Below are 72,089 nucleotides of genomic sequence, written 5' to 3'. Positions count from 1 at the left end.
TCTCCTCCATTCTCCTCCTGGGAGATTTGGGCTTGCATGCACACCTGGCCTGAGTCTCAAGCCACCAGGTCTGGGACTTGAACTGTAGTTGGCCATATGGGAGTCTAGCCCTTTAACCACTAAGCCATCTGATGGCCCCAATCAGATTTTAATCAATTACTGGGGTGTTTTTTGCATATATTTTTTGTCACAGGACACATGTGCTCACCAGAGAGAGACAGAGAATGAGATAGGGAGGGAAAGTGAGAAATCACCCCCTAGCGGGATGGCCACAACCCTTTCTCCATCCTCCCCTCAGGGTTTTAAGCATGCACGTGCATGCACACAACGTGTTTTTCAGGTTACTGGGTCTGGGACTCAAACACATGGAGTTGGCCATGTGGCTTCCAGCACCTTAACCACCACACCATCTGCTGGTCCAATCAATCGTTTAAAAAAAGCAATATTTTTAAAGTTTATTTATTTACTTATTTTGAGAGAGAGTAAAAGGCAAACATCCCCAACAAGGTCTCACGCCACCATCCTCTCTCTGGCCCTTCCTAGCCAGGCACACACACCTGGCACATGCAGGGCACCCTGGGGAAGAGCCCTGTGTTCCCACGTGGCTTCCAGCACTGCAGAGCACTGTGGCACTGCTGCCCACGCTGGGCCTCCAAGGTATTCTGAAACAGTTATCCATTCCCTCACATGGGGAACATTTCTATTTTCTAAAGGATATTTTTATACCATAACAATCATATGGGTGTTACTTAATTTTCCATTGCTTTCCATGAACTGCTCTGAGAGTGAAAAATTGTCCTGCCTTCCCTTTTCAGCCAAGAAACAAGACACTATATTGTAGCCTCAGGATGGCATGTCTTTTTCCACTTAAATCCACTGGGGGGAAAAAAGGTTATTTTTTTAAAGTCAGATTACTGAGTACCCTGTTGCTGGTAAAGTTAACTAGAGAATGTGGTATATGCCTGTGCTCAAGAGGGCATCCTCACCCTGAAAACCAGGGAGCGCCCATTCACAGGCGACTCCAGGCCACATCAGTGCTGCTGACTGGAGCTGCCCCGGGGAACTGACAGCATCATCGAGCAGACAGGGTGGCACCATTTCTGCTGTTAGTACCAAAGAAGGGACGAACAGGGGCTGAGCTATGCATTTCCCATTCGAGAATCTCGTTCAAAACCCTCCAAACCTGAACAAGTCACAGCACACGGGAGGACTGACCATGAGTGACGGAGCAAGAGGGAGGCCGCTATTCTGCTCCCCATGAGACTGGTATTGGGGTAGGAAAGAAATTCCCCTCCCCGCATTAATTCCCAGATCTTCATATTTTTAACCATTGTAAACAGTCGTTTGTCTATGGTGAAGACAGAGGTTTCTGGCCAACATCTGGTCACCTCTCTACTGAGGCTGTCCTGACAAGGTTGTCTTTCATGGGTCTTCTCAGGATCAGGAGTGGGAAACTTTTATTTGAGACCACTCTCTACCCAGGACCAGAAAAAACCACCCCTTTCTTGTTAGCGCCCCACTAATGTCCCTCACATCACCTCGTACAGCCTATCAGAGAATTTTGTACTGAGCCTATGACACATGGAATATTTGGATATTCAAATGCACAAATGTATTTTGATCATATAGTTCCAACAACACAGCCTCACATTTGAATATACATATCCTCAATTAAAAATTCCCTGGGGAGAAACTAAAATACAGAACTGAAATCTTTTTGCATGTTAAAGTCGAAATAAACTCAAATCCAGAGGAGCTAAAGTGTGCAGTCGGTATCCTCCTCATGAGAATAAAGAGTCCAAAGGAATCGAACTGGAAACCCTAACTTTAATAGCTACGGCTGTCCTCCCTTACCCACATCCTGCTCTAGGCCAGGCAAGGCTTCCCTGATGCTGGGTGACCTGAGTCCTTCATGGGACAGTCTCTCACGGGAACAAGTGCTGGGATGGCAGGGCCTCTGAAGATTTATTAGTTTGACAACAATCTCTGATACAGCTCATTATAAATAAAATCCAATGAGGTATTAGGACGGGCAAGATGCCACCACACACAGATAACAAGCCAAAGTCTAATTTTATAAGCAGATATTTCAGGCGAAGTGCTAACACATGTAGGGCTTCGTGCTGCCAAAAACCCTGGCGGAAATGCATGGAATTTGATTAAAGAAAGAAGGTAGATGGAAAAAAATCTTTGTTTTCACTTTGCTAGAAGTACCAGCCAACCCAAACAGGGTGTCTTGGACCCATGCCTTAAACTTAACTCTCTTGGGGAGAATGTCCCTTCGAGAAGTTAGTGTGGCACTAGCTTCTGGATGGTTGTGTGGGTGGGAGGGGGAATTGCTCTGTCTCCTTTCAGGGAGCGAGTGCTGTTTCATTCCATGGCATCTTCAAGTGAAACTGTCCAGGTTTAGACTTTGTTAAAAGAGAAAAAAACAACCAGTTTAATCGAGTGGAGGTTTAACTGAGCAAATCTTAACACAATTCGAATCGGGCGGTTGTCCCCATCCAACCTCCAGACAACTCCGGTAGCCTCATATGTCAACTCAGTATTGTAAGTTCTGGAAAGGGAGAATGACGTACAAAAATGAAAGTGAAAGGGTGAGGTGGAGAGACAGTTTGGGTTGGTTCCATTCTGATGTGTGTTTGCATTAACACAGTTTAAAAGGTGGGATACCTGTACTGACCAAGGCCTTGCTGCTGGGATTGGCTGTAACAAAGAAAGAAAGGAGAGAGAGAGAGAAAAAGAGAGAGAGAGAGAAAGGAAGGAAGGAAGGGGTGGAGAGTCTGCTGTCTCCTCTCGGGGAGCGAGTGCCCTTCTCCAAGCAAGTTAAGTTTAAGGACACAGGCGGGGAGATGGTTAGTGCTTCTTTAGATTCTCTAGTCAGGGAAGATCTCCTGGGAAGGCAACTATGAGCAAAACCTGAGCAAAGTGAGGATTTGGCAATGGAGAGGTCTGGAGAGACCGTGAGGGGCAGGAGAAGAACAAGGGCGAACAGCGGACAGTGAAGGGTGGATGGGGTGATGTCGGGAGGAGGTGGGTGGCAAGCGGATGGAAGCTGGGTCAGAGCATGTGGAACCTTCCTGACGATCGTCCGTCTGATGTCCAAGGAGACCAGAGCTGGCAGACGCCCTCCAGCAGGGAGGAGCACGAGCTGGTTCGTGCCTTCCAGAGGTCCCCGAAGCGGCCGTGTGGAGGTACACTTGGGGCAGGGGGCTGAAGCTGGCCTGGATGGCCAAGGTGAGGTGGGGTGACGCAGAGCTGCTGGATTCGGTGCGGACAGGAGGAGACCAGGGAGAGATTCCTGAGAGGAGGAAGCCAGTCTCCGGTCTTGCAGGAGGTTTGCAAACACAGGGAAAGAAACTGCTGGTAAGGAAAAGCTAGAGGGTGTATCTTTCCTGTACGGTCCTTCGCACTTCATATGTTGACATCAAGAAAGAATTGCCCTCGGCAGAATGCTGACAAATCTTCAGAGTGGCCCTTTGTGAGTCTCTCATCAGCCATCTTGATCTTAAAACAGAACAAGCCGGTGAAGGCCGAATTGCACCAACCAACAGCCTGTCGGCCGTGTTCAGGGGCATGCTGCAGGTGCAGGGAGGGGTGCGGAGGGCAGCACGGGGCCAGCGCACTTGGGGAGTTCAGGGAGGGTGAAAACGAGATGGTTCCAGGGGCATGCTGGAGATCCAAAAGGTGCCAATAAGAAGCCAATTTAATACAGATGTCAAGGGTGGCAGGGAGAACCCGCAGGAACAGAACCCCACCTCACAGCAGTAAGCTGGGAAATTATTCAGCAACACTCCAGTTGACTCTGAGCCAATGAAGTGCATTAAAGGGCAATGTGTCAAAGCAAGCCCCAGTCTTCTTGGAGCAGCAACTGTAGTGCAGGACCTGGGAATTCTAAAGGAACAATACGCAAGTAATTGAAGTGCTTTGACGAGGAGTGCACTGGCTGTCGTGCCTCACAGTGCGTCATGAGTACCACAGCGCACCACCTCTGAGATGTCCTGGGGTCCCCACTTCTCACAGATGCTGTGCACACCTTCCCACCTCCCCGCACCTGCTGCACAGTCGCCCTGTGTTTAATGCCGGCCTCCAGGGCCCGGAACAGATGGAGAACATCAGATTGGCTAACACATGGAAACCAGTCGAAGCCCTCCTTGGGCTTTCAGACAGACCTTGAATGTGAGATCGTTTAATCATGCGTTCTTTTCCTACCTCGCCCATGGCTCCTTCCAGCTGTGTTCTCATCTGTGCCAACAGCTATTGTTCTGCCTGATCGAGGAGCTTGTGAAAAGCTAACTTAGAGAGCCGCGAGACCTGCACTGTCCATGCAGCTGTCACAGCCACGCCCAAGGTGAAGCAGGCTTTCCAGCGGTCCCCGAGGCACATCTCACACATGCCCACGTCTTCTAACTTCCTACGACCCAAATAAAGCAAGGCTGTCTTTTTCCCTTAAGTTTAATTTTTAGCTTTTTTCCTTTTTTAAGAGAGATTTTTGCTATAGGGCATGTGTATTTGCCAGAGAGACACAAAGAGACAAAAAGCAAAACATCACCCCCTGGGGGGATGGCCACACTGCAATCCCTTCCCCATTCTCCTCTCAGGATATTGGGCACGCTCCCAACATGCTTGGCGTGAGTTTCAAGCTGCTAGATCGAGGACTCAAACCATGGTTGGCCTTGTAGGAATCCAAAGACATAATAACCATTACGCCATCTGCTGGTCCCTAGTGTTTAAAGTTTATTTCTTCCATGAGAAAGACGAGACAGAGACAGGACTCCCCAAGGGTCTTCACACCGTAGTTCATACCCAGCTCAGCCCTGGATGATGGGCACCCACACACCTGGTGTGTACAGGGAGACCTCTGGACGCGACCCTGGTACCTTCCAATGTGGGTTCAGCATCACGGAGCATGAGTTCCTGTGGCACCCCGCCGCTGGCCCAGATGCTGCCATTCATGGTGCCTTTCATGAGAGGAATCCAGAGCACAAACCCTTTTACATGTCCCAAGGGACCCCAAATTATTTGAGGGGAGTAGGCTTCCTTAGGACTCTACAAATCCATGTCAGTTTTGGAGAAATGTGGGGACACTGTGCAAAACATCTCTCAAAGTAAAGGAGGTAAAGGCAGCTTGAACGCAGTTAGAGTTTCTTTCTTTAACAAGGACGAAGCGACAGAAAGCTTCTAAGGTTCCACGTTACAGAAAGGAATGGAAATCTCCATTTTTCTCCATTGCATAGGGAAAAACAACCCCAGCAGAAAACTGCTCAGTGTTAAGAGTAAGATCGGCTGACGAGACTGGCCATTTGGAAGAAGGAGGTGACTCAAGAAAATGTCTGAAGAGCAGGGACTGTGTGGACATTCCCTTTGGAAATGCATGTTCTGGAAGCCTTGAAGAAGGACAAGCAGAGGATGCAAGGAAAGAGAAGTTTGATTGGTCGAAAATCAGCTGGTGGAAGGGGGGCTTTGCCAGAGACAACCAAGATGTGAGCACTGCAGGCAGAACTGTGCTAGTCCGACTTCCCCCCGTTCTTCAGGCCATGTCACTGAGAACCCAGCTCTCAGCGCTTCACCAGTCAGCAGCGAGGGCTGTTCGGGGGGCTGCATTGGTAATAATCTGGCGTCTGCACCGCGCTTCTGCCGGCGCTGCACCCACCGAGCGCATGGCTCCACTCCCTTCCTGACACGCAGTTAGAGCTCTTCCCCGCTGTGTGCTGTAGACCTAGCACTACCTCTGCATCATCTCCTGTCATTCTTCAGGGCAGCGACTCTTCAGCTACGAGGATTTGAGGCCAGGACTGTCAGAGGCAGAGCTTTCAGCCGGTGCACCTCTAGCAGCAGTCACTCCACCGGACTGGGGAGGAGGCTGGGCCTGAGTGTCAGAGCTCAGGCGCAGGGCTGCCATGTCCGCACGCAAGCCTGCTGGCTGCTTCTGAGAGCGGTTTCCTAACTTCCTCCAAAGCACTGGAATTGGGGCTGACAACCAGACAGCTCTCCGGCAGCAGGAGACCTCCCTGCTGGTCTTCTTTTAGGGGACACACTTGACCACCTGTCACTATTTTAGGCGGTAGTAAGAACAGCTTATGGGGTGTGCCATCGTGCAGGTTATAAGGGGTACGAATCCACAGTACGTCATTTGATATGCAACCAATGGAAAGGTCATTCAAAAGTTTAAAAATTCACAAAAAACAGTGGAAAGAAGGCACAGGATTTTCAAAACAGGATTTGGGGACTATGTGGCTGAAATTGGCTTCCATGTGACTAACACGCTGAATCTCTACCACCCCACTTCACATTTTGCTATGAGAAAATTGATCACCACTTCTTCAAAAATAGTATTTTTTAAAAAGTCAGGATAAAATTCCATTAAACTCGTACTCTGTTCAATGCCCCTCGCCAAAGCTCTGTCTCTATTTAGATAATACAGGGACACATACGTGATAATAAAAATGTAGACATCGTTCCTTGAGTTCATCTATTTTTTTTTTAAATGTCCAATCATCCTGTCAGAAAACTGAAATGCAGACCGAACAGAAAGACCCCAGGTCACTGGTGGGCAGCCAGAGGAAGTGTGAGCGGGTTTGCCCGAACTATGGCCAGTATGCTTTGCTTTCACGCCTACATTACATTAGTGGGCCCAGGTCTCTTATGGGCTCTTTAAAAATGTCACTGTTTCTTGTCTCTTGCAGAGTGTGGCCTAGTGGATTTACCAGCTCGGTGAGTCCTCACAGTAGAAACAGTGATTTGTTGACACCCTCCGTTCGACCACTCATCCCATGTGGCTTCTTAATTAAGGAAAACGAGGCTGATCATTCATTTTTCTAAAAATCCTAGGTTTGATGAGTAATTTTCATCAGATTATAAAAAGATTCTCTCAAGAAGCATTTCTTCCCATAAAGAAGACAACTTGAAGAATCAGAGTCAGGTAAGAGAAGGCTTTGCCTAGTGACCATAACTTACTAGGTGTAAGCAATTTTTCTCAAGCCCACAATTTTTGGTTTGTAACTGGTTTCCATAAAAATCACCCAAGTTGAAAAGGGTCTTTACTGTTCATTGGCTTGATAGAATTAGCAAAGGTTGTATGTTTGAAAGCACTTAAGTGAAAATGGCACCTGACTACTCCGGATGGTGTCTCCCTTGGCCTGTGTCCCAGGAGTTGGACCATGGTGGCTGCTCCCAGAGGCTGGACCTGAAGCTCGAGCTCTGTGTGGGGCTTTCCAGGGGGTACTGAGCAAGAGTTGTCAGTGGGAGAGGCGTGAGCACACCTCCCTGGGCTCCCGCCCCACCTGGCATCGTGTGGCAGTGGCTATCTTCCTCTGCACAGCCCGGGCTAGGATGAGCAGCCTTTCACTGCCTCCTCTCTGGGTTTCCAGAATGACTCGTTCCGCCCAGAGAGGTGTCTCCTGCGACTCTCCCAAGACCTTCCACAGCCCCTGCTGCTCCTCTCCAACCTGCAGACGCCTCCTGGTCAGGCCCTCCACTGTCTCTTCAATCGCCGTGGCTGTCTGCCTCTGTTTCCTGCCAGGCCCCTGACTATGAATGTTCATCTAGCTTGCTTTCTTACCATTTCCTCCACAGTTTACGAATATCAAGATGTAATGTCCTTAGGACACTAAGTTTGCAAGACCAGGGCTTCCTCGGCTCCCAAATGTGCTCAGTTTGTCTACAGAGCACTGGCTCTTGTACACTGACCTGAGGGACGTTCCTACTGTTGGCCAACAGTTAGAAAATTGGGACTTTATCACCTAAAAATATGGCTTGATTGATGCTCTTAAAAAGCAGAATGGAACAAAACAAAACATCCTGAACTGTAGGAAAATTGCAGGCATGAACTTGTGCCTATCGATAACCGACTGCCAGGGAGTTGGCCTCCTCTGCTCCTTGGTTCTCACCGCTTCCTGATGTTTCTCAGCAGCAGTTCCTTCTTTTTTAAATGTTGGAAGTGTCATTTTTGACCACTGAGAGAAGACGTGAACTGCTCCACCACCTCTCAGCTCCGAGTGCCCGGCGTCTCCTGTTCCCCTCAGGGTGGCCTCTCCATCCAGAGGGCTCCAGCCCATCTTCCCAACCGTGGTCTGCTCCTCCTTTCCCGGCCCCACTCCAGCTGGGCTTATTTTCTCTCTGTGCCTTGGACATACCAAGCCTGTTCCCGTCAGGCTCACCCCTGCATTGGTCCTCTGCCCATGCGGTGTCCACACCCACACCTCCACCTCAACGCCACCCTACTGCTTCTGTCCTTTGAGGTCCATCGAGCTTCTTTTCTCTAGAACGTGAAAGCCTCCGTTTTGAGAGAAGAGTCTACCATGTCCGCATACTGCGCCAGCATCTTGCTCTTCTTCTGGCCTCTCTACCTTCTATTATTTAAGTCCAGCATCACTGCACGCAGCCGTGCCCACCAGAGGATCGGTAATCAGCAGCCAGGAGCTAACAGCGCACAACCGCTGCATGGCCAGACTCTGGACGTGGCCTTGGCCCCGGGACTGAGGGGTCTAAGACTTACCCTACATTATTAAAACCAGGTGGTGTTATTTTAATCCGAGTAATGGAGGGTCCTAATCAGGAAAAGTGCACTAACAAAGCCGTATATATCATGACTATTAAAAATAGGCAAAGCATCGTAAAGCCATTACTTCAGAATAGCCTTGAAAGTTTTCTGTAGGAATATGTTTCCATTAACATGTAAGCCTTTTCCAAAATTCCTCCCATAATTTTTTATGCTTTTAGTTCTTTCCATGAAGAAACAAAAAGCATCAATGTCTTAAAAGGCACTTAAATGTGGAGTTTTAGGGTTTCATTTTTGGAGTGTGTGTGTGTGTGTGTGTGTGTGTGTGTGTGTTTTCTAGAAGGGTAAGGTGTGTATTCCTTAGAAATAAATAAAATAAAAGACAAATCCTCCCTTTGGAACCATTACCTACAAAAGATTCCTATGAGAAAAGTGAAATTTAATTTGGGAAGGATGACTGGAACAATCTGGTCCCAGAAGTAGTGCAATGTACTTAGCTCCACTCCAGCCATTTTAATAACTCACACCCACTCTTTATCCTTTTACTGGCCTGTTATTTAGCACTTCTGTGTGTCTCGAGGGCCGGGCATTCTTTCCATGTTTCTGACACTTGTGCTTCTACGCACTGGAGCCGGCCCTCTCTCCTCCATTAGATGTGAAATTTACGGTGCACCAAGAGTTTTATAACTCCCGCTCCACTTAGCCCCACCGCTGAGCACTTCCCTCCTCACAGACGCTCCGTCAGACGCTCTGACCCCAGCGACCCTGTCCTCTGAGTTCGTGTCGGTTGCTCACTGCACCGCACTCCACGGCACTTTGCTGTAGTGGCATTACTGAGCATTTGTACACGACACGCAGTTCTGTGTACTTTCTGTACTTCACTAATTTAACTCTCACAAGGACTCTGTGCGTCTTCTACTGTCCTTAGGCCAATTCAACACCCCGGATCAAAATGTTTGCTCAACCCACACAACCAGCAAATGGATCCTGAACCCAAACCCTAACTCTCTCCTCCAGTTCTCTGAATTTAGAGACCTTTCTGCTTGATCACAGTACACTTGCTTATATATGTGTATGTATACAGTCTTTTTATCCATTCATTATTTCTTACAGATTTCTTGAGTCTGGGCCAAATACTGAACTAAACTCAAGTCACTCCTACAGTGCTGGGTCTACACTGTGGGCGACACACCATAGACCTGTCTTAGTGGATTCAGATGGTGCACTTGGAACTGAGCAGTCATCATGAGAGTCTCACAGGACTACCCCAGCTCACTGAATGATTTCTCCGTTTCTGTTGTGAGCTCATTAGAGTCCTTCAAGGAAATAGACTTACGCTATGCAGCAGAGATGATTATTTTCAGGATCAAAGGAAGAAAGGTTGAGCCTGCAAAACCAACATGACCAGAGACAGTCATTTCTTCCTGGTATAGAATGAATTACAGAGTAGCTAGAAAACATCACCATCCTTTACCCTGCGGGGGAAACAACAGGGCAGCAGGAGAGAGGAGCGAAAGAAGGGGCCACTGTTTTTGTTGTTGTTGTTGTTTTCCTGTTTGTACTGTTTTATTTACTTATTTGTTCGTGCATTTATTTATTGGCAAATCAAGGATATTACCATATACATCATTTTCAATATAGAATTTAACATTCCTGGGTCTATTAAGTGTTTCTTCCCTGTGAAGAGGCACTATTTATTAAGCTCCTTTCGATCTTACCCAACTTTACCCAGTGTTCTAAGTTTTCTAAACTATGTTGAAGGCCAGCTGGTGGCATGGTGGTTAAGAGGGCTGGATCCCACATGGCCAACTGTGTGATTCGAGTCCTGGCCCCTCCAGCTTGGGAAACTTGCTGGGCATGTATGCATATGTGCCCCAGATCCCAGTAGGAGAGAGAAGGGACTGCGGCACGACCATCCCCCACGGCAGGTACTTTCTCATTTTCTGCCCGTCTCCATCTCTCTCCAGCGAGCTATGTGCCCTCTAGCAAAATTTAAATACGAAACAAAACATAATAAAAAACTATTTCTGTACGCAAGTTAAGCAAGTCAGCCACAGGAGCCCAGAATATCTGCTTCTATTTTTGTCCTTGTGCGGAAATATCTGAACCCTATGGTGTCAACAAACAGACTTCAGGCTGTTAAAAACACATTATGAAATGTTTTGCAAACCTCTCTGAGTCTGTTGTTACATGGGGGTGAGAGTGTTTATACTTTTTTCACTAGCTCCTCAAAGGGGCTTTGACCAATAGCCTCAGAATTAGAGATCGACAAGATCTGCCACTCTATTGACAATTTATTATAAATAACCAAAGCTTACTTGTTTTGCCCATGATCTACAGAATAATTAATGATGAATTTCATGAAAAAAGTTTTCAGGTTTTACTATCAGGATTGTGAAAACAAACGGCATTGCTCACACTTCAGGAAAGCAGTTCTCAGGACCCACTTCCTGTCTCAAAAATGAGTGAAGGACCCAAAGTGCTCTTGCTCCCGTGGCTACATCTAACGTTACCTCCCACACTGGAAAGGGAGAGGTAAACAGAGACACGCGTTCCGTCCCGTCAGCTCTCTGTGAGGGCACTGTCACTTGCCCCCTTACCCCGGGGAAACTCCACTGTGCCGTCCAGAGAGAGTAAGCATGAAAGGCAATAATGGTTTGGTATGGTCCCTTAAAGGATCTAAGGGGTCCTCAGGCATTCTCAGGCCACATTTAGAGAACTACTGCTTTGGAGAAACTACAATCTTGCGGTTGGTAGTGTTTTCCCATTTCTTTTTGGCATTTGGAAATATGAGATCCAAATGGGAAACTCATCTTTGGAAAAAGGAGTTAATTTTATGAGTGTTAATCAATCATGCTATCCTCATTCTAATCCCCTCCTTTATTTTTTCTTTGCCTTGCTTTTATTATATGTTTATTTCCTCTTACTGTATTGTATGCATATTTATAACCCCCCTTAAATCTTTTCTTGAAATAATATAATACTTAGTATTTAAAGAAGCAAATAAACAAAGAAATAAGCAGTGAATGACCAAAAATATGGAGATGGGGACAATTATTTCTTAAAGATATTGGGTCAAAAGAGTCATGATATATTTTTGCATAGAAAAGCATAGGAAAATGTGTCATGACTTTTCCGATGACTCAAAATTTATTCTTAAATCACTAAGTATTGTGTCACGATAGTGTTAGGACTTCTACGACTCTTCACACATTAAGTACTTGTATACTGTAGTACTTTTAGAGTAATTTTATGGAGTTTCACATTTTAGTCAAATATCATCTTTTTACAAAGAAAGTAAAAGCAATGTTTTTATTTCAATTTCTTCAACTATCAAATATGAATTCTAAGAGTTTTTTTTCAGTCCTTGAAATTTAAATTGCCATGGTAGAAATGCAAGGTATCGTATCATATTTTTATTTCTAACTGTGATGACCATCTTGGTAATCCTCTTACACAAAGGAGCCATGGTGCCATTCCCCCCCCCTGTGTGAGTCTAACATGTAATGGCTGATGTTGAGTATTTCAGAGAAGTGGAGGCCTTGGGTAGGAATGGAAGCAGCAGAGGCCTCCGGTGTCTGTATCTGTGTATTGTTCATCCCTGACAACAAAATATCACATCTTTCATGTGCAATTGGTGGATTTTCCTTTCCTGACAGTAGCCCATTGCTAAAGATAAATGTTTGAAAACAGGAGATTTCTCCCATGAAACCATAAATCTGTGTTTGTGGTATTGTCTAATCTCTGTTATGGGAATGGATCTGACATCACCATCAGAAAATTATGACTTCTTTCAACCCCAAACCAGGATGCAGACAATGATAAAGAAACATTTCCTCTATATCCAGGCAGAAGGCACAGTGATGTATAATTCCATTACCCATGCTGAGAGGCACAGAGACTGAGGGCTGACTATCCTGTAATTAGGATTACCATTCAGGAGATGTCATGGTTTCCGTGTTGACTAAAACAGCTGAGCTGAGCCCTCCCGCCCCCTCCAGCTAATCCTGGGCTGGAGAATGCAGATGTCATCACTGCAGTATCACAAGTCTCAGAAACAACCCAGGAAAGAGGATTTTCCTCCCAGGGTTCAAATCGAGTCCATATTTCTAGGTCCCCAATCACTTCCCCATGTTCTTTCATCAAACATTTCCAGTGTGCAACACACCTTGCTAGAAACAGTCTTTAAAATCCTCTTGTCAAAATGACATGATGCAAAAGTTGTGCCGTATGGAAGGAAAACGACCTGCCACCTACTTATCGGTGCACTTCTTCTTCAATCCCTTACAACGCCCTCCAAGAAAACAGTATTGTTTAAGTTATCCTCCCTGCTTTTTTTGAGATCTGAGCATATGTTGGAAGCAATGACATCATGTGCTAACCTTCTTTTCTCAAAGAGCATACAACACCTTTCCAAGCAAGATGCTCAGAGAAAACATGACACATGCATCTCTCTCTCCCCTGCACATGGTTAATCATCTCCACCACACCAGCACAGAGAAGCAGGTTACAGAAGGTCACTCCATGATCTATGGTGCAGCTGAGAATAGACGCAGAAGCCCCAGCTCTTTCTAAAGTATTCTGACTGGAGAACACTCAGCCTGCCTCTTCAGGAAATGGGCCACGGTCTTGCCAAGGGGAGCACAGGTCCTGGCCCCTGTGCTCTGAGCAAACACCCTTTCAGATAAACTTCACAGTGGTTCTTAGGTGGGTGCTACCTCCACAGAATAGCTATTTCTCTCAGTGTGAAGACAATTCTCCTCCATGTTTGAAAGTAATAGAGAGGCAATTTTCTTATTTTAAAAAGACTGTCACAAGACCAGGCAGTGGCATAGTGGTTAAGGTGTTGGGTCCCATATGGCTGACTTCACAATTCGAGCCCCTTGAGGTGGCTTGAGACTCATGCTGGGCACATGTGTGTGCATGACCAAAATCCCAAGTGGAGAATGGAGGAGAAGGGAATGTGGTGTGGCCATCCCCCCAGGGGGTGAGTTCTCACTTCTTCTCTCTCTCTGTCCAGTGAGTGCACTTGCCTCATAGCAAAACAAACAGAAAAAATTAAAACTTAAAAACAATGTTGAAAGGATCAGAAACGGAGGAGATGTGCTGCTTTATGAGAAAAGTTCCACTCTTTGACTTACAACCAATCGAAGCAAGCACATGACCCAACAAAGTGCCTGTTGCATGCCTCCGTGAACATCAGGCAAAAAATAGATCCAACTGTTATTCTGAGGTGAATTGGGAATTTGGGGCAACTACTTCAATTGGTGTTCAAGTATGAGTACTTTGGGGGCCAGCAGGTGGAATGGTGGTTAGGATGCTGAATTCCCACATGGATGACCATGGTTTGAATCCCAGACCTAGTGGCTTGCTTTCTCACTTTTCCTCTCTCTCTGATCAAATTTTTAAAATAATTATAATAAAAAATAAAATAATTTTTGAGAGATTTTTGCTATAGGGCACATGTGGTCCCTTGGAGAGACAGAGACAGAGAGACAGAAAGCAAGAAATCACCACCCCACACCAGGGGGAATGGCCACACTGCAACTCCTTCTCCTCCATTCTCCTCTCAGGATTTTGGACACATATGAACACACACCCAGCGTGAGTTTTAAGCCATCAGGTCTAGAACTGAAATCACGGTTGACTGCTTGGGAGTCCAGCAATGTAACCATTACTCCGTCTGCTGATCCCAATAAAATAATTTTTTTTAAAAAAGTGTTATTTATAAAAGCGTGAATGGAGAAAAGCTGAGAGCTTTTCCAATGAAAACTGGTACAAGACAAAGATGTCCACTTTCTCCACTCCTTTTCAAATATAGTACTGGAAGTCCTCACCAACGCAATCAGAAAAGAGGAAAAAATTAAATGCATCCAAATAGGAAAAGAAGAAGTGAAACTCTCTCTATTTGCAATGACATGAGTGTATACATAGAAGACCCAATGGTATTGATGAAAAAATTCCTGGAATTAATACGTGAATACAGTAAAGTTGCAGGATACAAAATCAATATACAGAAATCTATAACCTTTCTATAAATGAATAGCAGGCAGACTGAGATAGAACTTAAAAAAGTAATTCCATTTACCATAGCCACAAAAAGTATAAGATACCTAGGAATAAATCTAACCAAAGAAGATAAAGATCTTTGCAAGGAAAACTACAAGAAGCTAAAAAAGAAGCTGAAAATGACACAAAAAAGTGGAAGGGCATTCCATGTTCCTGGATTGGAAGAATTAATATTATCAAAATGGCAATTCCACCCAAATTAATCTACATATTTAATGCAATCCCAATCAAAGTACCAGACACATTCTTCACAGATCTAGAAAAAACAATACAACATTTGTCTGGAATCATAAAAGACCTCATATTGCCAAAGCAATCCCACACAAGAAGAGTGGAGTGAGCGGCATCTCACTCCCAGACCCAAAAATATACTGCAAAGCTGTGGTAATCAAAACAGCATGGTACTGGCACAGAAATAGACAGGTGGACCAATGGAACAGAATAGAATCCCCAGAAATAAGTTCCCAATCACACAGTCAACTGATTTTTGACAAAGGGTACCAGTCAATCCAGTGGGAAAAGGAAAACCTCTTCAGCAAATGGTGCTGTAAAAACTGGATATCCACATGTAGAAAGATGAATCCGAACCCCTACCTCTCATCAGTGAAAAAAAAAATCAACTTAAGGTGGATCAAAGATCTAAACTTAAGACCTCAAACTATAAAACTGCTCCTGGAAAACATTGGGGAAACTCTGGGAAACAATGGAGTAGCCAAAGACTTCTTAAATAAAACCGCCAAAGCATATTCAATAATCCCCAAAATAGACAAGTGGGATTACATTAGAATAAGAAGTTTTTGCATGGCAAAAGACACAGTAATTGGTGTGAATCACATACCTCAGAATTGGAAAATATTTTTGTAAACTATGCATCAGATAAGGGACTGATAACCAGAGTACACAAGGAACTCAAGCAGCTGTTCCGAAAAAAGTTGATCAGCCCTATTAAAAGATGGGAAAATAAGTTGAAAAAACCCACTCTCTAAGGATGACATACAAATAGCCAAAAGGCATATGAAAAAATGCTCTACATGCCTCACTGTATGGGAAATGCAGATCAAAACAACAATGAGACACTACCTAATACCAGGCAGAATGACTAAGATTAAAAAAAAAAAAAAATGGATGGGACCAGCAGTTAGTATAATGGCTACGTCACTGGATTCCCATGTAGTCGACCACGGTTTGAGTTCTGGACCCAGCAACGTAAACTCACACCGGGCACGTGTGTGTGCGTGCCCAAGATCCCAAAAGGAGAATGAAGGAGAAGGGATTGTAGCATGCCCATCCTCCCGGGGGGTGATTTCTTGCTTTCTTTCTCTGTGTCTCTCTCTGTCTTTCTGGTGAGCGCATGTGCCCTATAGCAAAAAACATCAATGTTTATTGCAGCATTATTCACAATTGCTAAACATGGAACCAACCCAAATGCCCACGAACAGATGAATGGATTGGAAAACTGTGGCACACATACTCTATGGAATACTACTCAGCCATAAAAAATGAGACCCTGGCTTTTGACAGAAAGTGGATGAATATGGAAGATTTACTGCTGAGTGAAGCAAACCAGGCTATGAAGGAGAGATATTGTATGTCCCTACTTAATATATACAGACTGCCCACACTGTATGAACAAAACTGAATGACTAAAGGATATAGAAACACAGTAAATGGTTGTGAATACCAGATACACTGTGGGTGAAGGAGCAGAGTCTGAGGAAGGACATTAAGGAGAAAAATAGAGAGGCAAAGCATTAATAGGACAAAGAAATGGGATATTATCTGTTGAAGGTAACTATAGTATTATCAACTGGACTGGGGATAAATGTATATTTGATAGAACATTCACTTTGCAAGGTAAATAACATGATTGAATGTATAAAAGAACTTGAAGTAAGGATTTAAAAAAGCATGAATACTTTGAACAGACTCAACCTGAGAGCTTCAGTCCACCCCGCGATGCCTTTCATCCTTCACCAGAATCTGCACTAAGGGGAGATTCAGCTACACAAACAGCACCATTTGCTTCCTATTTGATAGAACATTCACTTTGCAAGGTAAATAACATGATTGAATGTATAAAAGAACTTGAAGTAAGGATTTAAAAAAGCATGAATACTTTGAACAGACTCAACCTGAGAGCTTCAGTCCACCCCGCGATGCCTTTCATCCTTCACCAGAATCTGCACTAAGGGGAGATTCAGCTACACAAACAGCACCATTTGCTTCCCATCTGTACCTGCCGCTCAAAACAGGTTCTCAGTAAATATTTCTTGGCTGTAATAATGAAATTGCCATCAAAACTCACGCCTATGAAAGAAGGCCATTTCCCAAGCTTATTTTGTGAAGGAAAACATATTCTCTTATAGAAAAAGCAGGTAGTTTGTGGGATAATGAAGAGTAATTTGATGACATCTGCTGCAAAAATATTTTGAGATATATCATTACTCATGGCCGGCATGGGTGTCACTATTATATTGAACATGTCATTGAACTTGATTTCACTTTCTCATCCAAGGCAATTATTCTCTGTTGACATTATTCTGCTTAGCCTAAGTGATGAAGTTACTATGTCCTTTTAAGTTTTATTTTTTAGAAAGGCAAGACCCAAAGGAGGAGTCAGAAATTTTTCTTACAAACATGCAATGTGAGAATCAGAGGATCAGATTTTAAAATCAAGTATTATTCTTACTTGTTAAGTTTTCAATAAATTAAATTACCTAAAATAAAGCTATAAAATACTTATGTTAAATACTATAGCCATATAGAGATAAGCAAGCATTTGTCAACCAGTAGTCTGGAATCCAGTATACAGAGATATATGAACTTATATTAAGGAGTGATACACACAAATTAATAACCAGGACAATGGGAAGGGACCAGAAGGGGAGGATAAAAAAAAGAAATCAAAGTAATTTTAAGTTAGTAACCTTTCACCTGACTCACATTGGTTGGAATCCAATATTGACCAGAGGGAATGGAACTCATTCTGATGATGTGATGGTAAAAAGTTGTGAGTTCAGTATGTCTGGTGGTCTTGGCAATGTTCCCAGAGAACTCGAGTTCCCTGCACATAACCAAGGACCTCAACTTTGGTCCAAATGGCAGTATTTGTTCTGTCAAAAAGAGACTCAGGGTAGAAAATGGGCCATGGGGACACATGTTTTCCTTCCTACTGACAGGCTTCATCTCTGAATGAGGGGGAGGGACTCTGGTGGTCACTCTAGAGGAGTGGTGGCCAAGACCCTATCCTCACTCTGACCTGCAGTTGTAGGAGACCCAGGTTTTGAAGGGGTCCTTCTCAAAGCCTAATGCTATCTTTGGGGAGCATAAAGGAACATGACATTTATCATTTGGAAAGATAGAGTGACTTCATGTGCAGCCTTCACTTCTGAGTCCTCAAGGAGAAGTGATGAATAAGCTGAGAAATTTTATTCAGCAGAACTATTCCCTGGAGTACAGCAGAGAGTGAGCCACGGTCATTTTTATTAGAAATTATGCACCTGAAGGCTCCCAGACAGAGGGAGAGAGCATGTACAATCTCACTCTTACACACTGTTTGAAAATCTTTAGAATGCATTAGTGCATTCACACACAGGGGTTTAACTCTGATTGCTTGATATGGAAATCCCAGCTGCTCATCTTTAAAAAGTTAACACATTCTATTATAAAGTGTTCCCTCCCACACACAATTTTTCTCTTTATTTTAATCTGAAGTATTCATCTAAAGAGCCCTTACACGGTCCCTATGGTTTCTAAGATTACTAAAGGAAGAAATTCTTCCACAAAGTCATTGTAAGTGGTATGGTTAATGACTCTTATTCACAGATCAAGCTAAAAAATATGAAGAAATGCAGGGTGGGTTATGGTGAAGTGACTCCAGTCTCTAATGGTACCATTCCCCTGGCATCCCAACCCATGGAGACTGTCTAGGAGGCTCAGAAGTTTCTTGGAGGAATTTACCATGGTGTGAAAAAGATGACAAAACCAGAAAACAAACGACAAAATTAATTCTAGAATAGAAAGGAGCCCTTTCTCTCTGTGAGAGAAAAGGCCACATGCTAAGCAAAAAGGCACAAGATGGAAATTCATCAGCTCCTCCCACCTGACCTACCTGGCCTCTTGGTACAACCCGACTCTGTCCTTCATGCTTTCTGTCTTGGAATATTTGCTTTTCCTGACTTCTGTAAGGCTTGTCTCCTATCCAGTGTCTTATTCTGCTACCTTTCTACTTGGAAAATTTTATTTGTTTCAGGGACCTAAATCCTCTTTCCTTACCATTCTGCAGACTTTTCCAGGGATCTCCTGTCCTATCCTCTGGCTTTAGATTTCATCTACTTGGTAACTCGTGACTTGGTCAGGGATCTGGCAGTCTAGTGGTAGAAATCCAAATTAAAGTAAATGAATTTTTATAAACAGAATATTAATTGACTCACATAACTGAACAATCTAGGGGTAATTCCATGAAGGTGTAGTCATTCACTTTACAATTTTGATTGAGAACCTACTATGAGCCATGCATTATTCTAAAGACAAGGATAGACAAGTAAACTAAATAGTCAACAATCTCTGACATCATGTAGTTTACGGTATACAAATATGTACATAAATAATTATTTGAAAGTATACAAATAAAACATGTTGTACGTTAGATGCCAGTGACAGGCAGAAAATAAGACAGGGAAAAGAGATGAGGGGGCAGAGAGGTGGCACAGTCACCACAGCCACATTCTGTCGGCAAGTCCCAAGAGTCAAGGGGCAGGGACTAACTCTCTCAGTCGTCTGAAAAGTAGCCACACCACACCGCAAGACTACGCAGGGAGGCCGATCCACAGTGGGAGTGTTTTTGTTTGCTTGTTATACATTTCAGTCCTCTGTATCTTGATTGTAGGGCCAATGATTTACTGAAGAATCAAATGGAGCATCTTGAGGAAAAGGATTGAAACTGATACAAGTGCTTCTGTCCCCAGCAAGTGCAGAGATGGAGCTGCCATTAACCTGGCAGGAAAGGTGGCAGGAGAAAGGACTTGCCCTCTCCTTCGGGTGTCTCAGTTCAGACTTCCTGCATAGCTAGGCCTCCTGCATATCTGGCAAGAATGGCCTTCGGCAGCTTGGAATATCTATGTGTAAGGGCTGGCAACTGAGGGAAAATAAGAGCCTCTTTTCCTTTAGTTCCATCGAAGTTCTCGGCTTACTTTCATTAAACCTTGTGTCTATTCCAGAATCTAGTTTAAATATGGGCAATTGATCTGAACAGATAATTCTCAAAGGAGCAAATGGCTAAAAGACATATGAAAAAAAAATAGTTCAATATCTCTTATCATAAAAGAAATCCAAATCAAAACTAGAATAATGTTCACTCAATCTCTGTCAGATTGGCTATTATCAATAAAATAAAATAAAATAAAATAAAATTAAATTAAATTAAATTAAATTAAAATAAAATGAAATAACAAGTGCTGGAGAGGTTGTGGAGAAAAGGGAACTTTTATACACTGCTGGGGAGATAATAGGAAAATAATAGGAACAGCTCCTCAAAAATCTAAAAATAGGGACCAGCAGGTGGCATGGTGGTTGAGGCGCTGGACACGGCCACATGGCCGACCACAGTTTGATGAACTTTTTAAAAAAAGACTTTATTGTTATTATTATTACTCTTTAATTTTCACTCAACAGAGAGAAACAAAGTGTGAAAGCGAGCTGCCAGGTCTGGGACTCGAACTGCAACTGGCCATGTGGGAGTCCAGCGATTTAACCACCACGCTACCTGCTGGCCCTGTAATGAACTTTTAAAAGAACTAAAACGACTATGCTGAGAAATGTTCTCAACAGAGGAATTTCAGATTAAGTGTGAGTGGTGGTGAGGGGCTCACCTTTGTCGGCTCACGCAGACACTAGAGATATCAGCATATGCAGTCCTCATAGTTCTGACTGAAGATACAGCAAGATAAACTAATGAAAACAAGCTAACAAGCAATTTTAGGAAAAATCATATGCTTAACTCAAATGAACTCTTTTCATGGAGTTAAATTTGGAAAATTATTTCCAGGCTCTCAACTTCTTTGAATGTTAACTGAGAAAAAAACAACAACAATGAATATTTACTGTCAAGAAACTTCAAAATATTTTAACTGTATGAGACAGAAATTTATCTTTTTAAAAGTCATTGCCGTGGTTTGAATGTGTCTCCCCAAAATTCCTGTACTGAACTCTGAAGAGACATTGTAACGGGGTTGAGGGTAGACCCTCAATCTGCCAATGATGTTGAAAGGGATTTTGGGGAGATGATCTGGAGTAAGGTCATTAGGGTGGTGCCGCTGGCCATGGACTCCTGGTGGGTCCATAGGGAGAGGGAACAAGGCTGGGACAGGATGTAGACACGCACATGCATGCTCAGTGCAGCCCTTGCCCTCTCTCCATGGGAGGCCGGCCACTGGGACTGTACCAACCAGGCAGACTCACTAGATGCATGCCCCTGGCTTTGAACCTCTAACACCATGAGCTAAATAAACCTCTATCTTTGTCAATTACCCAGACTCAGGTATTTCTGTCATTAGCAACACAGGGGACTGGGACAGTCATAATTTTTCATCTTTCAAACCATTGATGAACTATTATCTGATATTCAATATAAGAGAGGATTGGGCATCTTAGGGGAGCCACTGACACCAATCAAAAGAACATTTAAGACTGAAGTAGCTGTAGAGACCCAGACCATCCCTGGGAATCCTCTTCCCAGGAGACCAACTGCTGTCTGGACGAATCTCAAAGCCAGAAACTGACTTAAGAGGAAAAATACAGAGGATACTATTAATACCCTAAACATGTTAATGCATAAGAGCCAGAGCGAGTAAACGCAGATTTCAAAGTTGGAATTAATGTAGCTATTATTATTAAAATTCTTGGAAGGGGCCGTCTCAAACTTTTATGCTAAGTCAAAGCAAAAGGAAGCCACCATCCCAAGCAGTCACAAAACAAAGTGAAACTGTGTGTCAAGTGGGCATCCAAAACTGATGGAAACTAGACCTAACCGTATGAACATATGTGATTAAAAGACTCTAATGTATTTCTGTCCAAAATTCAGAAAGATGTCAACTATGTAGTCTAGAACCCAAATTTCATCAGTGGGTTCTATTAAGCAATCTCAATTTTATTTTATGAGTTAATCATAACACAGAGTTGAACTTTAGAGAAATCCCTCTACTGAATGCTCACCCAGCAGAGGGCGCTGGTGCATGCTCACAGCTCAGCTGTGATCACAGGAAGTGGAGTGACATTGGGCCAAAGAATCCATGGGAGGAAAAGCTTGGGCAAGTGAACTCACGAAGTCCCATATATTTAGAGTCTATCATAAACATCCTCAAGGCGTGCTAATTATGGATATCAGGTATGTCACATCTTCAAGGTTTACTGGATGTTGGTAGAAAAAGTCAAGGAGGGGGGCAAAGCAGCTACTGAAATGTCCTTGCCAAAAATGATAGAATAAGCTGATTGGGTAGTGGGAATTCTGTGTCTTCACTTTCCTCCCTCTTTTTTTTTTTTTTAAAACTTTTAACTCTGTTGCTAACTTTTCACCTAACACTATCAAAAAATCATGTTGCCATATTGTTCTATGCAACAAAAAAATTGTGGAAAGTAATATTTAGAATTTTGTCAGGTATTTTTCTATATAAATGAATGTAGATAACTTACTAACTCATTTCTCCTCTCTGTAACTCTATTTTGAGTGTATGCTTATTATTACTTTTTAAATTGAAGAAGCTGAAGTTAAGCAACTTTTGTACATCTAGTATAATGCTTACTAGTGAATCATTTTTAAGATTATTTCCCATACATTTTATTTCTATATTACTCTACACAGAAGCATAGATTGCCTTCACCTCCACCCTATGCAAATTAAATTGTAATGAACCAGCTCCATCTTTCTTCTGTCCAGAACTATAAAATGTGTGTTCGTATGTGTGTGCATTTTACTGAAAGATATATCAGTACTTAATTTTACTAAGAAATCCCAACTATATAGTTTCCAGAATGGCTACACCAGTCTAGAGAGAATTCTTGATTTCCACAGTCTTATGATGAATATTTTTTCAATACCATTTTTTCCCTATAGTTTTGGACGACAACTCACCAACCAAGTTCTCACATGTGTATACATCTCTTTGTAAGCTCTCAGTGGTGTTCTATTGGTCTTTTTCTGTTTTTTTTTTTATGCTAGTCTCATAATATTTTTATTACTAGAGCTTTACTTTATTGTACTTCTTACAAAGTGAATTACAGTTTAATTTACAAACAATGAAATGAACTCTTCCAGGGTAGAGTTCTGTGGTTTTGTTTTGTTTGTTTGTTTTTGACAAACACATGTAGTCAAAATAATTCTCACCATAATCAAGAAAAAGTAAAAAATCCCATCTCACCCCTTTCCCCCAAACTTCTTAATGGTCCTTGGTAGTCGTCACTTCGCTCCAGCCTAGTTTCTGGATGTTCTTTGCCCTCTAAGTCTTCCTTTTCTGTAATGTCATGTAAATGGAGTCGCAGACATCCATCTTTGCCAGAATGCTCCTGTAGCTGAGCGTACTGTCCATGTGAGGCGGTCACGGTGCTGCACGTTGTGTGTCCTTTTATATTGCCGAGTAGTATGCCAACCTTTTGAATATTCAGCAGTATTTTTATACACTTACCGGTTAAGGGAGATTTGGACTGTTTTCCGTTTGAGATGAGTATAAATAAAGTAACTATTAGTACTGACATGCAGGTCTTTATATAAAAGTAAGTTTTTATTTAACTTGGATAAATATCAAGGAATAAGATTGTTGGGTTCTGTGTGTATCAAAAAACTACCAACCTGTTTTCCAAAGTGGCAATAGCATGCATTTTTATCAGTAATATATGAGCTTTCCAGATGCACCATACTCTCTTTAGGGAAGGCATGCATGCTCACCAGAGAGAGAAAGAAAGAAGGGGAGGAAGAAAGAGCTCCCCACTGGGGTATGGTCACTTTATAATCCCTTCTCCTCCTTCTCTCCTCCTTTAGGGATTTTGGATACGCATGTACATATGCCTGACCTAATTTGTCTCTCTCACCAAGGAATCTGGGACTTGGAATGTGTGGTCAGCCAGGTGGGATCTGGCTGGCTTAACCACAGGCCATGGAACTGGCCCCTCACTTATGTTTTAAGCACGGACTATCAATTGAGGACAGTCTGTGAGGTCAAGAACGGAAGCAATGAGAAAAGCTAAGAGATTGTAGCAGTCATCAAGATGATTACTTCTTCATAGAATGTGAAGTCATCACAAGAATGACACCCTATCACCTTTGCCAGAGTCTGTTGGTGAGAAAGAAGCAAGCCATAAGTCCTGCCCATACTCAAGGTGAAGAGGATATACAAATTGTAAACTCAGGAAGGGTAGACCTTGCCACAGTGGTGCAGGTGGAAGGGAGGTGGGTGCTGCATAGTGCTGAAGTCACATGGGAGGCCTGGGTCTGGAACCTGGGTAAACCTGAATATGCCAGGTGCACCTGTACACACCTGTGACCCTGGCAGGTGGAGAGGCTGGGAAGAGGATCACAGTGTGCCAAGAGTCTGTTAAGGGTAGCTGTGTCTTTCTCTCTCTCTTTCATGAAAGAGAAAAAGAAGCTAAAATAAAGAAAAAGAATAAGAAAAAAGAAAAGAGGGAGGGGATTATTGGGATCCTATCAGGGAGTGTTTATCCATTCGTTTGTCCTCTTATTCCCAATGCTTGTGCCCTCCCACATGCAGGTGGGAGTTTCATATATTGTTACTGGTATTATAAATCTTCAATAACTCTCTGAAGGGAAATTTGGCTACGGACTAATTTTGCATTAATTTCTCTTCAGGGGCACTTATAACAAGGCACAACAAGGCAAAATCATGCAAAAATTATGTTCACTTTAGCTATAATGGATGCTGTTTTACATAACAGGCATAAATTGAAAATTTAAACCTCTATGTAGGTTGGCAGAAAGGCCTACTACTGGATGGAATGCCACAAAATCTCTAAAAGTATCACAGAAGTGTTTATATTTCCAGAGGCAGATGGACAAAACGCACTAAGTGAAAAAAGTAGTCTTATACAGTAATTGCAGTATAGCATTAGTATTTATTTACAAGATGGTTATTATAAAGTCTGTGGCCCATCCACAGGGCAAATTCAGAAATACGTACTCCAGGGCATTAAAATGATTTATCTTTGTTCTTTGTTTTTTTTCTTAAATTTTTCAAAAAAGTATAGTTCAATCCCCATAACAGTAATTTAAAATTTTACGAATACTCTAGCTAGAAATAAATTTATTAATTCATTAACTACGATAATGTGAAAATTGACAAATTTATTTAAAGATAATAAATTACAGCTGACAGCTATAATGTTTAGATAGCAAAAATTTAATTCTAATCTAATGACATGAATAAAATTTCCAATCAATTATAGTGCACATTATCTTATTATAAACATTCAGAAATGAGGAGGACCTCCCAAATATTTTCCTAGTTTAAGAGACTATAGGTAAGAAACATTTATGAAGTATTGGGTTGTCAGAAAAATCATGATGTATTTTTCTATGCAAAAATGTGTCATGACTTTTCCTATGAGCCAGTATATGCAGGCTAATTTTTGTGTAAATTTTGCCATAAAATTCTTATTTTCCCTACTTTGCATATTCAATTTCTCCTTTTCCTCTTACAATATTATATCTCTTTTTTCTTCCTTTAAGTTCACCTAATTTAGGTGAATGTCATAGGAAATTCAGAGCCTGGAATTTCCTTAGGAAGCAAAACAAATACTTTCCCTTTGGATCTTCTATACTTAAAAACCTCATCTAATTTATGCTTTTTTTTTTTCCTTTTTTCTTTTTCCTTGTACCCTACACCCATTTCCCTCTCCCATTCTGTACACCTTTAGCTTCTGTTTTCTTCCCGCTAAGGCTCTCTTCATTTTCCTTTGCCCCCCCACCCCCCCAAGCCCCTCGCTATTGGAGGCTGGTGGCCAGAGGCTGCCTGATCAGTCATCCATCAATCACGGAGGGTGTGCTCTCAGTTGACTCTGATGTTTTTAGCCTTAATTACAGATGTGACGCTTTCGGTGATCAGGAGCCCATAGTTACGTGAAACTATAGAGAGCAGTGACTGTACAGATAATGGGGAAAAAGAAGCTTACTCAAATTAAATTTGCAAATATTAATAGGCCATAGATTGGCTGTAAATTTAGAGACAAAGTTGTTTGTTTTGTTTTGTTTTGTTTTTGTTTTGTTTTTTTAAGAGGTTTTTGCCTTAGGGTGTGTGGGCTGTGGTGGGAGGAGACACTGAGAGGGAAAGTAAGAAACCACAGCCCCCTGGGAGGGATAGGGCACTGCAATCCCTTCTCCTCCATTTTCCTCCTGGGATCTTGGGCACACACACACACATGCCTGGTATAATTTTCAAGCCACTGGGTCTGGGATTAGAACCATTGTTGGCCATGTGGGAATTCAACAACATGATCGCTATGCCATCTGCTGACCCCAAGACAAAGATTCTTAAACTAGCCTCTTTGAGGCCATTATACTTCAGATAGTAAAACATTGCTTAGTGGCCCCAGTTGGTGTACCTGGGAGGCATGACTGTCAGGAGCCAAGTGAACCAATGGATGATTAAAGAAACATTCTGTCCTTTAAATCTTCCTTGAATAAACAAGACACTCGAGGAGATATTTCTAAGGTGTGGTATTTATGAGGAAAGAAAAAGGAAAAAAGAGAAAAAAAATCCCAGAATATAAATTACTTTGAGGCCATAAGAAGAATTTTAATTTGATAAGTACTTGGTCTAGTTCATGAATAATGACACATTAAGTTGGCCGGGCTTTACGTGACCGTGTAGCTCTTCATTTCCCTATTTGACAACCGAGATCCTAGTGAGCAGACATTCACTTGGCCAAGATGATCTGTTACCCTGAAGCTTTTTCTTCTCCATGTCACTCCACACAGGCCTTGTAGCACCAATTTATTTCACTAAGGCATCCCATTTTGATCCTTTGGTAGAGCTTTATTTTTTCATGTGTGTGTGCGTGGAGGAGCATGTGTGCACATATGTGTATTTTTTCCGTTCAGCAGAGGTAGGGCAAGATATTGGACAGCACCCACATATACTGTAAGTTTGAATCCTGACATGAAAGTTTATGAATGCATACTCTTGAGATGTTATTTAATCTCATTCTCCATAATCAATGAATTATTTATTTCTAAAGTTGCTGGGATAACTGAATGAGTTAGTATGTGTGAAGCAGTTATCTCATGTGGGGCATCCAGTAAAATTTGAACATTTGTTTCTATTATTTGATATAGTGTCTATGCATTATATAATATACAATTAATTTCACTTAACATTAACTTTACAAGTTAGAACTAGCTCAACTTTTTTATAGCCTAATCTTCACCAAATACTTATCCATCACAGAAAAACAGTGAAGCATTTAGAGTAATACATTGTAATACTTTTCTGGATTTTTGAGAGGGATATTAAAGTTAAAAAACAGAAAGTTCTTTGGGAAAATAAATGACAGATACTAATCATAGGAACTTTTCAGGAAATGTTTAAGAAAAGCAAAAGGAACACCTCAATTCACATGGCAAATAAAATGCTAATGAAAGAACATTGATTGCTTCTTCCAAATGCCTGCACATGATCAAAGCTGACGCCTAACAGGCCACTATCCTGGCCCATCGCTTTAATATCCATTCCTTCTCACTACTTCGCTCTTGCCGGCGTTTCGGCAAGAGAATCAGAAACATGTGAAGGCTCCCTTGTTCTTAATTCTTCCTGCACCCTGAACAAGAAGGACCTTCCATAAGTTTAGGCAACTTACACGTTCGCACAGCTGCCTGCCTTCCCCATCGAGCCTTTCTTCTCGAACATGAGCCTCTCCCTCGTCTGAACCCTGTCCTTCCATTAGTACCTCCAATAGGTCCAGACCCAGTGGGTTTTCTTTTCTTGGCCTAACTTCAAGAGTCATAGCTTTTCTCACTGCTGGCCCGCTGCTGGCTGATCAAGGGCTCCCTGGTGGATGTGGATCTAGATGCCTGTTTAACTTCTGTCCTCAGCATTTCAGAATTATTAGTCAGGATCTGGACTGGGGCCAAAAGAATATGAATATTTTAAGATGCACAGTTACTCCCACACTTTCCTCGCCCCCTGCATCTGGAAGACAGATAATGACTCCCCCAGAGTCTTGCTTATCCCTACCCCATATTAATTTTAGTTATGATCTTAAGTTAATAGCTCATTCCTGGCTATTAAGTTTAGGAAAGCTCAAGTGGATCTGGAAACTTTTGGCATGCTGAGTTACCACAAAGTGGCTTTTGGACAGATGGAGAAACCAGCAGAAGAGAAGACTTGTGCCATGGAGTACTTAAAACACACCCCATGTCTCCCCGCGTGCTGGGGGAGTCCACCATTTTCATTCCAATAGGAGAAGTCCATGACAGTTCGGATTAACTGTAAGGTAAGTGCAGTTCCAAGCCAATTTATTGTCAGTGTGAGCTTCCATCCCACAGTCCACTCAGTCCCCAGCATCCGTGCCTCCAGCTGCACCTCTATAAATACCAGGTCCTTGTTTCCGAGGATCCCAACTGTTAAACTCATCTGCAGGTACGCAGTACCTCACGGCAGCCCAGTCCCTAGGCAGGCTTCCTTTAATTTCTCTGGTCTCGAGCTTTTTCTCTCTGGGGAACGATAACCCTGATCTCACTAGCTCTTAATTTCTAGGAATGTAAGAACACAAGCTGAATCTGTAAATGGAATCAGGGTGACCAGCAACAGCTCTTCTGCCAAGAACTAGTTGAAGCTGTTGACTTCCAACTCTGCCCTGTGTGTTCCTCTCACGTACCAGTTAGCTCTGCGGTCATTTCTCTCATCTCGTCCTAATGTTACCATGAATACTCAACTTTCTACTCACTACTCTTCTTCCTGACATCTAGTTTTTACATTTTCTTTCAGTTTAAATACAGGAAACTCTGGTTAGTAGTTCCTTAGCACCTCCCAGGAGACCAAACCTATTCTGTACAAGAAATAAATGCAGTTATATGCCAAATGCCTCTTTTCCTTTTGATTTCCTCTGGAAGACTATTTCATAAACTGAAATGTGAATTTCTCTTTTCTTAATAATACACTTAACTAAGAAAACCTTTCTCACATAACAGAAAAGGTCACATTTATTAATGTCCATCACACGTACATGTAATGCCCCAAGGCCACATATACTTTCTGCATGTCAGAAGAATTAAAAAAAAAAATTAAAACAAAGCAGTCATTGCTTACAAGCATAGAAACTATTTTAAGTAGTGTATTTAAATTAGCTAAATATTTACCTGAGATATAAAAATATCCAGGCTGTACATACTCTTTGCTGAAATGAAATAATTTTTTTCTCTCACTTCATCACGAGAAAAATAGAACTTTTCATAAATGGCAATAATAGTTAAAATGTACACAAAAATAAAAATTGGATATAAAATTACTAACTTTATGTCAATTAGTGATAAAGCATCATTCTGTATCTTGCAGTCAATATGTGGACTGACCCCAAAAATGCCAATTATTATTGTGTGTGTGTGTGCGTGTGCGTGCATGCACGCGATGTTTCAGACCAGAACTCTTGCTTCAGCTATTAGGTAGCTTGAACTACAGGCACCAACTCCCATCCTGGCTTTTTAGGGTGGTTTGGGAATTCAGTCCTGACCTCCCACTGTCCTCAGCCTGCCGAACAGCAATGGCTCGCTGGTGCTGCCATAGCTGGGTCCGAGCTTTTTAATTACTTCACTCTGTTCATTGTGCCCTCTATGTATAATGTATATGATAATTGAAATATAATTACACAATATTCTTGTAAACACTTTTTATTACAAATGATATGATCTGCTTAACATTTTTCCAAAAAAGAGGAAATTTTCTTGTGATGTACCACTGAGTTAGCGAAACAAATGAACACTCAAGAGTTAGAGAGTAATTGAAACAGAATAAACTAAGTTTTTCTTTACATGGTGTTTTAAAATGCCTTTATTATAGAACTCAGTGCACAGAAAAGAAGATATCAAACATATAATCACACATCTGTACTAAAGTTCATTAACTTTTGACTCCATAGTTGAATTGCTCTATGAGGCCATATTTGTTTATTTCCTTAGAGCAGCAATAAGTTTTAGAGATGATAAAATTTCTAGTTATTGTCTCTTTAAATACCTTTTGGTCTATCTTACGGGGTCTGTAAGAATCTTTCTAAAAAATATTTTGTTAATATGACTAAAAGGCAAATGATCAGTTTGTCAGATCCAAGTAAAAACGAATAGTAACAAGATACGGTGTAAACAGAATGGGAAGCTGAATGCTTACAAAATAAAGGTGTCAGATATAATCTCATGTTAAAAACATAGGAGGTTAAAAAGGATGGTTTGGGCTACTGTGTGCTATCTACGTTTTTGAGTGAGGGAGAAAGGAATGTACAAGGTATTAAAAACATTAAATTGGAAGAAAGCATATTAACATGTTTCTAAAATTTCCCAACAGTACCTAAGTACTAATTCTTATGATTAAAAAAGAGATACACAGGATTTACGAAAGGTATTAAAAAACACAAAGCAGGATTATTTCTAAATTTTTCAATGGAATACCTACTCAGAAAGACTCTTACTCTATCTTTGATTAAAGAACCCACAATTTTTCTTAGCTTTGATTTTATAGTAAAGATGCAAGAGACAGAGACCAGTTGATGGGTACAAGGCTGAGATGAGAGAGAAGAAATTCTGGTGTTTTATTACGCAATAGGATAACCATTACCTAATAATAATGTACTGCATATTTCAAGAGTAAAGAAAGGAGGATTTTAAATATTATACCACAAAGAAATGTTAAATATTCAAGGTGATAGATATGCAGCAGCCTCGAGTTGACCATTATCCACTGTATACATGTACGACAGATAGTCAGACAGACAGACAGACAGACAGAAACCCCCAACAGGGTCTTCACATTCTGATCTGCCCCCAGCCTCAGCCAGCTCAGGTCTTGGCCACTGCGCATGTGCCTGGCACGCAGAGAGAGAGGCTCTCTGACATCCTCAACCTGGTCCCCTGAAGCATGCTAGACATGTGCCCAACAGTGCAGACATGAACCCAGGATCATAGTTATGTGGGAAAATTGCCTGTCATTCCGGCTAACCAAGAGGCTGGGGGCAGAGGATGACGAGAATACTCTGTCTCTGTCTCTCCTTCTCCTCACATCACCACTGACCATCACCTAGCCTAGTGGCTCCTTCCTGTAAAAGTTGTTGAATTGCCAGGAGGCATGTGTGCTTTCCAGAGACAGAGACAGAAAGGGAGAAGAGACAGAAAGGGAGAAGAGACAGAAAGGGAGACGCACCCCTCAGCAGAGCACGGTCACACATGCCTACACCATGCCTCCATCCCATCAGGATTCGGGGCATGCATGCACATGTGCCTATCTGTTTTTCAAGCCACCAAGGCCAGGATTGAAACCATGGTCAACTGTGTGAGATCTGGCTTTCTATGAACAGGACTCAGTCACTGCAATACAAGGCCAGCTCTAGTGGCTCCTTTTTTTAAAGCTCCTTTTTATAAAACAATTCTTGTGACCAGTATATGACTCCTCAGCTAGATTTCACTATGATGTATCTTTAAGAACAAAAAATTCATTAACAGAGAATATTTCTAGCCTTGCAGAACTTGGTGTGCTATGTTCACTCAGGATATGGAGTTGTGCCCATGCCAAGTACTCCTGAGGAAACCAGACAGCCTCAATAGCATACTGAGTTATATAATAAGACGTGAGAGAAAATGTCTTTCTGTCCTTCATTGACCAACCTCATCGTTCAAATCAGAAGCATTCACAATCATCATATTTTTCTTTGTAGAGTGATGACTAAAACTTACATGAAAATATTTCAACACTTTTCAAAATAATCCTCTCATATATAAAATTTCAACAATTAGTTTAAACATGGTGGGGAAAATGTGGTTTTGCTTATTAGTTTTAGTTGATGAATGATAATGGTAACACTTTAACACTAGTATAGGATTTTGCATTCTTGTAAGTCATGCTGAAATATTGTATTTATTTTTTCATTTGATTTGTTCAACAAATAATTGACTGAGCAGGCACTGGAAGAGGTGCTAAAGACAGAGACAAACAAGGGCACACAGCTCTCTCCTCACAAAAAAAGTGAAAAAAGGAAAAGCCTATTAAGGAAAGCCTAATGCCAATTTTGCAGATTAGGAAATTGGACTTGAAGAGATTATGTGACTTGACAAAAGGGCATATTTAATAAATTTACTACTGAAAACTAGGCTATACCTTCTCTCTTTTTAAGAGAAAGGAGAAGGGAGAGGGAGAGAAAGAAAGTGTAAGAGAGGTATTTGGGTCTTGCCTTTGTGACCCTCTAACCCAGACTTTAAGTTGCAAGGATCACAGCCTCATGCCACCAGGCCCTGCCTGTCCAGGTTGGTCCCAGAACAGAACCTGGGCTCCCCACATGGTCCCAACCTCATACAGTGGTGCTCTACTGCTTGTGCTACCGTGGTTGGACTTACACTCTATGTTTTTCATTTAACAAACCACTTGGGAATGCCCATAAGGACGTGCAGTGTTACGAAGAAGGACTACTGGTGAAGAACTTCCAGGTCATGCTCCTGAACCTCCAGATGACTCAAGAGACACACTGGCTACCCAATAACAGTGAAAAAGTTGAGCAATCTCATTCTGCAGTTACCTGAGGGCCTGTTTTGGCTTCCTCCATCACCAGATAAACCTCGTTGTCCAGGGTTACTGAGGACCTCAGATTGGCCATAGGTGCAGGACCTACATTGCTCTGTCCCCTAGCTGTCTTCAAGTCTACTTCTACCTCATGGAGATTCATTTGAGGCAGACACACTGTGGCATACGTTTACTGCCACTACAAGAACACCATAGTGGTCATCTTATTTCTAAAAGGTTTTCTTTCACTCTCCTCTAATTTGCTGATCAAATCTCCTTAGAGATGTGAATTACTTTTTGCATATAGTTCCTGAATTGAGTAATTTTCCCTTTAGCACAGAGTCGTTTTGAAGTAGTCCTTTCACACACGTGTTGTGGTTGGGTTTTAAAGGCAGAGAAGTGAATGAATACCAAGGTGGCTGGAGTCATTTGGCATGTCAGCATGCTCTGAGAGGAAGCTTAAGCTTTGTACCAAGATTCAGAAGCATCAAGAAAATTACTTTTAATTCTATGGCCTTTTTGGCTTTTAAAATATCAAGTTCCAAAGCTAAAGCAAAATCCTTTTAAGTTTTCAAAGCTGGCCTCTAGTTCCTGATCATAGACCACTATGATATAGTGAATTATAAATTCCTATTTGGACAGAGATGACTGTCCACTTGTTTCTCCCTGATACGGCATGTTCTCTCATCCTTTGACTCTTTATTGCATTCTTGAACAAATAGAGAAAAAGAGGAAAAGAAGCTTAAGAATTAGACTGTCAGACCAGCACGTGGCAAGGAGCTTCAGAAGTTGGATCCCACATGGTTGACTGTACAGTTTCAGTCCCAGACCCAGCGGCTTGAAAATCACATTGGGCATGTGTGGCTGTGTGCCCCAAATCCAAAGAGGAGACAGGAGAAGAAGGGATTGCAGCATGGCCATCCCCCTGCGGGGTGATTTTTCCTTCCAACACCCCCACCCCCTCTGGTGAGCATACTTGCCCTATAGCAAAAACAAAAGGAGGGAAAAGAAAGAATTAGATTGTCAGGAAACATGTTTATGATCTCTCCAAAATTATGCCCTGAAAGGAAATGTTGTCTCCTGGAACATCACAGTGTAGAGGTGTAAAGGTGCAAAGTCAGTCAATGACGTATTTTTCATGATGCACAAAAGGGGCGTAGTTTAGACTGTTATTTCCTAATTAGTAACACTAGAAGAGTCTGAATAACTTTAGAAGAATTTTGAGAAATTAAGTGAAAATCCACCATAATATTTCTAAAATAACTAAATCCATTTCTTAGTTTTATATATTCTGTCGCTACTCCATTGCCCCACCAAAAAATTTCAGATTATATCATGAAGAAGATCAAACTTTTAAAACTCAATGGGATGATGTTTTCTGGTAGAACATGTTAGGGAGAATATTCAGAGGCGTGGATAGGCAGTATCTTACTTATATTTGTTACTCTAGTACAATGAATGGGGAACACCAGAGTGCAGCCAACTGTTACCTTTTTAAAAATTAAGTATTAGATAAAGCAGGAGAAGTTGAACAAAAAATGCATTTAAAACTACCAAGAGGTCCAATACACTTGTTCAAATATTAGAACTGTGCATTTCTTTATTTTAGTTACTTACTATTTTGTAAGGAAAGACCACCCCAAACCTGCAAGAGCTTGACTGTAATGTTTACCAATCCCAGAGAGCACACGTGGAGGTACAGCAAGAGAAGACTTAAGTTTACTGACATAGGAAAGGATGCTCCGCTAGGTGGAAAATGGTGTGTGCAGCCAGGAAGCACAGGCTCAGGATATATACATTAGAACAAAGCATTCGTACATCAACTAAAGATCCATGCAGATTCCCTGTCACCAAAAAGGAATCTGGTTTGTAGATACATTCCTTGAAGGTTACAATAAGAGGTTAGCTTATAGGATAACACAATCAGCAGAGTATGTATGGCGGGGGGGTAGTGTCCCTAATCTTGTGATGTGAATGTGAGTGGGGTGTGCATGCCTCTGGAATGGCCCAGCCATGTGCCAACTCTAGAGGTGAAAGTAATGGTCACAAGGTGGATATGAGCCCCACCATATCCAGGTAAGGCTCATGAACATCTGTGAGCTATGGCTGGATCTCAAGGGAGATGGGATAATGAGGGAGCTCAATGCATGGCGCCTGCTCACATTCCGCCCCAACACTGACTCTCACACCACCCACACATGCTTCACATGTCACCGGTCTTCTGCTGATTCCCTGGAGCAGGCACCTGAGTCAAACACAGCATCTATATCTCACAAGTACAATAGAGGGCCTATGTTGCAAATAACAGAAACATTACTACAATGATTCCAATAAAGAATTTCTTCCAAAAGGAGCTAAGAAAACTAAATCAACCAGAAGAAAAGACCATTCAGAGTGGTTCTCAAGGCGTCATCTCCATAGCATCTCAGAAGTAGCTTATAGCGAGGACTTAGAGCATGCCCGATGCATGGATTTGTTGTGTACTCCAGCAAGAGTATCAGCCCACTGCAGGAATGTGCCCCCTGATCCTAGACTTAAGGATAAGACAAATGTTTTATTGGCACAAATAAAGGCAATCTCTATTGCCAGGTAACATGCAAGCAATATTTCTACCTTGAGACAATAAAGTAACACTCAGGGGAGACCTCCCTGGTTTATTAGATCATGCCTGATCAAGTGGGCCCAGGGGCACTCTTGTCCCTTACTTGGAAAGTGAGAGGAGGGATCCTGAACTATGCCATTGTGGCATCCATAGCACAAGTCCTTTGAAGCTATCCATGCAGATAGGCAGGAAATCACATTGGGCATGTGTGGCTGTGTGCCCCAAATCCAAAGAGGAGACAGGAGAAGAAGGGATTGCAGCATGGCCATCCCCCTGCGGGGTGATTTTTCCTTCCAATACCCCCACCCCCTCTGGTGAGCATACTTGCCCTATAGCAAAAACAAAAGGAGGGAAAAGAAAGAATTAGATTGTCAGGAAACATGTTTATGATCTCTCCAAAATTATGCCCTGAAAGGAAATGTTGTCTCCTGGAACATCACAGTGTAGAGGTGTAAAGGTGCAAAGTCAGTCAATGACGTATTTTTCATGATGCACAAAAGGGGCGTAGTTTAGACTGTTATTTCCTAATTAGTAACACTAGAAGAGTCTGAATAACTTTAGAAGAATTTTGAGAAATTAAGTGAAAATCCACCATAATATTTCTAAAATAACTAAATCCATTTCTTAGTTTTATATATTCTGTCGCTACTCCATTGCCCCACCAAAAAATTTCAGATTATATCATGAAGAAGATCAAACTTTTAAAACTCAATGGGATGATGTTTTCTGGTAGAACATGTTAGGGAGAATATTCAGAGGCGTGGATAGGCAGTATCTTACTTATATTTGTTACTCTAGTACAATGAATGGGGAACACCAGAGTGCAGCCAACTGTTACCTTTTTAAAAATTAAGTATTAGATAAAGCAGGAGAAGTTGAACAAAAAATGCATTTAAAACTACCAAGAGGTCCAATACACTTGTTCAAATATTAGAACTGTGCATTTCTTTATTTTAGTTACTTACTATTTTGTAAGGAAAGACCACCCCAAACCTGCAAGAGCTTGACTGTAATGTTTACCGGTCCCAAAGAGCACACGTGGAGGTACAGCAAAAGAAGACTTAAGTTTACTGACATAGGAAAGGATGCTCCACTAGGTGGAAAATGGTGTGTGCAGCCAGGAAGCACAGGTTCAGGATATATACATTAGAACAAAGCATTCGTACATCAACTAAAGATCCATGCAGATTCCCTGTCACCAAAAAGGAATCTGGTTTGTAGATACATTCCTTGAAGGTTACAATAAGAGGTTAGCTTATAGGATAACACAATCAGCAGAGTATGTATGGCGGGGGGGTAGTGTCCCTAATCTTGTGATGTGAATGTGAGTGGGGTGTGCATGCCTCTGGAATGGCCCAGCCATGTGCCAACTCTAGAGGTGAAAGTAATGGTCACAAGGTGGATATGAGCCCCACCATATCCAGGTAAGGCTCATGAACATCTGTGAGCTATGGCTGGATCTCAAGGGAGATGGGATAATGAGGGAGCTCAATGCATGGCGCCTGCTCACATTCCGCCCCAACACTGACTCTCACACCACCCACACATGCTTCACATGTCACCGGTCTTCTGCTGATTCCCTGGAGCAGGCACCTGAGTCAAACACAGCATCTATATCTCACAAGTACAATAGAGGGCCTATGTTGCAAATAACAGAAACATTACTACAATGATTCCAATAAAGAATTTCTTCCAAAAGGAGCTAAGAAAACTAAATCAACCAGAAGAAAAGACCATTCAGAGTGGTTCTCAAGGCGTCATCTCCATAGCATCTCAGAAGTAGCTTATAGCGAGGACAGAGAGCATGCCCGATGCATGGATTTGTTGTGTACTCCAGCAAGAGTATCAGCCCACTGCAGGAATGTGCCCCCTGATCCTAGACTTAAGGATAAGACAAATGTTTTATTGGCACAAATAAAGGTAATCTCTATTGTCAGATAATATGCAAGCAATATTTCTACCTTGAGACAATAAGACTTAAGGATAAGACAAATGTTTTATTGGCACAAATAAAGGCAATCTCTATTGCCAGGTAATATGCAAAAAATATTTCTACCTTGAGACAATAAAGTAACACTCAGGGGAGACCTCCCTGGTTTATTAGATCATGCCTGATCAAGTGGGCCCAGGGGCACTCTTGTCCCTTACTTGGAAAGTGAGAGGAGGGATCCTGAACTATGCCATTGTGGCATCCATAGCACAAGTCCTTTGAAGCTATCCATGCAGATCCAGGTAATATGCAAAAAATATTTCTACCTTGAGACAATAAAGTAACACTCAGGGGAGACCTCCCTGGTTTATTAGATCATGCCTGATCAAGTGGGCCCAGGGGCACTCTTGTCCCTTACTTGGAAAGTGAGAGGAGGGATCCTGAACTATGCCATTGTGGCATCCATAGCACAAGTCCTTTGAAGCTATCCATGCAGATAGGCAGGGGCTCTCTCTTCTTTGCAATCACAATGCATGCAGCTCTTAGCTCCACCTATAGGCTACTCTGACCTCCACTACCCCCATTGAGATGGAGTCTATGGATAGCTGGTATGCTGCAGCTTGCTATGGAATGAATAGGAGGTAGGGCTGGCTATCCCTGGCAGGAGCCATCGATATACCAAGCATGATCTGGCACTGGGTCCATCTCTTCCTTAATAGGAGATGGAGTGAAAGCAGTAACCTCTATTGCAAGGACAATACACAACAATCACAGGTCCTAAAAGCTGTTTGTAGCCCATGGCTTAAAGGGCTAAAGGAAACACTACACTGCTGAAGGTATGCTCGCCGCCAGGTCACTCTCTGAGAATCATTGAGAAACATTGTACAAACAGATGAGCTTCTTGGCTCTTGGGACAGTTCATTATCCAGTCCACAATGGGAAGAGCCATCATGACTGTGACAGGGACTTTTCCAATCATGGGCATAGTAGTTACCAAAGCTTGATAAACAGTATTCACCTACTGCTCAAAAGAGCTGTGTTGGGCCTCTGTTCCCTTATAAGGGTGTGACCAGAACCCAATGGGGAATTGAGTTTTCCCCTGCTGCTGCCTGAGTCCCCCGGCATTTCCCTACTGGGCGATGTTAATATCCAGTTTGTAGAGAGTTGACTGGTTTAAAATGTCCAGTGCCTGCACAACAACCATGGACCTTTTAACTGCACTAAATGCCTGTTGGCATTCCTTCATCCAATTCTATTAAGCCCCTTTCCTGTCAATTTACAGAAAGAATAGGTTAGTTAAGGTAAATGGTGACAAATAACCACCAATAACTGAATAAACCTAAAAATTCTTGCAGTTGCTTAGAGTAGTGGGGAGGAGAAAGACTTCAGTCTTATTGATATTAGCTGATGGTATCACCTTTGTCTTCCTTGACTGAACAACCTCCCAAGAACTTGACAGATAAGCTAGGTCCGTACAACTGGCTTTGGTTTACAGCCTGTCCCCAGTCCTATATGTGCTCGATTAGCCATGAGGCAGCTTACTCTGTGTCCAGGAGATTCACAAGTTACATATCATTGATATAGTGAAATAGAGACTGTATTTGGCTTGCTCCACTTTTCTAGGTCTTGAGTGATTACGCCAGGCCACGGAGTTGGGCTGTGGAGGTACCCCTGTGGGAGGGTGTTAAATGTCCCCTGGCATCCTTGCTAGGTAAAAGCAAATTGGTCTTGACAATCTGTGTGCATTTCAATACTTAAAAAGGTAGTAGCTAATCAACAAGAAAGTGGTAAGTACCCAACTGTGGCCCAATTGGTCAGGAATGTCAGTGTTGGAAATTGTTGTGTGCAAGAAGGAATTCCCTTATTTAATTCTCTATAATCTGCTGTTGTTCTCCAAGTACCATCTGATTTCTTCACTGGCCACACAGGCAAGTCGTAAGGGCTCTGCACTGGGTGAATAATATTAACTGTGGTCAATTACTGTGTTGTTTCTCCTACTTCTTTATGTTCTCCCAGTAATTGGTATTGTTTGATGGCCACCACCTGATAAGGTATGGGGAGGACAAACAGAGGGTGTTTAGTGTGCCTACACAGCAGTTTTCACAATTCATACCCTAAGGCAGAAATCTCTAACACTAGCTTGCAAACACAGCCCTTGTAACATATTAATACCCAGTGTATATTCCCTTATGGGAGATAAATAAATTTTGTATGGGCGCTGAGGGAGTCATCTAATCCTCAATGTCAGAGTCACAGCCTCCTCGCTTTGACTGGGATTCACCCATATCTATCAATAGCAGTTGAGCATCCCTCAAATTTACTAGGGTTGCCATGAACAAGTGTACATTTGGCTGCCATATCAACTAAAACTAAGAATCCTGGCACACTTTCTCAATGTCCTGGGTACTGCAAGCACGACAGGTAGCCACCAACCCATAGAGAACACGTGTTCCCTGCGACTTGATGTGCCTGCTATCCTGATAGCCAGTCCCAACAAGGCGGGTGTGTCTCCTCATCCAGACAAGCAGCATATTCCTCGTTATCCCAGTAAGTACGGCTATCACACAGACATGCTGGATGAAGGAGGGGCACTACAGGCCACACTCAAGTCCATTATAGGGGGTGTCAGTTTTCTCCCTCAGGTAGGGGCTGGAACCGCTTTTCTTTCAGTAACTGTTAACATAGCCCCACCAAAAACAACGTTAGGCTTTTTGCGTATTTTTTAGGGATCTACTGCAGCCTTTATCAAATCTACCCACATTTGTTTGCATGTGAACTTCATAGGTCCCACATCTTTATTTCTTTGTGTTTTTGTTTTTGTTTTTGTTTTGTTTTGAATCTCAGTTTTATCTCTTTGAATCCATTGCTTCTGTCTGATTATTTCAGTCCCCCCTAGACCAGCAGTCACCTGAGTGGTGTGATGAATGCATTCACCCTTCAGGGGAACAAAAACTGATATCAGTGTGCCGCGGCAGAAGAAGGAGGCTGACTGCAGCACCCCATCATTCAACCCTTCTGTGAAGTCCACATTGTTGGGCCCTTTAAGTGGCCGTATATATGTGGTATCTTGCACTCCCAGTTCCTGGATGAACTCCTATTATTACTCTATAGCACTCCACTAGAGAGGGTGGCGGGAAGGTCACCCTTACTAGGCCACATGAAGCACCCCGCCTCCACGAGCCAAGTTCACACAGAGGCAGTGGCACCGTCAGCCTCAGCACCACGGCTGCACTGCTGTACCAAGGGGTGGCTAGTGATGGGCAAACGTATTCTGCATTCTTCCCCAGATGAACGATTCTGTCCACCCCCACAGCCCAAAGGCAGAGAAGCCATCCTGCACAGTATTTCCAGAGCCCTTCTGCCTAAACTTCGCTGCTAGCTTCCCTCCCTCAGCAGTACCTAGATATGCTGAGACCGAGGTACTCTTCTTGTCCTGTTTCTGCCTGCCCTACAGTTAGGAGGTGCCTCAGCCAGGTCCGGGTATTTGTCATCCTGGTGTTTATTCTTTTTAAAAATAGGTGCCTTTTTCTTTGTAATTTTATAGGTATTTTACAGGGAGCTTTGAGGATTGCTGCATCTGAAGCTACAGGCAGACATGATTTCAAACTATATATTATGAATGTAACCTATACGACTGGGTTGTAAAAAAAGTCATGACATATTTTTGCATGAAGAAACATAGGAAAATATGTCATGACTTTTCCAACAACCCGATATATACAAGGTTTCTAGCTCCAAACCTCTCATATAAAAATAGTATTCTCTCTCCAATGTCCTTAGCATAATTCCTTTAAAATGTGTAATAATTAAATGATGCATTTGTTAGACTTATGAGGATAAAAGGTCTCCTTTTTATGATTACTTTTTCAAAACTTAGTGGTAATAACATAACTCCGAATGAGGAATACAGATGTGCTATTTGTAAATGTCACATAATATGAATTACATTAAGAAAAATAACCACAAACTATCATAGTCATATGTCTCTTATGAATAAGACTAGTTAGTACCTCTTCTCTGTCTCCAGGAACACTTCCTTCATAAACAAACAACTTTGCATCATTTCTCTAGTTTTTTCATTATCTCCCAGGCTTTTTAGATGAGAACTTCCCACTCTCCCACATTCCAGTGTCATTTTATGTAATGTACTTCTTTCTCACATGTGGTTTTCACTTGACTTCAGAATATTTAGCAAATTTTCTCTTGGGAAAGTTACACTAATTAATTTAAGTCAAGTAAAACAAACTATATGGCTTTGGGAAAATGTATGATATTTGGCATCCTTTTTGGTCAAAAGTTCTCTTCAACCATCTTCTTTTTGCATCTATTTTCTCACAAAATAGAGTGAGGCAATAAAGGAGTGTAATTTCATGGCCGTTTCGGTTAACTCATTCTAATTTAAACTAAAACCACGGGTAAGAAGGATCTCAAAATGAAGACAGGTTTAAGACAATGTAACAGAAAGAGGGAAAGTGAGCATTTATGAAATTACAGGGTCCCTTTCTCTTTTTTGATGAACTTCAGGCAGTCTTATATTTGGATCTACCAAACAGTTTTCCAACTCCAGTAGTTGGAGCTCCTGCTAATTAAAAAATAATGTCTCTGTGGCTGGCTGGCATTCCAGTCAAGAAGCAGATGGCTATTGCACACAGACAGCTCAGGGTTTTCACAGAACAGCACATTCCATGGCCTTCGCCTCTCCTGTACTTAATGCCACAACTGAATATTTTTAAAAGTAATAATACTGAAGGTACCTGGTGTTGGTAGCCCTTTGCACTGACGAAAAAATAGAAAGACTCTGGTTGCATATGTTTTACATATTTTAAGTAGTCATGAAGAAAAGCATTTTGTTTGTAAGATCAGTGCACATATGGTCCACAACTGGGATTCACACAGAGGCTTCACCAGTGTAAACAATCATCAAAATAATGAAGTTGGCTATTTTGGTCCTCTGGGCTGCTTTGTGAATCAGAACGAGTCATTAGTCATTTCCACCACTCTCATTAAGAAAAATGTACTAAATATTCGAACTCCTAAGATATGTACATGGTTGCATTATTCCCAAGCATAGCTCACTGTCATGCTTACAATGTAAACTATAGCACTGAAGAGCTTTCATACATAGGCAGATTCTTACTCTAAGGTTGCCTAGATAATGAATAGATTATCCTTGTAGTTTTTCATAATACTGCATTTATATTTCCATTATAATTTATTTTCCACTTGAATGAACTCAACTGGAAAGCCACACTGTCACCTCAGAATTCAGAAATAATGAGAGGGGAAAAATTTGGAGGTATTCAGTAAGAACTTGACTGCACAAGACTTTTTTTTCCTCCTCCTCGAATTCATAAAAATAATTAAGAGAAAGAAGGAAATTGGCAAACTGTATTTCAACAAGACCAAAAATACATATATAGTCTACAAATTCCAAAATATCTAGAAGAGTTGCTATAAGAGTCAAGATAAAGCAAAATATCTGCAGGAGAAAGTGTAGAGAGAAATCTCAGAGAGGCTCAGTTTACTCTGAGACTCAGTTACAGATAAAGAACATTTACCAGGATAACGTTCTATAAAGGAAACAAAAAATGCTATGTTTTCTGTTTGAAAATGATGCAGTCTTCTGGGACCAGCAGATGGCACAATGGCTACGTCTCTGGACTCCCATGTCGTCGACTGAGATTCAAGAACTGGACCTGGTGGCTTAAACTCACACTGGGCACGTGTGTGTGTGTGTGTTGTGTGCCCAAGGTCCTGAGGGGAGAATGGAGGAGAAGGGATTGTGGCATGGCCATTCCCCCGGGGGGTAATTTCTTGCTTTCTGTCTCTCTGTCTCTCTCTGTCTTTCTGGCAAGTATGTGCACAGTACAGCAAAATCCTCTCAAAAAAAAAAAAAAGATGCAGTCTTCTCTAAAAAGGAAGTTAAAACAGGATGAACCTAGGGAAGAGCTACAAAGTAAACAGGATCAGTCAAAAGAGGAGAAGCTAGAGCATGAGAAGTCCAAGAAAATGCATAGACAAAAGAATGACAATATTTGAAGGAAAATGAGGAAGAATTGACATAGCTGGAAACCACTAAAGGCTATAGAAGATGGAAATGAGAACAAATAAATTAAAAAACTAAAAGAGCTATAAGGGACTAGAGGAGAAATGGTAAACACAGAAAATAAGTAAAGAAGATTGAAAGTATAGTACCTGTACAAGACACAAATTTGAAGGTACAAATTTAAAAATTTAACCAAATAAAAGTTCTCAAATTTGCAAATTAAAAAGGCACACTGGATGCCAAAGGAAATATAACTATGGCATAATAATAAAAAATACAAGGCAGTCAAACAAAAAGATCACCGAATAGGCTATGGAGAAATGAGATTATATTAGAGCCATACTTACAAAAGAAGTAAAGAAATTATGAAATAAGAATTTTATACCCAGCAAAGCTGATTTTCAAAAGGACTGCAAACGGCTCTGAACATGCACGAGTATGGAAGAAAATTTTTCCTGATCTCTTTTTGAGAAAAATTCTAGAGGATGAGTTCAGCTAGCCAAGAAATAATTGAAGAAATAAAGTGAAGGACTAAGATGAGTATTATTATATTTAACTGTACAATTGAGACCTAAGATATTAGTATGCCACCAGTGTTTATCAAGACAGTGTCCAAAAGACAAAACTAACAAAAAGTGGAGAAGAGGGGCAGAAAAAGAGAATAGGTGGCGTAATTTGTTGGATTTATATGATTCAGAGGATATCACTTAACGCAGACAATCATGGCCTGAAAATCATCCCAGGCATGTATGTACACATGTCCAAAATCCCAGGAGGAGAATAGAAGAGAAGGGATTGCGATATGGCCATCCCCTGGGGGGGGGTGATTTCTTACTTTCCCTCTCATGGTACTCTCTGTCTCTCTCTGGTAAGCACATGTGCCCTATGGCAAAAATTTAAAAAGAGAAAAAACAATTTTAAAATGGGAAGGTGCAGAACCATGTTTAATATTCACCTTACGCATAAAAGGAAGGGGAGACAAGAACAATGTTTAATCTTACTTTATTTGCACACACAAAATAAAACAACAACAACAACAACAACAACAAAAACAACTCTGAAAGAATACTGCAGAAACTAAAAGATTCGGTTATTGGAAAGGGCCGGCTAGTGGCATGGTGGTTAAGGGAGCTGGATCATACACATGGCCTACTCTGCAGTTGGAGTATCAGACCCCATGACTTGAAAAACGCACCAGGTGTGTGTGCATTCATGCCAAAAACCCCCAGAAAAGAATGGAAGAGGGGGGACTGCAACATTATCCCCATGGAGGGTGATTTCTCACTTTACCTATCTTCTGTCTCCCTCTCTCCAGTGAGCGCATGCATCCTGTAGCAATTAAAAATGTTGATTTATATAAAACACTTGAATAATTATAATTTAGAAAATTAAAATAAGAAGAAATCTAATTACTGGTATTTGTATATATTTATTGGACTAAGAAAGTACCAAAATTGATGTTCTTCTCTATTCAACATCAGTCTCAACTCTGCCTTAAGCATAACTTGTGTTTTGTTATGGGGTGGAAGGGAAGGAAGAGGGAAAGGGGGAGAAGTGTGTTGCGGGTAGGTGTTTCTGACCACTATTGTGATCTGCTCCAGCCCCCAGTTGGCTAGGACTTCAGGCAAGCATCGCTCTACCTGGCCCATTCAGGCTGGTCTAGGATCTGAACCCAGGCCTTCCAAATGGCCTACCTCTATGCAGAGGTGTCCTACTCCTTGTGCCACTTGTCTGGGCCACTTGTTTGTTTTTTGTTTTTTGTTTTTTTGTCAAACCATTCTCTAAAATTCAATTTTTTTAGCTTTTCTAATAGGCCCATTTGAACTATCTTCTTGAGGCCTTCTTCCAGTAATACCCTTACTGATTATCCTTATTTTGAAAAAAAATTTAAAGAGGTTTTTGCCTTAAGGTATGTGCACTCTCCAGAGAGAAAGAGAGAGACACAGTGAGAGGAAAAGTGAGAATTCACACTCCAGGGGGATGGCCACACCTCAATCCCTTTTCCATTCTCCTCCCAGGATCTCGAGCACACATGCACACGTGCCTGGTGTGATTTTCAAGTCACCAGGTCCAGGACTCGAACTGCATTTGGCCATGTGGGAGTTCAGCAACATGACCGTTACACCATTTGCCGGTTCCTATCTTGAAATATTTTTATGCATATAGACTACAGGATATTTCTTGATATTTTATTATCTATGGTGTTTCCTAATATGTTTATGTGTTTTGTTCTCAGGTCCCCAAATGCTAGGGGACCTCAAAATATTCCTGGAAAAATGAAATTAAAGAATGAGTTTATTTTGGTGCATGCCCAAAATCCCAGGAGATGAATGGAGGAAAAGGGATTGTGGAGTGGCCATCCCCCATGGGGGTGACTCCTCACTTTGCCTCTCACTGTCTCTCTGTCTCTCTCTCACAAGTGCATGTGCTCTGTAGCAAAAGCCTAAACAACAAACAAACAAGAAACTAGGTGACATATTTGGTAAAGCCTTGGCATGTTCTGGCATTATGTATTACGCTTGAGAATATTCCTTCTTCCACTTAAAATGCATCTAAGAAGGCCACCGTTGAAGTGCAGACGAGAAGGACGTTCTGTAGCAGAGCCAGGATGTAATGAAAAGTGCCCTGCTGCTGGGGTCATGGGAACGCAGCAGCTAGTGTGATGCTAAAAGCGTCACTTCTACTAAAAGTTGAAGAGTCACGGTTGTGTTTGGAATACCACAATCGAGACTACCATGATCTTGGAATAAAATCATCCCATCTAGAGAAAAGAACTATGAACTATTTGAAAAACTGGGACTTAATAATTGAGACTGACTTACTATTCATTATAGATTGATTATTTGTAACTGCCAGTTTAAATAATGCAGAAAACATTAAGACCTATTAATACCTTTTGGCTAACCAGATAGATAAGATAAAAACATCTCTTCTCAAATAAAGAGCTTTTAGTGATTCTGAATTATTTTTTCAGGAATAAATGTACCAATTTAACTATTGGAGTTGGATTCTTAGGTGTTATTATTATTACTGAACTTGTTTTTATCTCTACGTCATGTTACATAAGTGCAATTAGATTTGAAGAGTACCAGTTCTAAACAGTATTGAAGTTACAGACTGAGGGTGTCAGTGCACGTCTGACACAACATCTGAATGACGCTGTATTTTCAGGGATGTCTATTCCTCTAGAGATATTGTTCCATTTTGTAAAAGGAAAAAAAAGAAAAAAAAAGAAGAAGAAACAAATAAATGTGTCAGGAAATCTCTTAACCAATCATTGAAAGGAGATCATTCCTCTCAGGAAACTATTGTGTTATGATGAAATAAATGATTAATGAAATGAAAGAAGATATATGCTGAGATTTTGATAGAAAGTATGACATTGCAAAATTGAAAGGAGGTATAATAAAACAGACACAAATAGGCAATATAGTAATTATATAGTACATATTGTTTAATTTCAATATAATTTTTAAATGCCTTTGAAAAGGATGATGGCAATTTTTTTTTTTTTGGAGAGTTTTTTGCTATAGGGCGCGTGCACTCACCAGAAAGACAGAGAGAGACAGAGAGACAGAAAGCAAGAAACCACCACCACCCCCCTCCTGGGGGGGATGGCCACACTGCAGTCCCTTCTCATCCATTATCCTCTTGGGATCTTGGGCACACACGCACACCGCCAGAGTGAGTTTAAGCCGCTGGGTCTGGGACTTGAACCACAGTCGACTACATGGGAGTCCAGTGACATAGCCATTGTGCAAACTGCTAGTCCCGATGATGGTAAATTTTATGTGTTAACAAGAAAGATGGTTTTGATGACATTAATACTTAAATCAATGAACTAGAATTCTCTTTAAATAAAGGGTGAGTTGTTGCAACTCATACTTTGAGTAAACAAAGTAAGGCAGTCCTTCTGTAGTTTGTTTTCTGCATGTAAGAGAGAGGTGAGAGAGAGACTGCCCAGTCTGTGGCCTAGAGATTAAGGTCTGGATCCTACATAGCCGATGGAGCAATTTGAGTCCCGGAACCAGCAGCTAGAAAAACACGCCTGGTGAGTGTGTGTGTGTGTGTGTGTGTGTGTGTGTGCCCAAAATCCTGAAAGAAGAGAGAGATGGAGGAGGAAGAATTGCAGAGTGACCATGATCCAGGGAGAGGAGCTTTCTCACATCCCGTTTCTCTGTCTCTTGTGTCCAAATGCACACACCCTCTGGCAAACTAAGAGAGAGAGAAAGAAGGAGAGAAAGCGCACAGGCACACACACAGGGCGAGTCTTCCTCTTCTTATACGGACACCAGTCCTACTGGATCGGGCCACCCTCAGGCCTTATTCAACCTTCAGTACTTCCTCATAGGTCCTATATCCAAATGCAGTCGTATTGGCAGTTAGGATTCAACCTCTGAATGTTAGCAGTTCAGTCCATAATGAAAGGTTTCTGGAAAGAGGTTATGTTTCTAATTTTTTAAACAATGACAGGGAAATATTATCTAAGAGAAAAACACAAGTTTGAGGAATAATACATGTGACCAATGGGAGATTTGCTGTTCTAAGAGTGCTATTCAATCTCTTTATCACACATGAAAGAAACTGGAATTCTGGAAGCTAAGACCTATCCTAATCAGAACGTATCTGAAGAAATGCAGCCACAATTTTTAAGAGCGACATTTTGTCAAGAGAGAATTCACTTTTCCCATAATTCCTGGATAAATATATTCAGAAGTTTGATGTCTAACTCTGACAGGATATATTTCTGAAACTCAATTACATATGCCTGGGAAAGCTGAAAACCGATACTAGAGCGACAGTGGTAATAAGAGAAGACGATGAAGAAAATGGACGTGGTGTCTGTGAGAGAAGTGTGAGTTTAACACACCTCTCTGCACGGATGCCTTGATTAGTCATAACTGACGTTCTTCATCGCAATATCCTTTTTTTAAAAAAAGAAGTTTAAAAGAGCTTTGTTATTTTTATCCAAAGAAAATGTCTTGAGGAATTCCTCAAAGATCGACAGAACTACCATATGATCCAGCAATCACACTCCTTGGTACCTACCCAAAGGACAGAAGAATGCTTAGTCAGGAAAGTGCTTGCACATCTGTGTTTATTGCAGCATTATTCACAATTGCTAAGACATGGAACCAACTCAAGTGTCCACAAACAGAGGAATGGATTGAAAAAGCGTGGCACATATACTCCATGGAATACTTCTCAGCCTTAAAGAAACAGTAAGACCTTGGCTTTTGACAGAGGTAGATGAACATGGAGATTTTATTGCTGAGTGAAGCAAGCCCGGCTCTGAAGGAGAGACACTTTGTGTCTCCACCTAATATATTATCACCTCTCCACACTCCACGGCTGAAACTGAAGGACGAGAGGATATAGAAACCGAGAAGATGGTTATAGATGCCAGATACAGTGTGGGAAGAGGGTGGGAGAAGGAGAGTCTGAGGACAGACATGAACGAAAAAAATAGAGAGGCAAGACATTCATGGGACAAAGAAATGGGTTATCTGTTGATGATAATGTGTATAGTATCCCCAACTGAACTGGTGAGAAATGTTCATGTTGGGACATTCTCTTTATAAAGGAAGTGACACATGTGACTGAACGTATAAAAGAAATCGAAAGAAAAGAAAAAAAAAGAAAAATAATAAGAAAAACATGGATAAAAAATATCCATGATAAGACTACATATTTTAGCATAGTAAAGGAGTTACTTCATTAAAAAAGAAGAAGAAGAAAGAAAAGGTCTTAAACTTACATAAACATTTTTAAACTGCAAGTGTCTGTAGAGGTTAGCTTTCCTGAACATTAAAGCAAATTATAAACCAATAGGCTAAAACCATAAAGTTCACTCACCTCATATAATTCCGTAGGAGCCAGAAACTAAACAATACTTTTTACTGTTCCTGAGAGTAAAGTCATTATAAATAGAAGAGTACATGTATGTACAATTTAAAATTTTATTTTATAACTTCTTATTTACATTCGATTGTTGTACATCTTTGTGAGAGCATAATGTGGATTTTCAAAGCATGCACATGCAGATAAAATTTTATTCTTATTAGGCACAAGCTATCTGACTGGTCACATTTTTCTAAGACAAGTACTCTACTATTTTATTGTGTGACCTTAACTATGAATTAGTGGGTATGCGTTTTATATTGATTGGATCTCTTCCAAACATTTGACTTTAAACAGAACTCAGTAACTCCAATTTCAAAAAAAAGGCTAAAACTTTTATATACTAAGTATAAAGAGAGCAATATATTTTTAAAAGTTCAACATTTGGAGGGAAGTCATGGTACTAAAATTGACCAGTCTTCAGTTATAAGATGTAAAGTGAATACTTGAGGGGGAAACTGCTGGGCTGTAAGGTATGTGCCTATTCAGTAGCACCAGGTAATGATACGTTGTATCAATTTATTCTCTCACTGACAGTATCTGAAACTTTCTGTCATTTCATGCCATTCAACATATTGTCAGAATTTTTGTTTCTGTCAATCTTTTAGATGTTAAATTGACTTCAATATAAATTAATTTCCATTTTCCAGATTATTAATAAGATTAGGCTTATTGCCTGCGTATAATCTTTATAATCTGTTATGTAACCCATTTTATACTTAAATATCTCTCTTAATTTTTATGAGTATCTGTATTCTCCCTTATCACTTACTTGCGCTGCAAACAAATTGTTTCAATAAATTGCATATATTTTCACTAAGTGTGTCTTTGATGAACATAAGTTACATACGCTCTGTCCTCTTCCACTGAGCTATATGTTTCTCCATAAAACAGTGCTATGCCTTGGTTACCAGTATTTTTTAGGACTCAAAATCAGATACTACTACTCCTGTAACACTTTTTCTTTTTCAAAACTGTTTTGGGTCTTTTAAGTACTTCACTTTTCCAGATAAGTTAGTCAATTTCTTACCAAAAAAAAAAAAAAAGTCTAGCAGAATTTTTACTGAGATTGAATCCATAGATATATTCATTCTTCTGATCCATGAACATAGCATATCTTTGGATACACTTAGGTTTTTTTAAAATTTTGATCAATACTACAGTTTTCAGTGTTCAAATCCTAGAAGCTTTTCATAGAGTTATTCCTATGTTTTCATGCTTCTGATGCAATTATAAATGGAATTTTGATGTTAATTATGTTGTTTATTTCTAGTACATAGAAATCTCACTGATTTTGGGGACCAGCAGTTAGCGTAATGGCTATGTCGCTGGACTTCCATGTAGTCAACCACTATTCGAGTCCTGGACCCGGTGGCTTAAACTCACGCCAGGCACGTGTGCATGCGTGCATGCCCAAGATCCCGAGAGGAGAATGGAGGAGAAGGGATTGCAGTATGGCCATCCCCCCTGGGGGGTGGATTTCTTGCTTTCTGTCTCTCTGTCTCTCTGGCAAGTGCACGTGCCCTATAGCAAAAACCTCTCCAAAAGAAGAAGAAGAAAAAAAAGACATCTCACTGATTTTTGTAAATTGGCCTACTTTTTACAACACTGCTTAAGTCATTTATTATTTTTCATAGATATTTTATAGATTCTTTGGGATTTTCTAGATATTTCTCTCCTTGAAAATGTGTTTTTTAGAAATATGTTATTGTATATCCAGATATTTGGTAATTTTCCAAATAACTTTTCATTGCTGATTTCTATATTATTTCTCTTATGGTCTGAGAATATACTTTATAGGATTTTTTGTAATATGCTGAGATCTCCTTTCTAACCCAATATAGGTTTGGCACTGGCACATGTGCACCTGACACACTGCAGGTTTCTAGGGGGAGAGGTCGTGTGTCCTATAAATCCCATTCAGATCAGGTTGCTTCATAGTTCTGTCCAAGGCTTCTGCTGTCTCACTCATTTCTGGTCTACTTCTTTTTCAATAATCACTAAAAGAAGATTATTAAAACTTCTAGGTTTAAGCATAGGCTGTTTTATATCACCTTTTCATTTTACTAGGTATTGTTTTATGTATTTTACAGCTTTATTTTTGGATGCCTACACATTTAGAATTGCTTTGTTTTCTTTATGAACTGAGAACTTCACTATTTATAAGACCCTTCTTAATGCTTGTTTTTTTTTTTATTTTTCTCATTATTCATTCTCATTGTCCTTCCTTGAGCTTTCTTATATATGTAGTTTACTGTCTTACAAATTTTGGAAAATAAGTGGCCACTTTTCTTTAAATAGTTTTCTGTTATGTTACTTCTCTTTCTCTGCTCTGTCTTCCATTTGTGTATGTAACAAACTTATCTATTGACCTTCTGACACCTTTTCACAGCTCTTACAAATTACGTAGGAAGAGTTCCTCTCGATGCCCTGCTCCACCTTGAGTTTTTAGCAATGTCTGCACGCGTGAGCCTCAGTTGACCATCCCCATGCTCTTAGGCCCTTTGGGGTTGTAAGTATGTTCTCCAGTTGTTGGGTGCACTAGCTGCATGTATCCTTCAGATCAAGCCTAACAGTCAAGTTGTTAAAATCTCCAACATTTTTTTTGTCAATACTAACGATGTATATTAAGATTTTCTTTCCATCGTGATGGAAGATTTAACAGTTACTCCTTGCATTTTCATCGCTTTTTCCAAAGTGTGTGTGTGTGTGTGTGTGTGTGTGTGTGTGTACATTTATACCATGTGTCTTTCCAGGTGTAAAACATTTAAAATTGTGATAGCACCATCACAAACAGAAATAGTACCCATACGACCAGGTCCACATTCACACTGCTGGTGAGAACGTAAGATGGTAGAGCTGCTATGCAAAAGTTTGGTAGTTTCTCAAAAAGTTAAATGGGTTCAGACAGGGTTGCCGCAGTAAAGCAGCTGGACCCACATGAGAAGGTCCCAGGTTTGTGTTCCAGAGCCTCCTTGTACATGCGAGGCGCACATGCGCATAACTGCGACCCCGGCCGGTGAGGCTGACGGTGGGTTGTGATGTGACCCTGTTGAGGGTGACTCTCTTTCTCTCTCTCTGTTTCACTCTCAAGTTAAACATGGAATTACTATAGTACTGAAAATTTCACTCCTAAATATATGTCTGAAGGACCTGAAAACAGGTACTAAAACAAATACTCGCCAAATGTTCATAGCAGAACTAGTCACAATGCCAAGGTGTAAAAATAGTCCAAATATCAGTCAAGAGATGAATGGCTGAAAAGCTGTGGTATATGCATAAAACAGAACATTTTTCAACAACAACAAAAAAATGAAGCAATGATACATACTGCAATACGAATGGATCTAAAACAAACCCCACATAGCCTGCTATGAGAAAGAAGTCAGACAGACAATTTCACATGTTCCATGAGTTCACTCATACAAATACCCAGAACAGGTAAGTAGACAGACATAGAAAGCAGACTGACAGGTGCCAGGGCTGGGGGCAGGGAGTGGGGAGTAATTACTAAATGGGTAAGGGGTTTTATTTTGAGGTGGTGTTAATGCTTTCTAACTATTTAAAGGTGGTGATATACAACATTGTAAATGAACTAAATAGCACTGAACTTCTCACTTTCAAAATCTTAATTTTATAAGGAAGTTCACCTTGCAATAGACTGACTGTTGGTGTCCTCACAAATTCATTTGTTGACAACCCCCAATGTGATGGTATAAAGAGGTGAGGCCTCTGGGAAGTGATTAGGTTCAGATGGATCATGAGAGTAGAGACCCCAAGATGGCCTCCTCTCTGCCATGTGAGGTCACAGTGAGAAGGCAACAGTGTCTAAGCCAGGAAGAGAGCCGCCACCAGAAGCTGACCACACAGCTTTCTGATCTCAAACTTCTAACCTCCACAACTGTACTAAAAAATCCATTCAGTCTATGGTATTTCATTAAGATAGCCCAAATTAATGAAGACACACCTCTATTAGAAAAAATAAAAAAGTGTTGGTCTACAGTATAATTTGTTTTTCAAAACTCATTTCATCACTTTGCTAAGTTTTTATTTTATTTATCTATTCTATTTAAATTTAATGTAAGAGGATAAAGTCTGCTTTAGTTACATTAAAAAAAGGTTTTTTTATTCCTGTTTGCTTGTTTTGTGAGTTTTCTTGTGAATTTGGATTGATTTTACTTTCATAGGAGAATTACTTAAGATATTTTCTGTGAAAATTTAGTTTACTAAAATTAGACCTAAGGAGTTGAAATAATTTTTTAAAGTCTGTCTTACACTTTGTTACTGATTTGTTTAGAAATATGTTGTTTAATCTATAGAAAATTCTATCAGGAAAATTCTATACAAGATATTTTGAACTTAAAGTATTGCCCACCAGAGGGCTCTCATTTTTCTTCTATTTTTCTTTTTGGGAAATGAAAATTATATTTAGTAGATTATACCTTGCACCATTAAACAAATCAAATGTATTTTCTGAGCATATGCAAAGGCTCTCTGCATAGTAATTTACAATTAAATGCATTTAAATAAGTTTATTGAGAAAGAATGCATTAGGTAATTAGGCACGTTTAAATGTTTATTTTGATTAAGGTGCAAATAAAACACTTTATACACTTTAGATATACACACAATGTTTCTATAAAAACTCTGTGAAAGGGGGCCAGCAGGTGGCCTGGTGGTTAAGGTGCTGGACACTCCCACACAGCAAACCACGGTTCAAGTCCTGGACATGGTGGCTTTCTCTCTCTCTCTCTCTCTCTCTCTCTCTCTCTCTGTGTGTGTGTGTGTGTGTGTGTCTTTACAGTCAAATTAAAATAAAATGAATAAATGAATAAAATATTTTTAAAAACTGTGTGAAAGGAGACTTGTGGAATAAACTATTACAATTTGAACAAGTAGAAAATAAAACAAATACTCTCTTTTAAAAATCATGGGGTACACCTCCAAAAATAATTCATAAACATAAACGGTTAATCTCTAACAAGTTGGAAGGAAGTTTTCCAACTATGTTTGAAAACAGAGCCTGGATCTGAAAATTGATGAGTTGAGTTTATGTTTAAAAAATAATTTAAATGCACCTACATTATAGATTAGGGATTTGTGCTCATAATGAGAAATAGGCTTATAGATAAATAATAATATCATGTAACTGCTATAAAGAAATATATCCAATCAAAACACTCTACCATTATCTCAGGGAGAAATGGAGAATGGGAATATAGTATATTTTGAAAAAAAAAATGTTGGTCTATAGTATAATTTGTTTTTCAAAACTCATTTCATCACTCTTCTAAGTTTTTATTTATCTATTCTATTTAAATTTAATGTGAGAGGATAAAGTCTGCTTTATTAACATTAAAAACAGTTTTTCATTCCTGTATGGTTGTTTTGTGAGTTTTCTTGTGCACTTGGATTTGGATTAGTCTCTCAAGGACTATCCATCCCCTCTAGTGTTCTACTGTTGAGAGACACCACACTAAGTGAAGGTTGTGGAGGAAGAGACTAACTGTACTCTGGCCAATCAGGGAAGTTTCTTCAGCTAAAATGAAAGAGCGCATCAGATAGAGGGTGGGAGGAATAATATATTGAATAACTAAAAGGAAAAAGAGTGATTGGAGCCAGTGAGCTAAGAAATGAACAAAATAAAACAAAACAAAATGAAAGATCAAGCGATGTCACCAGAGATCAGGGCATGATCCTGGTGTCCTGAGAAGCTGATTTGGCCACAGTGGGGGTGGGGAGGAAGGGAAGATTCCACTAGAGAATGTTTGGAATCACATTTTGAAAAGCCTTGGATGCATGCAGAAGAGTGTACTTTATCTTGTAGGAAGCTTAAAGTCAGAGATTTTTTTTTCTTTTTTCTTTTCTTTCTTTCTTTCATGAGTCAGAGAGACAGAGAGAAAAGGAGACAAAGAGACAGAGAGCCAACATCCCTGACAGAGTCTTAATGCCTTGACCCTGCAGCCTCACTCAGCTGGGATGCGGGGCACACACTTGCCCGACATGCTCAGGGAGGTCTCGGAGTGCAAACCCAGAACCTTCCCCATGAGGAAGGTTGGCCTCGCAAGTCACATTTACTGATAGGCCACCATCTGGCCCCCAGAAATCATTTTTAAGCGGGACAGTGACTTGAACACATCACTAATTTAGATGGCTCATTTTGAGGGACCTCGGGAGTAAGTTAGTGCAGAAGAGCAGAAGCAGTAGAATGTGAGACAGAGAATCTGACAAAGAAACAGGACAAGACTGAGTAGATGAGGGCTGGGCCAGCCTGGGTGGTGAAAAAGACACTGAGTACAAACCATCCACATTATTCAAACGTATCCGGAGCTTCAAGTCAAACAAGCAACTTGACCATTCTGTGACCTTGAGCTTGCTAGAGCCTTATGCAATTCACCCCGGGAGTCTCTAAGAACTTTGCCCGGGTGTTTTGAGAAGTAAAACAGGGAAATGCCAAATTTCTAGTTGTACTTTGCTATTGTCCCTTCAACTAATCAAATGACATCCTGCTTTATTTTGGCAACAATTCCTTTCCTTCACAGAAGAAAAAGGCACATGATGAGGTGGGGACTGTCAAAGAACAGGAAGGTGCCCTGTTAGGATGGAGAGCCCATTGCTGAGCAGGAGAACTAGGACAAAGGAAGTGATGACACGCTCAGCAAAATGGAGGTGTAAGTCACACCGCCTCATCCGAGGGTCTCATCCGAGGGTCTCGGTACATCTGTCAGCTGCTACTACTGAGAGTTCACTGTGTGCCTGTGCTATCTAACTACTCGCCATGCATCAGCTTATTAACTCCTCACAGTAATTTTGTTTAGAGAAATTGCATGCTGTGTGCACTGTGCAGATATAAAATGAGGCAGTGACTAGGTAAGTGACTTGCCAAAGACACACAGCCAATGACAGCAAAGCCAGGGCTGAAACCCAGGCGAGATGGATCTACATGCTATGCTTTTAAAATTTTTTCTTATTTTTATTTTTATTATTATTATTATTTTATACATTTCATCATTATACATCATTTGGCTTGCAAAGAGAATTTACCCAATGTGAAATACACCTGAGACCAGTCCAGTTGAGAATACTATACAAGATATCATCAACAGGTAATAAACCATTACTGTGACCCACAAATGTCTTGCCTCTCAGGCCAAGTATGGCAGAACAGGAGACCGGGAGGCTACAAAAAACTAGGCCTCCGCCCACCAGACTTCATGGAAAATGTGCTGATGGTAGATTTTGTGTTCTTATCTAAAGGATGATTTGAGAAAGATATATTTGGTCTACCTATTGCTAATTACTGTAAAAAAAAATCTCAGATTCATGCAACTTGGGACAATGTTGGCTTGAGTGGGAAGTAGGCCTATTCTATCTTTGCCCTTGAATGACAACCCACATATAAAAGCCAACAAGTTCTAAATTTAAATGACTGGCTTTGAGTGACATACACACTACACATTGTTAGTGCTTGTTTATGATTCCCAGAGTGGAGAAGGGGAGAAGTGAAAATCTGCTCTGAAGGCTCCAGCCCTTAGGGAAAGGAACACTCAATTAAAAATCTGCTTTGAAGGCTCCAGCCCTTAGGGAAAGGAACACTGCGTGTGTGCTAGCTTCCTGCTTGCTTCTTTTGAGTCATCAGTAGTTTGGTGTTCAGTGAGACCTATGACTCAGGTCAGTGTGTTGACAATTCTACCTTTTGTGGTAACTCATTACTAGAAGCAAAGAGCACAGTGGTGTTTCAGCTTTGAACAGCTAGCGCCCAGCCAATACTTAGCCTATTTTGGTGTAAAATCTTTATAAAATCTATTTGTGTCTATACACATACCTATAATACCAATAATTCCCTGTTTCCTTCTAATAGTCATAGGTACAGCTTAGGGTTTTAGTCTGATAGAAGGGGGAATACAAATTTGGGCAGGTACAAATTGTGAAAATAAAAATAGCTAATATTTTTGAGCAATAACTATCTGCTTATTTATCTTCACTGTCAACATGCTTACTTTTTCAAAACCAGCTATGAGGCCAATAACATTGCTATTACTGTTTTATAGATGGAGACACTTAATAATATGTGGCCTAATCAACTAATGTCTCCTTCCCACAAGGAGCAAGGAAGTCGTGTGTGACTGGAAAGGAGCACACACCCCTCCCTTGGAGGTAAAGCAGGTGTTCCCCTCAGAGTCTGTTCTGTCTGCTCAACTCGCATGGCTGTACTGGCTTTTGGGGGCTGTCACAGAATACCACAGGCTGGTTGTCTTCAGAGATTTAATTATCACCGTCCTAGAAGTCCAATGTGAAGGTCCAGCAGGTTTAGTTTCTGCTGAGGCTTCTTTTCCTAGTTCCATCGATGTTCACCTTCTCACTCTGACCTCATAGGGACTCTTCTCTGTGTCAAGAGAGAGAGCAAACTCCTTGGGGTCCCCTCTCTCAAGGACACTCCTTTTATCAGATTAACCCCACCCCTGTGACCTCATTTAACCCTAATCATCTCCTAAATTCTCATTTCAAAAATCTTCACGTAGATTATACAAAAATACAGCATTACAAGGATACTATTTAGAAATGTAAAGGCATGTAGAATGAAAAACTAAAATAAGCCAAAGTAGGGTAAACTTGGAAGAAAGAGAAGTGGACAGAATATTGCTCTTTCCATACTTGTAGTGCTATTTGTTTTTTAAACTTTTACATATGCATTAATATAATACAGTTTTAAGTTAAATTTTACTAATATTTTCCTATTAAATGACATTACTTATAATCATTTCATTTCCTTTGAGTCAGCTGCAAGGGATTCTCCTTGTAGAGTTTTATCCACCAAAAATTATTTCTACAAAAAAAAAAAAAAACTGGATAATTTCTTCTTTGATTAACCAAGTTTAAAGTTAAATGCCCATGGAATCATTATTGGCATTGAGTACCACCTATTTTGTTATTTATTCCACATAAGATACAGAAAATTGGTTTCTCAGTGTTTAAATTTGTATTTATTTTGTTAACAATAAAAGCGAAAATTAAATATTTTATCAGGCATAAAGTGAGATATACACCTATCTATCTATCTTTCTATCTCTCTATAAAATCTTGTGTGTGTGTGTGTGTGTGTGTGTGTGTACGACATACACACACATATATAGTTACCAGAAAAGTCATGACACTGTCTTGCAAAGGAAAACAAAAAATATGTCATGACTTTTCCGACAACCCAATAAATAAGTAAAGTGAATGAATATGTTTAACTTGTGCCAATTCAGTTACTATAGGCTATGTGCACATCCGTTTGGAATAGATTTGGCTGCAAGTGAAAGAAAGCCCAAGGAACAGTGGTTTGAACAAGGGAGAAATTCATTGCTCTCGCAAACAATAAATGCCCGAAGTTAAGAAGGCAAGGGCAGTGAGGGGTACTACTCCAAAAGTCTTCAGAAACCCAAGGTCCTCCCCACTCCTTGCTCTGCCATGCCCAGAGTTTGACCCTCATGCCTGTGTCAAAGATGAACACAGACAACTTCCAGGCCACAGAATGGACAGTGGATGAAGGGAGGCAACAATGACTCTGTCTTTTTCTTAAGGAAGGTTAACCAAAGCTGTCACATGCCAGTCTCGGTTAGCTTTCTTTGGCTATGTTCAAAATATTCTTGATAATTTTTATAAGGAAATAAAATACTTTAGTTCTCAGAGTTCCAGGAAGAGAATCCTCAGTAGAAACTAAACCTGCTGGACCTTCACATTGGACTTCCAGGACAGTGATAAATAAATCTCTGAAGACAACCAGCCTATGGTATTCTGTGACAGCCCCTAAAAGCCAGTACAGCCATGCGAGTTGAGCAGACAGAACAGACTCTGAGGGGAACACCTGTTTACCTCCAAGGGAGGGGTGTGTGCTCCTCTCCAATCACACACGGCTTCCTTGCTCCTTGTGGAAAGGAGCCATTTATATATATGTAAATTTTACAATTTAACATTTATTTATAACTATTATTGAGAAGTTTTACTACTTTTTCAGATATTTAAGGTCACTGAGCAACTATATTTTTTGTAATGGATTACTAAGATAGTTTTGCATGGTTTCAGCTTGAATGGCTTTACGATACCAAACTGAGAGCTACTTTTATAAGGACTAATAAGCAATGGCAAATGGCTAGGGGTCTGGAAGGAGCAACACAGTGAAATCAGAGATGACGATGTTGAAGAAAGAGGCAAACAGGTGAGCCTGCAGGAGAAGGAATGAAATGCGAGGATCTTTGTACTGAAGTTAAATGCTCACTGGAGAACATCCACTGCAGGAGAGCGAAACCACCAAGTTAGCAGAATGACTCGACCAGTAGATGTCAGCCAGACTCTATCCTCAGCCACCCCAGTGCTCCTGCAGTGGGACCATGGGCAGAGTAACAACAGGACAGGGACAGATAACGCTGATGGGCCCAAAGCACAAGTTCCCTTTCATCAGAGGACCCAGCTACCACCACCAATCAACACCGACCTGCCAGCCAATAGTCCTGGACTGATCCTCTAATATGGAAACATCTTTGGAGGAAGGCAAACCCACTTGATATTCACTGTAAATGTGCTTTGAAGCCCTGCACCAGAGGCCAGTTGGTAGTGTGGTAGTGAAGGTGGCTGGATTCCACATGGCTGAATGCATAGTTCGAGTTCACACTGGGCATGTGTGCATGCACGCTCAAAATACCCAAAGGAGGAAAAAATGGAGGCGAAGGGATTGTGGATGACCATCTGTGCTTTCTCACCACGCCCTACCAAGAGCAGATGTGCCATCTGACAAACTGAAAAAGCAAATTAAAAAGTGCTATGCCAGGATACACTTCCTCTATTAGTTTTTGTAATGAATGCAACTGGGCTGCAGGCCTGCCAAAGATGGAAGCCAAGGACCAAGATCCAGAGGTGAGCCTGGATAGGTTTTGGTTTTGTCAATATTCTAACATAAACCTTCTCGTCAATTATAATTTACTAACTACATCTTGATCAAGTCATCAAATCTAATATCATGGATCCATAATAAACCTCTATCATGTGGCTCCTACTAAAGTGAACTGGGGATAGAACAGCATTTCGGAGGTATTGCTGCCAAACTTTCTACAAGTTAAAGAAACAATAACAAAATCAACAAGTTATAGCAATTTCTACAAAAAAACTGACTGTATTTTTCAAAGATTTCAAAGTCAAAAAATATAATAAATAAATAAATAGAGGCTAGGACCAGCAGATTACATAGAATTTAAAGCGGCTGGATCCTACATTGCTAGCTACATGGTTCAAGTCCCTAACACGGCAGCTTGAAAAACATGCTGGGTGCATGTGCATGCATGCCACAAAGCCCAAGGAGTCAATGGAAGAGAAGAGACTATGGTGTGGCCATCCACTCTCAGGCTGAGTTCTCACTTTCCTTCTCTCTATTTCTCTCTCTGGCAGGCACATGTGCATGTTTAGTTTCAGCAAAAAGTTTAAAAAATGAAAAATAAAAAGAAGGCTTAAGAATTGTTCCAGATTAAAGACACACACACACACAGTAGCTGTAAATAATGTCATTAAAATAATTCATCAAATTTGAATATGAACTGTGGCTTGGACTGTGTGCTATATCACTTAAATTTCCTGATCTTGAAAACTATTCTGAGGTTTTAGTTCTGACAAATTTCTATAGTTTGGTATTATATGCAATATAATACTTTTTTCTTTTCCTTTTTCTTTTCAGAGAGCATTTGTGCTCACTAGAGAGATGGAGAGAGAGAATGTACCCTGATGGGGCATGGTCATGCCACAGTTTTCTTCCTCCAGGATCTGGGGCATGCATGTACATATGCCCAACATGTTTTTCAGCCAGTGGGCTAGGATTTCAACCACAGTGGGATCTGGCTCCCAATGCACAGCACTTAACCACTGAACTATGGGCCTGGCTCTGCACTGAAGTATTTAGAGAAAAACAACACAATGTCTCCAACTTACTTCCAAATGTTGCGGAATAAAGGGGAAGTGAAGTGGACGTGTGTGTGCATAAAGAGAGAAAACAGAGAGAAAGGAAGAAAGCAGTGGGAAGGGAATGAATGGAAAAAAATACATCCAACTGGTAAATCGGGACAAAGGCCATATTTGAGGTACTTGTAACTTTTTTATTTCTGAAAGTATAGCAAAATAAATTAAAACTTATCATGAAAACTCCTTAATGGGCCTTGTAATTGTTAGGATGTGGAAAGTGACCACTGAGAATAGCTATGCCTCTAAATTTATAATAAAAATGAAAGTAGCCCTTCTTTATTAAGGTCTTGTTTTGTGCCCAGCATGGTACTAAGCATTTTACACACACTGTGTTTATTTCACTTAAAAATCCTGTAATATTGGACTGTAACAGTGCCCACTTTACAGACTTAGATACTGAAGTGATGAAGGTTAAGTACTCTAAAATTGTGCAGCTAGTAAGCAGAAATGCCAAGATTTGACCTCAAGGCTAATCACCCCAAAATGTAAGCTGTCAAACACTGCATTGCCCTGACTTCCAAATGGAGGGTGCATGTTTGGAAGATCAGTCTATTAATTACTTAAAGTTAGTGCGTTGGGGTTTGGGGGTTTTCTATTCCAAGAAGAAGACACATAATTCGTTTGTTTTTCTCTTTAGCAGAGGATCTGCTCAAGCTTGTCTAAAACATTGTGGTCTTTGGCTCACACCATCTTAATAAAACCCAGGTGTATTTAGCCAGATTATATGACACATGTTCAGGTTCATGTTTGATTTCAAATTAAGTATCTAGATGATTTATGGTAAAGAGTTTACCTCCACTTTCCCAGGTGGATTCTAATTCTAATCTTCAACCTACTCTTTCCAACACTTCCCATACTTAGAGTTTTCTCATTCAAGCCCTTCATTGTTAGTTTTTATAATCACAAGAGACTGTTACCTTGTCCAACACCTGTTATTATTTCCTTAAATTCTTCCTTTAAGAAATGTAATGAACCTATATTAATGTGAATACACCATATTTTACCAAATTCTCGAGGGCAAAGCATGGCTTCTTTTGCTTCTCTAGTAGTATTTGATTATAATATATAACTTTATAATAATGGGGACCACTTAAGCAGCTTAAAATTTTATGTAATTTTCATTTTAAATATTGATATATGTAAGCATATGAATTTACTCTCTACTTTTCTCACATTTTGAGGAGAAGGTAATGGCAGATACATATTGAATTCTAATATGGTTGATGGATCAGACTACATAAAATCTAAACACTGAAGTTTTCGTTACCAAGATAAACTGAAACTCGAACCTACATGAAAGTTCAAAAACACTTCATGACCAATTTATTTTATTCATCGTAGTCTTTCCACAGTTCTTGATTAGCCTAACACCAGAGTCACTATTTCCAAAATTGTGTAAGACAAGTTTTTGAGCTGACTAAACTTAGGAAGCTGAGAAACATCTCCGGCCAAAGGCTATTTTCCATTGACTTTGTTTTATTGCAATTTTATGTACTTGAAAAACCAACAAAGAGAAAATCCTCTTTCATGAGATTTCCAAATATTTTTTCCAGATAAAAGTTCAGTAAAATATGTAAACACTGGCATTGCTACTAGGCTCTGAGTTGTTGAGTGTCATCGTGATTCATTATACATGGTCTAGCGATTTCAGATAAAGCACCAGCCAGCAGGTAAAGTCATCTCCAATGCGTATGTGGTTAGAACTCAGATCCTGCTGGAGCCTGTGCCAGTACCACTGAGTAGGCTGCATTATGGAAAGGTCTGGTCCAATTGCCTTAAAAGAAGTTCCTTCCCCAATGAGAGAAACAGTTGCATCTAAAAGAACTTTGCAGAAGTGACCTGGCAGCCCTGAGTAAGACCAGAGTAAGTCACTAGTGATTTCAGCATGCTACAGCTAGCTTTCATTGGAATTTTGGACTCACACGGGACCTTAAAGATAATCTGATTCAAAATTTTGAATTTATACATGAACAACTGAGGCTCAGGGAGATTATCTGACTTGAACACTGGAAATTGGAACTTAGCAAGAAGCCAGCTCACGTCGCCATCTGTGCCATCGGTGGGGCGAGCCTTCGTGTTTACCCCATCCAGGTGTTCCCTTCATATACATATTAATCAGTGGAAACCTGGGCATTCGATTGCATGCTCTCCTAATTACACTCACTGAACAGAGACAGCAGGTGCAGCGACCGGCCCGCAGTTCCCAGCCTGCGCTCTAGTGACGAGAGCTGCAGCGCCTTCCCTTCTCTGCTTTCAAACAAACTGACTGACATTTCTCCACAAATCCTCCCTCAAGATGGACCTATTCCATCATCAATCATCCCAAGTGCCTCCTGTTTTCTCCGTTAAATGCTCATTTAACTTTGATAAAGCCCCTCTAAGGTAGCATTATCCTTTCCATTTTACAGTGGAAAAAAAACGGAGTCACAACAGGTTAGACAACTCTCTAGACTTCCTCTGGTTTGCACATCATGAAACCAACAGGTCAAAGCGCTGGTTCCCAGTCATTATTGTTATGCCTTCTATCTTCCAATGTGATTCTCAGACTTTCAAGAATGGGAATGTAATAATCACCTTAGAACAAGACCTCATTCTGGTTAGGATAATGTCTAGTTAAGATACTGACTTTGAAGCATAAAAAACATGGTATTTTTTAATTTAAAATCAGGAAACAAAGATTTATAAGAAATAAACTAAAATGTTCCATGAAAAGATTCAACTAGTTGCTGCCTTCTGACTTAATTAAATAGTGTACTGGCACTGTGAAGTAGCTTGATCAGGTAGCAATCGTCAAGGATTCCCATAAAGGTAGTACTGCAACAGAGAAAGCTGTATAGATAGTTTTTCAACTCATTTTCATTTTATCCTGAGGCAAGCTGCACCCCAGGATTAGGAAACCCTGCATCGCTGTAATAGGCTGTTTGTTCCCTCCATCAACTAAAATCCACTTAAAGGACAGTGTTGAGGAAGAGCTAGAAATAATAACACTCATTTTAGTATACTAAGAAAACTTGCTTCTTACAGCCACATCGTATGTGTAAAAGGAGAAGAGAGAGGGGCATGGGAAGCGAGAGAGGTGGGAAGGAGCCACTATGCATATTTTAGATCAAAATTGCCTTAAAAATAAATCAGAGATCTTTCTGTCTGAGCCACAGAAACAAGGCATCTGAAAACCAAGAACTGCACTTCCTGCTTGGGGAGTGCCGCTCTGGGCGCTGCCGGCTGCCCTGCTCGCGCTTCTGTCGTGGTTTGTTTTTGACACACGTGGATACTGCACAGCTGAAGCCACCAAATCCGTAGCTCATCCGTAAGCCTTTCTTTTGGCTGACGAAGCAAGTTATTTAATCAGTAATAGTTGCCATAATTTCATCGTTTGAAGTCTTTACCACTATCATTACCCTGAAAGAGGAGAAGTTCTGCACAGATGACAAATAGGCAAAGAAACAGACGGCTTTCTCCTGCCCGCCGAACGCGACGCGCTTCGATGCTTTATCTGCAAGGACCTACACATCATCTGGATAGCTCGCGAAATCTTGTTTTAATGAAACACATTTGGAATCGGATTTTAATGGAACACATTTTTACCTTTATGTCATGCTTTCTGAAATAAAATACAGGTTGGCTGCGCTATGCGCACTCATCAGTAAACCGCTGCGACCTTGGCTGCTATCAGCCACCTGCGCGCCTCTCTCATCAACACTTTCATTTCCTTTGGCTTATTGTAAGCCGCTTCCCATTTCCCAAGATGAAAAGTAAGGGGGAAAGGCTTTCTTACTTCACGTTGAAGACGTAATCTTTTCTTAATCGTGTTCTCTGTCCACAGAGTGCATTTCTCTGCAATCCAGTAAACTTACACAGCAAACAGAGCTTCTCCCAGCTCTAGCATGACTTTTAAAGCAATACAAAAATGCTGAAGTCAGTGCACATTAGAAAGACTTGTGTAGAGGAATTGAGCCTGAGGGCAAGGTCATGGGGTGTCCAGGAGTCCAGAAAGGCCCTGCTGCAGTAGCACAAAGGTTGCTGCTGCTCCTTGGCAGGCCAAGGCCACGCAGAAACCTGGTTCAATTCCCAGACCACCCTAAAAAGCCAAGCACAGAGGTGTGGGCCTGTAGTCTCCACCAACTGGGAGGCTGAGGCAGGAGATGCAGTGGTGGCAAGACCCTGTCCTAGAAAAGAGCCCAGGAAAAGAGAGAAGATTAAAATATAAAAACAAAGGTCCATGGCTGGCTCCATAGCCTAGTGGTTAAGGGTGCCAGATCCCACATGGTTTGAATTCCGGCCCTAATAGCTTGAAAAAATGTGTCCACATGTGTACATTCCCGAATCCTGATGGAACAGAAACTGAGGAAGGGATCGTGGTGTGACCACAACCCACTGGGGGGTTCTTTCTGCTCTCTCTTTCTCTCTCTGTCTCTCTCTGGTGAGTATGCGTTCCTCTGGCATTAAAAATATCTTTTTTAGAGAAAGATCTAATGTCTCTTAAAAATAACGGAATGTTTGTTTTGACAACTATAATTGTAAATAAATGCATTCTCATTTTATTACTTTAAAAAATATGTGATAAGTGAGTTACAGATTGTAGCAGTCATGTAAGAAATCTTTATATTCTTTACAAACTGAGACTAAACATTCACATTCTTTAAAATCAGTCTCCTTAAAATCATGTCACAATACTTGGAACAAAATCTAGAATGCTGACCAGATCCCGGTTGTATGTGACAGGATATTTGAACTGATACAATTCCGCCAGGTCATTTCCAGATAGTCAATATATCTCTGAACTCCAGTTGCTAGTAATTATCTGTGACAGTTCACTTTAACTCTGTGATCTGTTTAAGAGACCTGTCAAAGATTATCTGTGACATAACATTACTGCTTACTAGTAAGACCTTGTAACCCAGATACTACTTGACACCAGATACTTTGTAAAGCATTTTAACATTTCAGCTCTACCAAAAGAAACCCAAAGCACAGATATTAAGAAAGAAGACTACTTTTAAATGTAATAACTTCCTTAGTCTTTAAAAATATTTTTTTATGAAAATGAAAGTGAAAACAAAAGGCATCAACCATCTTGCTTTAGGGAAGAAAAAAATCTGATAGATATGCCTAATTTTCCTCATCAGTATGCCATAGTCCAATATTAATACCAGATATAGATACACTTGAAATTTATGTTGAATAGGGAATAATTTTTATTTGTTTCTCCACTTATTATTGGTCAGTTCCTCAACCCACAAGGTGATCAATAATTTTATACTGTAAATCTCAATTCTACTTACTTATTTTCCACTCTAAGACATGATCTAGTCATGTAATTTTATTTTTTAAGGATTATTTTACTTAACTTTATTTATTTATTTATTTTAATTTGACCAAAGAGGGAGAGAGAGAGAGAGAAAGAGAAAGTGAGAAAGCAAGCTGCCTGGTCGAAGATGAACCGCAGTTGGCCATGTGGGAGTCCAGTGCTCTTAACCACCATGCCACCTGCTGGTTCCCATATGATGTTATTTCAAGGTTTTTGCTTGTTTTTTTTTTTTTTTGGTTTTTTTTTTTTTTTTTTTGGTTTTTTGTTTGTTTGTTTTTTGCCATAGGGTGCGTGTGCTCACCAGAGAGAGACAGAGACAGTGAGAGTTAAAGCAAAAAATCATACCCCAGAGGGGATGGCCACATCACAATCCCTTCTCTTCCATTCTCCTCCTGGAATTTTGGACATGCACACACACCTGCCTGGCATGATTTTCAAGTCTCTGGGTCCAGGACCTGAATCACCCTTGGCCATGTGAGAGTACAGAGTTGTAACCACTATGTCACCTGCTGGCCCTAGTATTCTAGTCTTTCAAATGTCCCTTGATGAAGGACCAGTCTTGTAGTGCAGAGTTAAATGGCATGTAGAGGAAGCCAGACCCTACATGGCTGACCAGGGTTTGAGTCTCAGCCCCAGCAGCTTTAAAAGCATGCAAAGCATACTTGTGCATATCCAGGATTCTGACAGATTGAAGAACTGGAGGAGAAATGATTGTGGCCTGACTAGGCTATGCTGGGAGGTGCTTTCTTCCTCTTTCGTATATATACATATATACGTATATATACATATATATAATGTATAAAGTACTACACTATTTACGAATAGTTAAAACATTCTTTCTCAACATTTTTTACATAATATAGTTAATAGAACCATTATATATATATATATATGGCTTGAAAAATCATTTAATATCTTCTGTTAAGAAAAAAAATAAAAAACCTCAAAACATTTGAATGCTCACTGCTGAACATGTTAAATGAGCTAAATAATGGAAAACACATTTACAATATACTTTAACGGTAAGCCTATCCAATTTGTGATTTAAGAGGTCAAACTATTGGTTACTTCTGCATTCTTGGTAATTTAAGGAGAAGCAGACTGGGAAATATGCACTCACAGGCCTTATAAAACTGCCGCAGTTATTTTGACTAATAGACATTTATGGCCCATGTTCTGCTTGTGGAAAAACATCCTTGTAAGGTTGTAAACTAGTAGAAGAGCTCACAGAACTCTGAAGTGTCCATGGCCACAACCATGTGGACAAAGCCAAGCAAGAGATGAAGCAATTGTTCGGTAGATTTACGCAATGTGGATAACCCATGAACAATTCAGGGCTGGTGTGTGTGTGTGATAATCCAGGTCACCTACGTCAACAGATGAGATTCAGTCAATCATTTTCTATCCCCCGAACCTTTCTGCTATTGTGCATTGTTCTCTATGAATTAGTAGAACTCCCCTTTCTCTACTCGTCTCCTGTGTTCAGTATGGAAAAAACCTGTGATTAATAAATACAAAAACTACAATTATTTTTGTTATATTAAATAATTTCAACTAGTGTAAGCCAACAAAAGAAGTTTCTGTTTTGGTAACATTCCCAGAGAAAACTACATACCAGAGATTACAACCGATGAGGAATAGATTCTTACGTACAGATCCTCCCATGTTTGCCCAAAGGCTTTCACTTGAAGAGTGAGAAAGAGACAAGAAGCAGAACATGAATCTTTCAATAACTGACTAAAACTTGTCATTTCTATCCATACTATTCTCAATCTATTTCCCCCTTTCTGAGGGAAATGTGACTTGTTACCATATGAACATTTTCAACTTCTGAAAATATTTTGTTTCCATTTCTTCCCTTACTAAAGTTCTCTTTTTTTCCTGTATAATGTACTACACTATTTACAAATAGTTAAGACATTCTTTTTCAACATTTTTTACATAATATAGTTAACAGAACCATTTTAATATCTGCCTGAACTTCAGATACAGAGGTAACTATATGTATCCTACAAAGGAAAGGTAAAATTCATCCTTACAGAATTTTTCAGTTTTACTTACTTATTTTTAGATTTTGCCAGAGAAAGAGTTTACTCACCAGAGAAAGAGTCAGGCAAAGACAGAGAGAAAGTAAGACAGTACCCACCATGGGGAATGGTCGTACCTTTTCTCCTCCATCTCTCCCTCTTTTGGGGATTTGGGGCACACATGCACAGGTGCCCAGCGTGATTTACAACTTACCAGGTTACAGTTGACCATGTAGAATCCAGCCACTTTAATCACCATGCCAGTTTTAACAAAGACAATTCTCTTTACAATTGTGAAACAGTGCTGTTGATTTAGTTAACTCATTCCTAATTTATTGGAAAATATGGTGACCCAAATGTCTAAAAAAAGAGGAAGGAAGGAAGAAGGAAGGAAGGAAAGACGGAAGGAAGGAAGGGAGGAAGGAAGGAAGGAAGGAAGGGAAGAAAGAAGGAAGGAGGAGACCAATAGAACAAGAAAGAATAGGTATTGATGAGCGACTTGGGCATAGATTTTATTTGTTCAAGACAAGGTCCCTAATGTCATTCATGGTATCCCGGGCTTAGTATCCCACAAAGTTTGAACCATGGGTGCACATCACACATCCAGCTCTTTCAGACAGGCTCTCCTCATAGTGCCCAGGCCGGCCTTTAGCTCTGAATCCTCCCACTTTACTGAAACTGTAGGTATAAATGCCATCATGATCAGACTTCAGATTGGAATGAAAATCAAACCTGGGTCTCCCACGTGGTCCCAACCTGGGTAACACAGTGTCTTAGCAGTACATGTCACCAGGGCTGGACCTAGGTTTTCAAAATATATACAAATTTTCCAAAAATTTATATAGATAAATTTGGCAGAGTATATTGTCAAACACATGAGTAATAATTATTATAACCTGAAGAGCAGGCCAGCCAGTGGTGTGGTGGTTAAGGCAGCTGGATTCACGTGGTCAACTTCATGGTTTGAGTCCCAGACTCGATGTCATGAAAAACATACCAGGTGCATGGGTCTGTGTGTGCCCAGAATCCTGAGAGGAGAATGAAGGAGAAGGATTGTGGTGTGGCTCTCCCCCCTGGGAGGGTAATTCCTCACTCTCTCCAGTACATGCCCTATAGCAAAAACCCTGAAGAGTATAGGGCCAGATGCTGGAGCAGCAGTAAGCGGTAGAACATGATGCTTTGCATGGCAATCCCACACAGAAGGGCTCTCAGTGGATGTCCAAAGGCCTGCCTGAGTATACCAAGCACAGACTTGCCTGTGAACCAGGTCTGGCTGAAGGCTAGGAGTAGATTTCAATGTCAGAACCCTATTGGAGGTGCAGTTTTTCTTTTCTCTCTTCTCTCTTCTCTCTCTCTCTCTCTCCCTCCCTCCCTCCTCCCTACCTCCTCTTTCATCTCTCTTACACATGAAAGAAATAAATTTTTAAAAACATTTGAAGAGGGACCAGCAGATGGAGTAGTGGTTACTTCACTGGACTCTCACATAGTTGACCACAGTTTGAGTCCTGGACCCAGTGACTTCAAACTTACACCAAGTACATGTGCACGTGTGCCTAATATCCTGAGAGGAGAATGGGGGAGAAGGAGTGGCCATCCCCAGGGGGATGATTTCTTGCTTTCTGTGTCTCTGTCTCTCTCTGTCTCTTCAGCAAGCACAGGTGCTCTATAGCAAAAATTCCCCCCCACAAAAAACTGAAGAGCACTTATTACATGCCAAGCTTTACAAGTATTCATATTTTGCCTTTACAACAATCCAGTGGATAGGTACTGTCTCCCCAGTTGTACATGTGGAATCCAGAGTATGCTAAGATTAAGTAACATATCCAAGGCCATTAGGAAAATGCATCAAAGTTATAATTAGACCCGATTTCATATACACTATAATAACTAGAAAGGGATGGACAGTTATAGGTGGTTGTTGCTTGTTTTGTTCTTAAATGTGATCATTTGTAATCCTCACACATTGCTGTAGAAATGTAAAATATATAGCCACTTTGGAAAATATTTTGGCAGTTTCTCAAAATATTAAACATACAATTATCATATTACCTGGCAATTCTACTTCTAGGTTCAAAGTCAACAGTATTGATGGTCTAGCTCTACACAGAATCTGTACATCAGTATTATGGCAACACTACTTATAATGACATAAATTTATAAACAATCCAAATGCCCATAATCTGATGAATGAATAAGAAAAAATTGTGCTATATTTATAGAACAGAATTATTTGGCCACGAAAGGGAATAAAGTATGAATACATGCTACAACATGATGGACCTCGAAAACACTATGCTAAGAAAAGAGGCCAGACACAAAAGGACGCGGATTGTATATTCCTTTTATACGAAACGTCCAAAGTAATGAGATCCACAGAAAAGGGATATAGACTAGTAGCCCTCAAGGGTTCGTGAGGCGGATGAGTGGGAGCGTCAGCTGCTGCACTTGCATTGAAGTCTCCTTAGTGCCTTTTGTGTGACTGAGGCCTCTGGAATTTGCTTTCTGTGGGATGACAGTAGCATAGTGTTGTGAACATACTGAAAAACATGCAATTGTACATTTTTAAAGGGTGAGTTTTATGGCACATGAGTTTTTATTAAGAAAAAGTACATAAAGTTGTATATTTTTTGAAAAATTTAGCATTAAATGAAAAGTGATCCATATTCAGAAATGGAACTTAGTGCAGTTTCTTTTCATTATTTCACTTCGAAAAGCTCAGTGTCATCTACTATTTTATCAATGTCCCCAATCTTGATTATGTTCAGTGAACGTGTTTTTCAATATAATCATTCTTGCATTTTAGACTTTTTATATTTGTTTTGATTTGGGTAATCACAACAGTCAATGTAGGTCATTCATTTTCTTTTTTTTTTTTTACTTTTTTTTTGGGGGAGAGATTTTCGCTATAGGGCACGTGTACTCGCCAGACAGACAGAGAGAGACATAGAGACAGAAAGTGAGAAATCACCCCCCAGGGGGGGATGGTCACGCCGCAATCCCTTCTCCTCCATTCTCCTCTCGGGATCTTGGGCACGCACGCACACGCGCCCGGCGTGTGTTTTAAGCCACCGGGTCTGGGACGAGAACCACGGTCGACTACGTGGGAGTCCAGCGACACAGCCATTACGCTAACTGCTGGTTCCCTATGTCATTCATTTTCTACTCAACCAAATACCACTCTTGAGCCAGGACTGATAATCAAATTGCTGAAGTCTGAAGAACTCAGAGGGATTGTGAAACACCACTTGAGCAACTGATGCATTTGGCATGATTGATGAAAGAGTTGTTAAGCTGGACTTCATTAAAATTAAGATGTTTTGCTCTTCCAAAGACACTTTCTTTTTTAAAAAAATTAATTTTATTTATTTTTTATTTATTTTATTTTTAATTTATATATTTTTATTATAATTCATACATTAAATCGCTATACGTCATTTAGATTGTGAAGAGACTTTACCCAGCATGTTATATACCTCAGTCCAGCACAGCTGAGATCACCATACACATTCTAGTCAACAGATAATAAACCTTATCTGTGTCCCACAAGTGTCTTACCTCTCCATTGTCCCCCCCAAATTCCGTATGCTCTTCCCCCCTTACACTCTCTTTCCACTTTGTCTCTAGTGTCCATTACAATTTTTAATACTTTTATGTTCTCCAGTCTTTCAGTCTCTGCCATAGAGTGCAGATAATCAGTACATGTTAAGTGAAAAGACAAGTCACAGTTTGAGAGAGAATATCCACATATTGGAATGTATTTACCACTATAAAATGGTATAGAACAGCTTTCCTACCTTAAAAATCATCTGTACTCCATTTATTCATCCCTCTCTTTGCCCCAGCCCCATGGCAACTACAGATATTTTTACTGTCTCTAAAGCTTTTGTTTTCAAGAGATATTTTTGCTATAGGGCACATACACTTGCTGGAGAGACAGAGATGGACAGACAGAAAGTGAGAAA

Source organism: Tupaia chinensis, unplaced genomic scaffold (assembly GCF_000334495.1).
Source record: "Tupaia chinensis unplaced genomic scaffold, TupChi_1.0 Scaffold000315_1, whole genome shotgun sequence".
Lineage (NCBI taxonomy): Eukaryota > Metazoa > Chordata > Mammalia > Scandentia > Tupaiidae > Tupaia > Tupaia belangeri.
The sequence above is the reverse complement of the archived record's forward strand: the minus strand, read 5'-3'. Positions refer to the sequence as shown.